Raw genomic sequence first — 72,089 nt, 5'->3', positions numbered from 1 at the left:
GAAGGTGAAGTAAATTGTCAGCAATGATTCAAAACTATTTGCAAACCTTTTGTTACATTGTCACTGAATTATATGCCAATGAAATGGATAACTTATATGAAATAGATAAATATTTATTAAGAAATATTAAGTGTTCAGATTAGCAGAACAAGAAATAGATTGTTTAAATATTCCAAAATCAGAAAAAGAAAGTGAACAATCTATAAATGAGCTCCTAAAGGATGGAGGGAGGAGGAGAGCAAGGCCAGATGGACTTACAAGGAAATTCTACTAAACATCCAAAGAAGAAGCAATTCCAAAAATAGGAAATAAAGGGATTCTTCCAAGCTCTATGATACAAATGTCATCTTAATCCCTAAACCAGGGGAAAACACATAAGGGAAAGAAAACTATTCACCAACATCCCTAATAGATACTTATGAAAAAAATAATTTTAGCCAAGAAACTACAACATTAAAAAGATTATATATGACAATGGGATGAGTATTTGAGATCAATCTATCAAAGCTCACAAAATACTTATATGATTAAATTACAAAGTACTCTTTAGAGAAGTAAAGAACAATTTAAATATCTGGAGAAACATTGAATGCTCATGGCTGGGCCCAGCAAATATAAGAAAATATTTAACAGAGAAGTTAAGAGGGGTTACTGAAGGCTTTTTGTAGAAGGTGGGATTTTAGTTGGGACAAAGGAAGCCGGAGAAGTCAGTAATAATAGAAGAGGGAGAGAGTTCCAGGTTTGGGGAAAGCCAGAGAAAATGCCCCAAACTGATCAATCACATAGATGAATGTTCCAAATAACTAATAAAAAGAAAAATGGAAATCAAAATAATGCTGAGGTTTTTACTAAGGTAAATCTTGCAAATTAGCAAAGATGACAAAAATAGGAATAGTTAGTTTTGAAAGGGTCAGAAGATAGTCATACTAGTGCATTGTTTTTGGAGATGTACAATCACTGTAGAAAGCAATTTGGAATTATGTGAACAAAGTTGTCATATCTTTTGACTCAGAGATTCCACTGGTAGGCTCATGCCCCAAGGAAGCCATTGATAAGAATTTCTTATATATAGCAACACTTTTTTTGGATGCAAAGAAGTGGAAACAAAGCTGCTCACCAATTAAGGCATAGTTAAATAAATTGTGGTACATAAATACAATGGAATATTACAGTACTATAAGAAATGACAAGTGTGATGAATATAAAGAAACATGGAAAGACCTATTTGAAATTTCAGGTGTAGAGTGAAGGAAAGCCAAGAAAACATAATATGCAATGTCTCCAACAATGTAAATCAAAAAAAATCATAAAACATCCAAAAGTAAATGTTTCAAAATTATGCAGAACAAGGTTGACTCCAAAAATGAGATATGAGAAGATAACTTTATCTTTGCAGAGACAAGAGGTAAATGGGTGTAACACTCTATTTTCTGACTTTTTCAATTTATTGATCAGTTTTACTGATGTCTTTTTTCTTTAAATATTTATGATATTTTTCTCAGGAGAAGGGGAGGGATTCTGGGAAAATTTTTGGTGATAAAAAAATTAAAAGATATCAACATGAGACGATAAGGAAACTCAGCAGGAAAAATACAAGTGGGAGAGTTTTGAAAATAATATGTTGAATTTCTTGTATACCTGGAAAAGTAGGCTGTATGTGGTGCAGATTCAAGGTGGTATGTGCAATTTTCCTGTTCTGTTTTGTATGTGGAAGTAGTCATCTTATTCGATGTTTGTTAAGTTCAGATAGAATAAACTTTTTTCCCCAAAGAGTGAAAGAAAATCAGTATTGAGTTCAATCATCTTCACTAGTTGGGTTGGCATGCAGAATGCACGAAGGGTAAGGGTGTGAAATAAAGTTTGTGGAGAGCCTTAGATGTCAGACTAACTCGTTTGTATTTTTCTGTAGACAAGGGGAGTAATTGAAAGGTTTTCACATTTAATGCCCTGGTCAGATCTTTGTCTTAAAAAGATCATTTTGAAAAGTAAATGGATGAATTGGTGAGTAGAATACTTGGAAGCAGAGAAACCAACCGGAGGACTCTTACAGTAATCTAGGCAATAGGTGATAGAGTCTGAACTAGTGGAATGGGTCTGCAAGTGGAAGGAAGGGACGGATGCAAGAAATATTATGGAAGTATTAGAGAATCAAAGAATTTGAAAGTTGGAAGGGACCTCATCAGCCGCCTTGTCTGACCCATACCCCAAAGGAATCCCTTCTATAACATACCCAACTATCCAACCAGTGGTCATCCAGTCTCTACTTGAAGACTTCCAAGGAGAGGGAACCCACAGCTTTTTGAGGCAAACCATTCTACTTTGAGAAAGCTCTCATTATTAGAAAATTTATCCTGACATCAAGCCTAAATTTGCCTCTTTGCAATTTCCTCCCGTTGCTCCAGTTCTGTCTTCTAGGGCTGAACTTATCAAGTCCTCCATAATCAGTGCTTCCAGTCATTAGTGGGGTGAAACAGGGTTCTGTTTTTTAGCACAATGTTTTCAGCAATGTTGTCAGACATCTTCAATGAGAAAAATGACTTCAAGATCAGCTACCACACAGACAGTATATTATTTAACTTCAAAAGGCTACAAGCCAAGACTAAAGTGGAGGGAGAGTTGGTGCATAATTTTTTTTGTTTGCAAATGATCGTGCATTCATTGCAGACTCTGAGGCTGAGTATGGATCGATTCTCTGCCACTTGTGCTCATTTTGGCCTGACAATTAATACCAAGAAAACAGAGGTTCTCCACCAGCCAGCACCACACCATCCATATGTGGAACCACTGGTTACAGCAAATGGAAAAATTTTGAATGCTGTGGTTAAGTTCGCTTAACTTGGCAGTATACTGTCCAGGGATGTACACGTAGATGATGAGGTTGACACTTGGATTGTCAGAGCTTGCTCGGTGTTTGAGAGAATCTGAAGGAAAGTGTAGGAGAGAAGAGGTATAAGATTAGACTGCCTACCAAGTTGAAGGTCTACAGAACCATTTTGCTGACCTCATTGTTGTATGCCTGTGAAGCCTGGACAATACACCAGTGCCGTGCCAGGGGACTGAATCATTTCCATCTGAATTGTCTTAGGAAGATTCTGAAGAATACCTGGCAAGATGAGGTGCCAGAAACTGAGGTCCTTTCTCAAGCTAAACTGCCAGGCATTCAATTTCTAATGTAGAGAGTACAACTCTACTGGACTGACCACATTGTTGGAATGCCAAAAGCATGGAGGTCAGAAGAAGCGATATGAGGACACTCTTAAGGTCTCTGTAAAGAACTTTGGAACCAATTGTGAGACATGGGAGACACTGGTAAAGGACCACCCAGTATGGTGTGCCTGTATCAAAGAAGGTGCTATGCTGTATGAGCAAAGCAGAATTGCAGTAGCTCAAAAGAAACATGAGATGTCCAGACTTAGAGACATCTCCACTCTAAATGTTCATAGAGATTATTTGTGCCTGACCTGTGGGAGAGCATGTGTTGGTTTGATCAGCCACAGTTGGACACACTGTACCTTGACCCCAACGTAGTGACGTCATTTTGGTCCTCTTCAAGAATAAAGAACAACAACGAGCCAATCAATCTCAGCTATTATTTTTTCCCTCTTTGTGGCTAATCTCTGTGTCAGGGTTCTTCACCTGGGACTGTGAACTCTTTTAAAAAATATTTTCATAATTTCATTTCAACATAACTGATTTCTTTTATAATCCTCTGTATTTTATTTTATGCACACAAAAACATTGTAAGAAGTGATTCATATATTTTACTAGACTAACAAAGAGGTCCATGAAACAAAAATGTTAAATATCCTTATCCTATGGTATTATGCTTGGGCAGCCTTCTTCTTCCCCCATCCTTTTTAGTTTAAAGCTTTTGATTAAAATTGCAAGAAATCTTGCAAATGCATTCTTCAAATGCATACAGATACATCCACTTCTCTCCTATTCAGGAAGAGCTTCAAATTTGTCTGTGAGATCTAATTGTACAGCTTTCCTTTGACTTCCTTTCTGTTTGATAGAATCGTTTTCTATCCTCCATCATCCTGATAATAGTCAGGTCTCCTTCCCCTCCTCCACTTTCTCAGATTCCCCTACCACACTACAATTTTTTCCCAATGAAGCCTTGAATGTTTCCTTTAGGAGACCTTTATTCTTCCTAGCAACCTGGACTGTGGAGAGGCATTCTTTCAGTCTCTCCGATAGGAGGAAGATCAGCCTACACTTGGAACAGAAATAATAGTCTCTCAACTACAGCAGAAATAAATCATTGTATACTTAATGTTAGTCATTGCACAGTGGATTACCCTATTTTCCACAGTGGTTGAAATTTCCAGCCTTGGTTCTTGAATGTACCTGTAGATGTTTACATTTTAACTTCAAGCACTTGGTTAAAAGTTAACCTGGTTAAAAGTTTTCACCTCTTAATAATTTGTTGACTGCATTCAATTTCTATCCATTGTCTCAACACTTCAACACAACAACTCAACACAACAACTACTTCCTCTAAATTCTGGGACCAATCTCTGGTGTCACCAATTATCCCATCCATCAATCAATTCTATCCATTTGCTTAACTCACTAATTTCAACAAGGGAAAATGCTACTCTAGAGAAGATTCTGACCTATTCAGAAGAACTGGTTGCCAAATTATTAAAGGGACAGAATCTTGGGAGAAATGAAACATGGCATCCTAGGGTTACTGATAGATTACTAATAGGTAAGAATAAAGTAGCCTCGTCTGAGATATATATATTTACATATATGCAGAGCTATATATGCAGAACTAGGAGAATAATACACAATGACTATAATAATATAGATGACAACAATGCTGAAAGATATTTGAATACTGATTAATTGTAATGTTCAATTTTAGTTTGGAAACAGCTGATGAAATATAGCTCCTCCTAAGTAGAGAAGTGATGATTGTGTGGCATGTTGTATTCATTGTCAAATGCAATGTCTAATTAGGTATGTTTTGTTTAACTATTTTTGTTACAAGAGTAGGTGATCATGGTGGGAAGATAGGGAAGAGATCAGAAAATAACTGGTATTAAAAACAATATGCATCAGTAAACTTATGCCCTCTTTTTCCTCATTATTTTCCTTAGTTTTCCTTGGTAGCCTTAGGTCAGTCTGAGTTTTAGCACTCCTAAAACTTCTTGCTAGACCATGCTACACATTCATTTACCATTACCAGCCCTTGCTTCCAACATTTATACGTCTTTTGAAAATCTCAGTCTGATGATGAGTCAGTCCTCCGTGATGTGCTTCCATATCACGTTCTTTAGACATTCCTCCTTGCACTCATCAGAATTGTTTCTTTTTGCATCATCAGAAATTTAGGCCATGGGATCCTAATTATCCTTTCTCTGAACGTTTTGAAATCTGTTCTCCCAAAATCTAAAGTGCATGTCAGACTATGCCCTGCTTTTCTTTCTTCTAACTCAAATTCTAAGGTGGAATGTTCACTTTCTCTCAAGGTTTCATTTATTTCAACTCTAGCAACCAGTTTTTCCTTGTTGGTAAGAATTCTATTCAGACTACATTTCCCTTGTTCATCTTTCCACCTTTTGCAGGATGAAGTCATTATTAAGGCAAGTCATGTAATTGTGAGGTGCTATGCTTTTGAGAAGGAGAAACCTATAGGGGGAGAGGATGGAGAGAGAGGGGGGAAGAGAAGGGAAAGGGAGAGATAGGAGAGGGGGAAGAGAAGAGAAGAGAAAGGAGAGAAAGAGACATAGGGAGAGAAAACTAGCAGAAGTTTCCCTTCATTGTTTTATCATGATTCTATGCCAGGTTTACCAAAGGTCTCCTAATTATAAAATGGATTGGCCTTTTCACAATTCTCTTCCTTTTTCACCTCTCTACAACCTTTGACACGATTGACAACCCTTTTCTTCTAGACACTTTCAGGCTTTTCTAGACACTTCTCACACCTGGTTCTCTTATCTGTCTGAGTGATCCTTGCTTTCTTTTGCTGGCTCTTCTTCCACATCATATTCACAAACTGTTAGTGTTTCCCAAGGCTCTCTCCTGGGACTCTTTTGTTTCCCTCTTAACAGGACTATCTCATTTGGTGATCTCAATTCCCTGGAGTTCCATTATCTCTATACAGATGATTCTCAGATCTCTTTATCTTTCCCTAACCTCTTTCCTGACATTCAATCTCAAATCACCAACTACCTACGGGGCATCACAGACTGGATATCCAATAGGCATCTCAAACTCAACATGTTCTAAACAGAAATCATCGCCCCCACGAAAAAAAACCTTCTTGCCAACTTCTCTATTATTGCTGAAGATACCACCATCCTCCCAGTTACCCAGACTCAAAACCTCAATGTCATGTTTGATTCTTCACTTTTACTCAGCATACATATCCAATTTTTTGATGAATCTTGTCATTTCTACTTTCACAGCATCTCCTGTAATTTCCTTTTGTCTGTTCGTAGAGCTGCAAATTAGCAGCTCATCTATAACTTACATTTTTTTTTGTTTTTTGTTTTTTGCTAGGCAATGGGGTTAAGTGACTTGTCCAGGGTTACACAGCTAGTAACTGTCAAGTGTCTGAGGCCAGATTTGAACTCAGGTCCTCCTGACTCCAAGCCGGAGCTCTATCCACTGCACCACCTAGCTGCCCCTGTGACTTATTTTGTTACAGAATTGCTTAGAACACTGAGAGGTTGAATGATTCATTCATGGTCACACAGCTAATATGTGCCAAAGGCGATACTTGAATACAGGTCTTCCCAAATCCGAGGTTGACTTTATATGAGAAAAGAGGAAACTGAATTAGGAAGGATCTGTGGATGAGCACTGAAGGCACTAAGAGTTATTATTTTGTGTAAATTTTCTAGAATCTTGGAAAAAACCATTGTCCAGATAGGTTTGTGTTTTTATAAAAACTCAAGTTACAATGTACTTTCTCATCTCAGTTATTTTGATCCTGATTCATTGAATGTTTACTACGTTAGCTCCTAAAATTGGACTTTTCCCATTGGAACTGATGTTAAACTTACAACTACCTATGTTTATTTGCATGCTTTGTGTGTGTGTATATATATATGTATACATATATGTAGATACATGTATACGTATATGTGTAAAGTCATACATTTTTCTGTCTTGAAGAGACCTTAATCATTTGGATCAACACCCTCATTTTACAAATGAGGAAACTTAGACTAAGAGAGGAAAAATACTTTGCCTGTAGTCATAGAGCTAGTAAATGTGAATGTGAGGACTTGAATCCAGGTTTCTTGACTCCAAGTTCAATCCTCTTTCTAGTACACTAACCTTCTCAGTGCTTAGTTTATTTAGCAAAATAAATTTTAGCCAAATTTTGTTGCAAATACTTATAAGCATTACTTTACACTGGCAATAGGGAAACAGAACTATCACTCTTTGGCAGATGATATGATGGCTTACTTAGATAACCTTAGAGGGTCAACTAAAAAACTCATCAATACAATTAACAACCTCAACAAAGTTGTAGGATTTAAAGTAAACCCACACAAATTATCAGCATTTCTAATATTACCAACAAAACACAGCAGGAAGAGATAAAAAGAGAAGTTTCATTTAAAATAACTACTGATAGTATAAAATACTTGGAAATCTACATGCCAAGATACACATAAGAACTATATCAACACAATTACAAGACACTCTTTACACAAGTAAAGACAAATCTAAATAATTGGAGAAATATTAATTGCTCATTGGTAGGACATGCCAATATAATAAAAAAGACAATGCTACCTCAGTTAACTTACTTATTCAGTAATACACCCGTCAAAATGCAAAAGAATTACTTTATAGAGATAGAAAAAATAATAACAAAATTCATCTGGAGGAGCAAAAGGCAAGGTAATCAATGAAAAAGAGGAAAGGAAGGAAACGTAGCAATATCAGATCTCAAACTATACTATAAAGGTATAATTATCAAGACAGTTTGGTACTGGGCAAGAAATAGAAAAGTTGATCAGTGAAACAAATTAGGTACACATTATATGGAAGCAAGTGAGCACAGTAACCTAATGTTTGACAGACCTCTTTGATTCTAGCTATTGGGACAAGAAGTCACTATTTTACAAAAACTGCTGGGAAAACTGGAAAGTAGTCTGGCAGAAACTAGGAACAGACCAGCATCTCATACCATATACCAAGATAAAATCAAAATAGGTATATGGTTTTAGACATAAGTTGTGATATAATAAACAAAAAGTGGTGCATGGAAGAAATTTCCTGTTAAATCTACTGTTAATGGAAGAGTTCATGATCAAACAAGAGATAGAGAGGTTCACAGGAAATAAAATAGATAATTTTCATTACATAAAATTAAAAAGGTTTTATACAGACAAGACCAATGCAGCTAAAATTAGAAGGAAAGAAAAAAAATTGGTAAAAGAAATCTTTTCAGCCAGTTTCTCTGATAAAGGTCTTATTTCTAAAGTATAGGGAAATGAATTGAATTTATAAAAATAAACCATTCTCCAATTGATGAATGGTCAAAACATATGAATAAGCAGTTTTCAGAGAAAGAAATCAAAGCTATCCATAGTCATATGAAAAAATTAAAATCTGAGGTACCACCTCACACCCATCAGATTAACTAAGATGACAAAAAAAATGGAAAATGATGAATGCTAGAGGGGATGTAGGTTAGGTTTGCTAATGCATTATTGGTGGAAGTGTGAATTAGTCAACCGTTTGGAGTAGGGCTTAATACTGGGATCATAATATCCTATATATTATAATACCTTGGTGATGACTAGAGATTTGTTAGAGGTGGGTCTGACTCAGGCTGGTACCCCAATTCAATGATGGGACCATGTAAGGCACTCATAGATCATTCAAAAATTAACAAAAGGTTTACTTTGTCATCAAATGGGAAGGATAAGGATAGTCAACAAGGATACTGAGGCACTTAGTTTGGGTAGATAAGACTTTTTCTCCCTCCATGTAAAAAGGCACCTGATCAGCAGGGTGTAGTAACTTTCTTGGTCTTGGGACTTCTGCGAAGTCTGAAGGGCCCCAAACCTGGTGGATCTTTTTTTTATGCCCTAAGGTCAACAGGGAACCACCTCAAAAATGGTCAGAGGCTATGAGGAAGCAGTGTCAAGGGAGCTGAAACTTGAGCCTTAACTCCTGTGTCAGTCAAGGCCTGGGGATAGCTTTGTTGCCTTTCAGGGAAAAATTAGAGGAACCCAGGTTGAGGGGTGAAGAGAGAACCCTGGTCCCATCAGAGGATGACTTTTGGGGCTTCCCTAATGACTAGTTTTTTGCCTTTGGAAATATAAGCTATCAGAAACGCCCCCCCCCCTTTTCAAACAAAATAAATAGAGTGATAATGACTGTAATAGTCAAAAAGACAATTTATTTAAAAAAAAAATGTGGGTAACCAGAAAAAAAAAACCACAAAGCTCTAGTATTTCTTGAGCTCACTGCAATAAATACCTTAAAAAGTCACATGACTCAAAGACGAGCTACAAGTTGCCTTATGAATTCTGATGTTGCCTTTGCCACCTTGTGTGAATTTGGATAAAATGAATCATTCATTCTTCAGTTTTCTCACCAATAAAGTGGAGCTTACTCATATACCTCTCAAGGCTGTCATAAGACTTCCTAATGTTGATCAAAAAATGTTTGCAGACTATTAAGTGCCATAACAGCATAAGTATGGAGTTTTCTTCTGCTCTTCTTTGTTCTGGGTGTCTTTGTTTTGGGATTGGAAAGCTATTCTTTGGTTCTTCAATCAGGTGTTTTGTGTTCTTTGAAGATTAAGACTAGAAAGTAGGAAAACATTCCATTTTAAGCAATCAAATTTCTTTTTAAAATTAGTAGACTATAGCAATAGAGAGTAAATAATGCTGCTACTTATATTTGTGTTAGAAGGTGAATTGGCCTAAAAGGGCCATTTCAAGGTGCATGCACCCAATGCTTCCCTGGAAATTTCCATGGTGACTCTGCACGTGAGTCTTTTGGGAATGACAAACTTGGATGCTTCAGGCCACGTGGTGACTCAGTGCTAAAAAGACTTGTTACTTTGGTATGATGCAGAAAACTCTGAGTGATCCCTTGGTCTCCACCCCCCCGCCCCCACCACCGCCTTCACAGTAGTATGGAGGTGAGAAGCTACATGAGTAAAAAAGAGAGATGGCTTCCCACAGGCTCTCTCTTCCTTCAGCCCTCCAGTGGGCACCATGCAATTCCATAACTGGCCCTTCCCTACCACAGGATCATGGTAACCCTTCACACATGGCAGTTAGAGTAAAGGGACTCCTCCAGATGAGCTTTGCCTGGGTACCTGTCTGCCCTTTCTTCTTTGTGTTTTCATTCCTGAGTAGGAAAATGAACATTAACTGCAAAGTGGATGTGTCAAGGCTTGGAAGGGACCTTCTGAGCTTGAGACATGCAGAAATCCTAGGTCCATTGAGTGAATATGATTGATGGCAAGAGGAGTTCCTTCAAGATGACTACTTATAAATGGAGACCAAACCCCTCTCCTGACATGTAAGAAGATAGGGATATTAGGTGAAACAATGCAGAGCTGAGATGCTATTTAAGATAGCTAATCATCAGTCCTACAAACTTCTTCACATTCTGATGAAGTATAAGTATCAGCCTCCCAGCAGATTGTCACAACAGGTATAAGTTAACTTGTTGAATCCTGTTTTTAAGTTCAGTGCATATTGTAGTTCTTTTATGTTTAGCATTTCTTTTGTGTGTAGGAATAAAATACCTGTCCCATATCTGATTTATATTGTACATTGAGTACTTTTTTTATTCCCCCTTTTGGGGAGACCTTTTTAGCAGATTTAAATGGAGCTAGCTTGAGGACACATAATTGCTATGACTATGAAAATAAACAAAAATTTGTGAAATGCACATATGAAGAACAGATCCTTTGCAGATTTGTACCATTTTAGATTACAGATTTGTTCACAGTGTTAACAGCATGCAGAGTCCCCAGTTTCTTACTAAGTAATATCCAGTGTGCTGTCAATGTACTTCACATAGATAGGATGTTCCAAAACGCTAGCTCAGTTTTAAGCTTTGGTAACTTGATCCTTGAGGATCATTTGATCCTCCCAATGATCCTATGAGGTAGAGAATGCAAACCTCATTTTACAGACAAGAAAGTAAAGGCTCAGAGATTAAGTAGGAGTTCACATGAATCTTTGGGAATTATGACTACTCAAAAATCAGCAAAGATGTTGTTGTTTAGTCATTTTCAGTCACAGTCAACTCTCCATGACCCTATTTGGGGTTTTCTTGACAAGGATACTGGAATGGTTCGCCATTTCCTTCTCCCCCTCATTTTGCAGATGAGGAAACTGAAGCCCAGCGTTATACAACTAGTAAGCATCTGAGGCCAAATTTGTATTAGGGTTTTCCTGACTCCAGGCCCAGCACCTAGCTGCCCATATCAATAAAGATGACAATAATGGATAATTTTGATTACATTAAGTTAAAAAGTTTTTGCACAAACAAAGCCAAAATTAGAAGGGAAGCAGGAAGCTGGGAAACTATTTTGATAGCCAGTGTCTGTGATAAAGGCTTCATTTCTAAAATTTATAAGAATACAAGTCATTCCCCAATTGATAAATGGTCAAAGGATATGAACAGGCAGTTTTCAGATGAAGAAATTAAAGCTGTCTATAGTCATATGAAAAAAAGCTCTAAATCACTATTGATTAGAGAAATGCAAATTAAAACAACTCTGAGGTACCACATCACACTTATCAGATTGGCTAATATGACAAAAAAGGAAAATGATAAATATGGAAGAAGATGTGGGAAAGTTGGAACACTAATGCATAGCTGGTGGAGTTTTGAACTGATCTAACCATTCTGGAGAGCAATTTGGAACTATGCCCAAAGGGCCGTAAAACTGTGCATACCCTTTGATCCAACAAGGCCACAACTATGTCTGTATCCCAAAGAGATCATAGAAAAAGGGAAAAGGACCCACATGTACAAAAATATTTATAGCAGCTCTTTTTGTGGTGGCAAAGAATGGGAAATTGAGGGGATGCACATCAATTGGGCAATGGCTGAACAAGTTGTAGAATATGAATGTAATGGAATACTCTCGTTCCATAAGAAATGGTGAACGAATGAATTTCAGAAAAACCTGGAAAGACTTAAACATGAACTGATGCTGAGTAAAGTGAGCAGAATCAGGAGAACATTGTACACAATAACAGCAACATTGTGAGATGACCAACTTTGTTAGACTTAGTTCTTCTCAGCAACGTAATGATCTAAGACAATTTCAAAAGACTTACAATGGGAAGTGTTATCCACATCCCAAGAAAGAACTATGGAGTCTGAATGCAGATCAAAGCATACTATTTTCTCTCTTTTTTTTTTTGTTTTCTCTTTCCTGTGGTTTTTCCCTTTTGCTCGGATTTTCTTTTACAACCTCACTAATGTGAAAATATGTTTAATATGATTGTACATGTATAGCCTATATCAAATTACATGCTGTCTTGGGGAGGAGGAGGGGAGGGAGAGGGGAAAAATTTAGAACTCAAAATCTTTTAAAAGTGAATGTTGAAAACTAAAAATAAATAAACATTTTAAAAAGAATATAATACAAATAAATAAAATGAAGGGGGAAAAAGATGACAATAACATTTATTTACATAGCCCTTTAGGTTCTGAAAAGACCTCTGTATGCTTTATTGCAATGTATCCTTACAATAGCCTTTTGAGGTAGATGTTATTTGAAGTAGATGTACAGATGTTATTTTCATTTTACAGATAAGGACACTGAGTCTCAGAGATGCTAAGGGACTTGCCCAGTCTTAGTGATATAGCTAATAAGCAGCAGAGCCAGGATTTTAACCTAGATCTTCTGAATGCAAACCCACTACACTTTCCAGAACACCACGTTGTTCCTTAAAAATTTATATCCAATAACTCTAAGAATTCAGGGAAGCCCTGTAGGTTGCAGTGTACCCCTCCCCACCTTTCTCTGTCCCCTGCACTGGTCCTGCTTCTAGCCCAACCCTCATGGTCATTGTCTGGGGAGGCAACTCCTGTGGACAAAGGATGAGCCATCCCTACCAATTGCCAACCAATTTCTATTCACTAGGCTAGCTAAGCAAGCCAGCCTAGCTGAGGCAGAAAGGCACCCTGAGGAACGGACATCAGGCAGGTCAAACCATCATCTTGCCCATCAACTCCCCTTAGATCTTGATGGAGATAGCCCAGAACCTTGAACCCAAGAGCCTTTTGAATAGCAGTGCTCATAACCTAGTATTAAATGGTTCAACATAGAAATTGATATGATTTTCTTAATAGAAATGACATTAAAGAAGAGATATTAATATCCACTTTGCTGTTCTACATGAAGAACCATGGGACCTTTCCATCTGACTTGCAGTTGAAACCTTCCATATGTTTTGTCTCCCCCATTAGAATGGAAGCTCTTTGAGAGCAGGGCCTGTCTTTTCTATTTGTATGCCCAGCCCTCAGTTCAGTGATTTGCACATAGTAAGTGCTTAGTAAATGCTTCATCAATCCATTCATTATTCTGAAATAACAAAATAGAAAAATGAAGGCTGTTCATTTGATAAAAATAGTGTGAAACCCATTACTAAAGCTTCACAGGAATCCTGAGTATGCTTCCCATTCAAAGATCTATATCAATTTTTTCCCCTTAAGTGGGCTAACTAGGGGTGGGGAGTAGCTGGGGGAGCAGTACTTAACAGAAAGATCAACAAAATGAAACATGTCTGGCAGACTGATTTCCCCACCTTTATGATTTTTGTTGTTGTTGTTCAATTGTTTTTAAGTCCCGTCCGACTCTTTGTGACCCCATTTGGGGTTTTCTTGGCAAAGATATCAGAATGGTCTGCCATTTTCTTCTCCAGCTCATTTTATAGATGAAGAACTGAAGCAAACAGGGTTAAGTGACTTGGTCAGGGTCATGCAGCCAGTAAGTAAGAGGCCACATTTGAACTAATAAAGATGAGTCTTTCTGGCTGCAGGCCCCAAACTATCCACTGTGCCACCTAGCTGCCTTTTCTATGGCCTTTGCTGTGCTACATGATCACCACACTCACTGCAAAGCTCAACAGTCAGTTATAGTACAATGGAAATCATGCTGCACTTGGAATCTGAGGATGTGTGTGAAGATTCTGGTTTTGGCACTTGTCATCTGTGTGATCTTAAGCAAGTCATGTTAACTCTCAGCCTCAGTTCCTCATTTGCAAAATGGGGAAGTTGGGCTGAATGAGCTAAAATGCCTCTTTCAATTGATATTGTATGATTCTTTAGTCCTCCTCATCTTCTTGCCTGATCAGCAAGCATTATGTTCCTACAAAGGTCCCTCTCACAAGCTATTCTTAATCAGCTAAAGCATTTTTCCTTATTCAGAAAGAAATCTGAGCAGGGCAGGACTGATTTTCTTCCCCAGCTATCAATCCATAGCCACACTCCTACAAGGACAACTTTGGTGGTTCACAGCACTTTAATCAGAAAGTCATTCTGTTCTGTTAAGTAGTGCTAACATCTAGTGGTTATAATGGCTGTGGTTAGAGGAATGAGGACAGAAATGTCTAAAACTTAACATAGAGGTCCCAAATCAGATCTTAATCATTAATGCTGAAGTATTGCTAGAAAGGAGAAACATTTTGTAAGATTCTTTTATTAAATTTATTTATGTATTATATTATGTATTTATGCAACATTCACTTCCATAAGATTTTGAGTTCTAAATTTTCTCCCCATCTCTCCTCTGCCCCCACCCCAAGATGGCATGCAATTTGATATAGGCTCTGCATATATATTCATATTTAATCTATTTTCACATTAGTCATGTTGTAAAGAAGAATTAGAACCAATGGGAGAAACCACAAGAAAGAAAAAACAAACAAAAAAGGGGGAAACAAAGAGAGGAAGAGAGAGAGCATTGTTAGATTCTTAATGGGGAAAAAATCCCCAATACCTTATATATATGTACACACACATATATATGTACATATTATATATAAAATTGTATATATACACATCTTATCCTTTAAGCTGTTTGAGAATTGACAAATCTAACTTAGGATAATATTTGTATATATATGCATATATATATATATATATGTCAAAAGCATCGTATTTTCATCAGTACTTTGTTTCACTTTAAGCATGTCAAAACTTTAAGCGTGCAATTTTGTATGCTTTGTACTAAAAATAAAGATATTTCGACAAGAACCTAGCATAGTGGAGGAAGCACTAGTTTCAGAGTTGGAAGACCTGGGTTCAAATTCTGGCTCTAACATTTTCTAACAGCAGGAGGAGGAGTCTGCTCTCTCTCTGAGATTCAATTTACTCATACAATATTTTTCACTGTACAATTGCGAGGAAAAACATTTTGTATACTTTAAAGATATATGTAAATATGAGCTATTATTATATGTAAATATGAGCTATCTATTATTCTGTCTCAAGACTGTTTCAGAGCTATGGCCAGTCAAGAGGATAATTTTTTTACAACACATAATTTTGCATTTAGAACACTTAGCAAAAGACTGATTTTTAAGAACTTCTTTTGCCATGGAATGTATTGGATATTAAGTTTAATGTCCCTTCTTTACTAGGCATTCCAAAAATGTAATTTACTGCTATTCAACCCTAAGAGTACACAATAGATGCTTACCAAATCAATATTCCTAATAAAAGGAAAGTGTGGAATGCCTTCCTTGTTTATGTAGATTATGTTTCCACTTAAAAAAGGAGAGCATTTTCTTCATGTTGCACCTGCCACAGTGGAGTTGCTCAATATTCAAATAATGCTTTTTGTTTGTGGTTTGGGCCAGTAAGCATACTTACAGAGAGTGCTATGAGGAAGTTAACAAACTAATAAAATGACAGCATCTTTTGTCAAGGAGCTCAAAATAAAATTAGTGAGTCAAAATATAACGTACATGTGAAATAACTGGAATGTTTTAAAAAGTAACCCGAAGGCAAGGAATGGAGAGGATTCACTTTTTGTAAGTACGAATCTAGAGTCAGTGTGGTCTGATGGACAGAGTGCCAACCTCCAAGTCCAACCCAAGACTTGGGTTCAAGTCCTACCATACTTGCTGTGACTACAGGCACCTGGTGCTTTAAGCAATTCTCTAAGATTATAAAGTGCAGATAGTTGTCATCTATAATGAGAGATTTTCAACAGGAGTTCTCATAATCAATGAAATCACAGGTTCCCCCAAAAGGATGATTCTATGTCCCCTCCTTCCGTCTGTACTCTCTCAGATTCTTGTTAATTTGTCCTGCCAACCTCATATTTAACTAACGGGCTTTTTAATCTCCGTAAGACAGCCCATTTAGGGGATGAACATGTAATTTTTTGTCAGAGATGAAAAATCATAAGGGTGTCCCACTCCTCCTGGCTTAATGCACCACCAGGAATCCTAGAATAATTGTGCTAATGGAAAGTGTGATAGAACTTCTCACAAAGCATAATTACCAGTATGTAATCAAAGGCAGCTTTATTAATAAATAGGTATAATCCTATTTACCTCAGTTTCTTCATCTGTGAAGTGAGCTGAAGTAGGAAATGGCAAACCACTCCAGTATCTTTGCCAAGAAAACCCTAAATGGGGTCACAAAGGGTCAGAGATAACTCAAATGACTTAACAACAATACATAAGTGAGACACAGTCAATGTGCCTGTTTCGTTTAACCTAGTACTTCTTTGTTACAAAAGAAGGTTCTTAAGGAGGAACTGGGAAATAACAATTACATTTTAAAAGCATCAATAAAGCATTTATTTCTAAAACTGTGGTGGAGAAACCCTTTTTCTCTCTCTTCCCTTGGAGCCCAAGTGATCATTAGAAATGGTTATCTCATTTGATCCAGAAAACCCCATAAATCATGCAAGTCAAGGGGTTCAAATCTTCACATTGAGTCTACTTCATAAAAACCTGTAAACAGGAGACAATTTAAGCTATGTATAAGCAAAATCAATCAATACAAATCTACTTTTAAGAAACTACTCAAGCTCTAGAAGACATGCATATCCAAAAAAAGCAGCTTGGTTTTACCTTTAAGTATACAATAAATTCAACATGTAGCTTTCAAAATTGTGCTGCTTATCTGTGCCTCATTCTGGCCTTCCCTTTTTTCTCTTCTATAAGTTTAAAATTACTTCAATAATATTTTTTTCTTTCTTTTCTTATTTAGAGGGCAACCATGAAATTAGCCCCTCTAACCCTCTCACCCCCATTAAAAAAAAAAACACAAAAAGCACTTGAGAGATAGAGGTCCCACTAAAGAAAAAGCATTTTCCTTTCTATCTGCATGGTGGTGGAGGTAGTAGCGATTCTCAGGCTAAGCAGACAGATAATATACAAAGGATTGTTCTCCCCAAAGAGTACTGAGTTACTTTTCCTGCATGTACTCAAAATTGCAGAAAATAATGCAGAAGGGTTTAGATGGACATTCTCTCGACATATGCACATACTAGTCGACAAAACTCTCAACATGCCCAGGCATACTTGTAATTTTCATAGCCTGATCAACCCATACATGAATTCGAGTCACCATATTAAGATGCTATTGAAGAAAGGAAGAGAATAGGCATTTATTAAGTGCCTACTATGTGCCAGGCACTATATTAAACACTTTACAAATATTTAATCCTTACAACAACCCTGAGAGGTAGGTGTTATTAACATCCCTATTTTACAGTTGAGGAAATTGAGGCAGACAGAGGTTAAGTGCTTTGCCTAGGGTCACAGCTATTATGTGTCTGAGGGTGGCTTTGAAATTAGGGCTTCCTGACTCCAGGCTATGTGCTCCATCCACTGCGCCACCTAGCTGCCTCAATGAAAAGGAACAAGTTGTTCCTAAACCAGAAGAGATGGCTTAGAAGAAAAAGATATCCCAAAAGAAATTAAAGAAACAAAACTTAATGGGATGAGAATAAACATGAAAGTAAAAAAGTGAAATTAAAAAATTTCAAAAGGAACAATTACAAAAATATTGGACTATTTACTAGTCTCAAATCCTACAATCAGTATAGTATTCCCAGTACAATGAACAATTCATTGGGGAAGTTTTGTTTGATACTGGAACTCCTTTTCTCCCATGTAGTGACCCTCTTCCAGCATGCCTCTCTTTTGCAGATGCTTCATCCCTGTGTTCTTTACCTTAATTTATTTCCTTAGGGAAGCTTCTTGGTCCACATAAATTTCTCTCACAATATGTGAATTACCTGGTCTAGAAATATAAAGATTACTTTATGGTAGCCCAGCTCTCCACAGACCATATGTGGAATCTACAGTCTGGATCATTTTTAGTCCTGATACTGCAGGTGAATTCAGCATGTAATCAAACATATTACAGTATTTAGGTTAAGATACCAAATCAGGGAGCTGTACTTTTTGTTCACAGTTAAGCCACCTCTGAGTAGTTAATTCAGTCACACCCAAAGCAAAGAATGCCTCTACAGAGACACACACCCTTCTTTTTACTTTTAAATCATAATTTTTAAAATTCTGAACTTCCCAAAAAATAAAATTTTCATGTACAAAGTAGAAGAGAAAAGGAGGATTTTACATGAAACTATGAAACAATATTACACACAACTTGGTTTTACCTTTAAGTATACAATAAATTCAACATGTAGCTTTCAAAATTGTGCTGCTTATCTGTGCCTCATTCTGGCCTTCCCTTTTTTCTCTTCTATAAGTTTAAAATTACTTCAATAATATTCTTTTCTTTCTTTTCTTATTTAGAGGGCAACCATGAAATTAGCCCCTCTAACCCTCTCACCCCCATTAAAAAAAAACACAAAAAAGAAAAACCTTTGTAAGTCAAGCAAAACAAATTCCCACATTAAAAAATGTGAAAATGTATATTTTATTTTATACATTAAGTCCATCATCTCTATGTCAAGAAGTATTCATCATGCAAAAATCATCATGTTGATCATCTCATGGATTAGAGTTCTTAAGTCTTTCTAAGTTATTTTTACACATACATACACACACACACACACACACACATATGTATGTAAAATTGTGGAAATTGTTCTCCAGGATCTGCTCACTTCACTCTGCATCAGTTCATAGAAACAGTTTATACAAATCTGCCCAGTTTTCTCTGAAACAATCCCTTTCATAATTTCTTACACCACTATAATATTCCAGTACATTCAAATACACAATTTTCTTAACCCATCCCCAATTGATAGACATTTCTTAGTTTCAAGTTATCTGATACATCAAATAGAACTGCTTTAAATATTTTATACCTATTGATCTTTTCCCTATTTCTTTGATCTCTTTGAGCTAAAAGCCAAGTAGGGTATTGTTGGATCAAGAGTTTTGCACAGTTTAGTGACTTTCGAGGAATTGCTTTCCAGAACAATTGGACCAATTCATAATTCCACCAATAGAGCATTAGAGTCTATTTTCCCATAGGTTCTAATAACAATGATTATCTTCCTGGGTTTTTTTTTCATGTTTCCAGTTTTTTAAGCTCAACATGTTCAAAGCTGAATCGTTATCATTCCCCCTAAACTCTCCTCTTCTCCTAACTTCACTATTACTGTCAGGGGCACCACTATCTTCTTAAAGGCTCACAACTTTTGGTGTCATTCTTGACTTCTCACTCTCCCACCCCTTGTATCCAGTCTATCGCCAAGTCCTGCCAATTCTACCTTCATGACATCTCTCATATATACCCCCTTCTCTTATCTAACAATGGTACCACCCTGGTGCAGACCCTTATCACCTGCTTGAGGTATGCTCCTGGATTAACCTTCTGGTTGGTCTCCTTGCCTCAAGTTTCTCTCCCCTTCCAATCCATTCTCTACTCAGTGATCTCCCTGAAGTGGTGTGACCATGTCATCCCCCCGTTCAAAAACTCCAAAGGCTCCCAAGTCTCAGCTAAAATCCTGCCTTCTGCAAGAAACCTTTGTAAGTCCCAGATAATGCCTTTTCTCTAAGATTATCTCCAAATTATTGTATAAATGTCTTTGTTGTATGTATATTGTCTCCCTCATTGAATTTTGAGCTTTTTGAGGAAAGAGATTGTTTTTGCCTTTCTTTTTATCCTTAGTACTTAGAATAATGCCTAGCACATAGTAGGCACTTAATAAATACTCGTTGACTGCTTTGACTTGTTCTGTCATTTTTGCCAATGTGATAAATGTGAGATAGAACCTCAATGTGGTTTTCATTTTAATTTTTGCTGTTATTAGAGATTTGGAACATTTTTCATATGGTTTCATATTGAATTTCTTGCTTTGAGAACTGCCTGTTTGCATCCTTTGACCATTTATCTATTGGGGAATATCTTTAATTCATAGCTAGCTAGCTAGCTAGATAGATACAGATATATACACACAAATATATATGTGTTTGTACACACATATATATATATACAAACATATATGTGTATATGTATTCTTTGGTAAATGCTTCAGATCAAATTTACATAAGGAACTAATTCAAATATATGTATATATATATTTGAATATGCACATATATGTATTTATATGTATACATGTGTATATATACATTGCATATATAATATTAGGAGACAACTAAGAAAATGGCTGAGAAGACTAGCATTACTGGATTGTAGGGTATGTGGAGGGGAATAAAGAGTAAGAAGGTGGGAAAGATGTAAAAGGGACTAAAAAGACTTTAAAAGTCAAGCTGGATTTTATGTTGGATCCTAGATGCGACAGAGAACAACTGGAATTTATTTAATGGAGGTAGAAGGGAGGGTTGATATAGATCACTTTGGCATCTTGAAAAGAGGATGGATAGAAGTGAGGAGAGACTTTAGAGGGAGACTGATAAGAAGGCCTGTATCCCTGGTCAGGTGTTTCAGGGTATACCTTAAATTTTATTCTCCCCCCCCAATCTTTTTATTTTGTTTCAATATTTCTTATTTTTTCTCAGAGTCATTGTTTTCTATTTGGCCTTCATCCATTTTCAGAGAGTCTATTACTTGGGCAAGGTTCACCATTTTGTGTTCTAAGCTGTTAATTTTCCTCCTCCTTTCCACCCTCCCTCTCATTTGATTTAACCTTACATTTTGTACCTCTTTTTTCCAAGTGTTTTTGTTACAGAATTACTCTCTTCTTCTGAGTTTACTTCTTGTTTTTTTTTTTTCTTAATCCATAGTATTTCTTCATTGTGTTTGGCATTTTCTTCTGTTTAATCATATTTCCAGGCTCATTTGTTGAAGGAGGGTTTTGTGCTTGGGTCAGACTCATCTCCATCTTTTTACTCTTGGATGGTGTAAGGAAGCCCTGCTTCATCCTGAACATAACGGCTGAGGCTAGGCCCTCTCTGTAGGACTTCCTGGGTTTGGGCTCAGTCTCCCAGTGGTTTGATTTGGGTTTTGGCCTCAGTCCCATCTCTGTATTCTTCTTACATAGGCTTCAACCCCAGAGCTGGCTCCACTTCTTGCTCTGACTCATCTCACCACCCCCATAGGCCCCATCTAAGTGTCAATTATACTGGTAGCAGGCCTCCAGCTTTGCTTCCCAGGTCATTTTTCCTACTAAGGTTCAGGTAATTGACTGCCAGGGCACTGGTCTATCCCTGTCTCCTCCTGAGCCTGGGCTGCCAGGGTTCTTGATTGGGTACAAGCTGCCTGGATTCTGATCTGACCCTGAATAATCCCTTTTGTGACTCAAGGAATGCTGTGACACCAGGGTCCTGATTTTATCTTGGCTCTTTCTCCTATTGTCAATCGGATACCCTGACTGGACCCTATCTTCTGCTATGCTTCAGGCCCTGGGCCTTGTGATTCCTTGCATTATCTCCTGAGGTGGGTCCAGGCTGCCTGCGTGTTATGCCTTCCTCTTACCCCAGCTCATCTCTGCTCAAGGCCTGTGCAGGTTTCTAAAAGTCCTTTTGTATAGTCCAGGACTGGTTAGAGGAGCTTATGGCTAGTTCTTTTTGGTTTTCATCATTATTCCTTCCGTTGCATTAGCTTTACTGGGATGTTTGTGGGGCTTTTCCTTACATTGAGCAAAATTCTTTCTCCATGCAATTTCCACCAAATGCTTTTACATCTGTTTCCTGGACTCAAGCAAAACAAAGTGAATGAATGAAGCATTTACTAAGTGCTTACTATGTGCAAAGAACTTTGCTAAGTGCTGACAGTCCCTTCTTTCAAGTAGAATTCCTCTTCTACCTGATCGGATTTTGAATATTTGAAGATAGCTGTTATGCTCCTTCTCTAAAGTAAATTTCCTCCAGTTCTTTCAACCACTCCATGTATGCTATGGCCTCCAGTCCCTTCACCTTGTTGGTTGTTTTCCTCTACACGAATTCCAGCTTGTTAATGTCCCTCTTAAAATGTGCTTCCCATCACTGGAATCCTACCTCCTCTCAAGCCTTCCTTAACTATCTCAGCTTAATAAAATAATGAAAGTTCACAATTATCTAATTGTTTTTAAATTACAAGGTGCTTTTCTCAGAACTATCCTATCAGATAAGTAGTGCACATTCCCATTTTACAGATAAAAAAATGACTTGGAGAAATTAATTGATTTGCCTCAAGTGACTCTGGAAGTAAGCATGAGAGCTGGGACCCAAATTCCAGGTATCCTTCTACTAACCAGTCAACCTCAAATAGAAATGGGACTACTGAAGGCACAAAGGATCCCTGCCTGGTATGCATCAACTTAGAAAACCACACATTAATATTATCTATGTTTTATTGTGTCTTTATTTATTTTGTTAAATATTTCCCAATTACATTTTAATCTGGTTCTGGCCATAACAGAGAGTGTTGCGGAATGGGTGCCTGGTTGATAGCTCTACAATAAACCACATGATCTCCCCTTTGCTGAGGTACTTATATCTGAATCACCTTATAACACTTATCATATACTACTTCGTAATGCAGTCATATATAATTATATGGGGCCGCTAGGTGGTGCAGTGGATAGAGTGCCAGGCCTGAAGTCAGGACAACCTGAGTTCAAATCGTGCCTCAGACACTTACTAACTGTGTGACCCTGGACAAATAACTTAACCCTATTTGCCTCAGTTTCTTATCTGTAAAATGAGCAGGAGAAGGAAATGGCACACCACTCCAGTATCTTTGCCAAGAAAATCCCAAATGGGGTTAGAGAGAATCAAGCATGACTGAAACAACTCATCAACACACATATATATACACACACATAAATATATATATATATACATATGTATTACACATATATTCTTCTCATTTTCCCAACTAAACTGTAAGCTTAAGGACAAAGACAGGGAATAGCGCTTCCTTTTTACTAGCTTTTAGGAATAACACAATAATATTTTGTTATATATTATATGTTATATATATATTTTTCTTTGCATCCCCTACAATATTTAGTACATCTTTTATACAAGGAGAGGGAATGGGCCTGTGATTTCATTGTTACAGGGAATCTGCCTAAAGGTGAGGAAACTCCCACTTTGATACCTTCTCTGAAACTTATAGGTTGAGACATTTACCTAGAACATTGGGAGGTTAAATGAATTCACTTCCCAGGTGTCACAGAGTCAGAGGTTGTACTTGGACATACATCTTTGTGGTTTCCCCAGGCCACTTCTCTTTACCCTAGCTATGCTGCCTTTCACAGATAGATTCTTAGTGAATATTTGTTGAATGGATGAACCATATAAAATGCATGACAATACCAGTCCTGCCTTTCAGCCAGGCACTCCATTAAACTAAGTAGAGGTGGATGGATTTGGGGCAGGAAGGGAGCATTATACCAAGGATTCTAAAGCATTTTATATCTACTACTCTGCTAAAGTTCACAATACTCCTGAGAACTCAGTAACAAATTTTAAAAATTCTTTAGTGAAGCTCCTCCTAGTCACACCCAACTTCTCCATTCTGAATCCACTGTGAAGGCTTTTTTTTTTTTAATTGAGTAAAAAGTTTGCAATGTGTCCTTAGTTAGATCTGCCACTGAAGAGCGCTGGTATAGTGGTTTGGGTGCTTACCTTAGATGCTTATTGGCTTGTGTTATGTTGAGCAAGGAATTTACCCAATTTTTCAGAGCCTCCATTTCTCTACGGGGATAATAATATATTATAATGTTATACTGTGTCATGCAGTATTTTGTTTTAATTAGACCTGTAATTTTATCAGTATAAGGATGGATTTCCCAGCGAGGGACTTCCTTTACCAATTGCAGACCAGTACCTTTTCTGCAAGTTGGAGGTCATAGAAAGTTCCCTGAGGGCACCAAAGGAGGAAGTGATTGGCTTACATCCACAAAGCAACCCTAGAGGCCAGTTTTCTATCCCATGCTGCTTCTCATGAAAATGCTTTGCAGGACACGTACTATTATATGGTGGAGACCTATGATAAACTAACTTTTTAAATGAGGAAATACTATTCATTGGCATCCATTTATTTTATAGTTTATAGTATATGTGGTATTTGAAAAAAAAACTACATTTCTTTTTAAATAATATATGGTTTTATTAATTTGGGTAAAATCTCCATGTGTTTCAAATCAATTAGATTTTTACTATATTGAATTATCTCCATTGTTTTGAATAAGTGGTGAGTTTAAGGCCCACGGAAATAATGTGATTTAGTTAAACTCACATAATAAGTTAGGAGCATACTCAAACACAGAAATCACACTCTAGGGCTGGGAGGACTTCAAGTCAGTTGTGCCCGATTCTTTGTGACCCCCCACTTGGGGTTTTCTTGACAAAGATACTGGTGCAGTTTGCCATTTCTTTCTCCAGCTCATTTTACTGTTGAGGAAACTGAGGCAAATAGGGTTAAGTGACTTTCCTAGGGTCACACAGCTAGTAAGTGTCTGAGGCCAAATTTGAACTCAGAAAGTTAAATCTTTCTGATTCCAGGCTTAGTCCACTATCCACTTGCCACCTAGCTGCCCATCCAAGGTGTTTATTATTATTCAATTCAACAACCATTTAATGAGGGGCTCATATGTTTTACACCATGAAATCACAGATCCTTGATATATTGACTATGCGCTAATAATGTGTTAGGCTCTTCAGTGATATAAGGCAGAGACCCTGAGCCCACTCTTGGGACTTTACCACAAGATAGAGATACACACACACACACACACACACACACACACACACACACACACACAAACTATAATCCAAAGTAGAATTATATAGGTTCATGATAGGTATAAATAAAGTTCTTGGAGAGGTCAGGAAAGTAAGGGATCACTCTCCTTTCTAGGAGGATAAAAGAAGGCTTCATGGAAAAGGAATTCAGATATAGACATGGAAGTATAAATGCTCACCATAAACTTGTACCTTTACAACACATATAAATACTCCAAGCAGGCTGGCTAAGTGACCTAACTCAGAAGTGGAAGGTGGAGCTTTTGATTCCAAATCTAGGCTCTGACCATCTCCATAAGTTTTGTTTTCCAAAACGAAATAATACTGAACTTGGTGTTTTCATAAAGCAGGTGGAAAAAATTTTTTCCAATTATTTGGTATCAATGATTTAACAATTATTTGTTTTATGTATGAGAGAATTGTGTGAATGAATGATTTCTGACACCTTGTATTGTATTTCATGCATTTGTTCTACATAAATATCAGAGATAATGCAAACTTTTTTTTTTACTTAAACCTTTTCTTCTGCTTTCTACTGTATATTTGCCATTATTTGAAGTCATGACTATGACTTTATTCTTTACTGTTTCCCCTATTGTTGCCAATTTTACTACAAGACTTCTGTAATTCATTTGTCTAGAATCTGTCTTGCTAGTGAACTCACTGGTTGGGCCGAATTGCTATGGAAGGTTAGAAGGATTGTAAGGAATTACTTCTATACGTTGCTAAGAAGTATTGCTAATTTCCTCTCAATGCCAAATGGAATGTCAAAGCCTTGACTTTTTCCTCATAGGGGAGAGAGCCTTGACTTATGGGTACCAGTGATTTTGTCTGTATCAATTACATTAACATTGCAATTCTTTACTGCTGAATATTGCACCTAATTGTTCCTTTAATAAGTTAAACAAATGTGTGCTGCTCTTATTTCAACTATTTCTGCCAGTAACTGCTGGAAGTTATTTAATGCAGCTGGAAACAAACATTGACAATCACTCTAGCTTGAAAAGTGTGAAATAATTTCATTTCATTGTTGTGGTCTATGTAGTCTAAGAATGGATTTCAGCTGATGACACTTGGGGGAAAAAAACTTCTTTTTAATTAGGGGCATAATAGAAAAGGGAACACGCTATAAGGTGAGCTGCAGGGGCATGTGCCCCTTATGTTATGAACTCTTCTTAGGAATTTTTTTTTAATATAAGAACTTGAGTCATGTGATTGAGATAAACACTTTAACCTGAAAGTGATTGTTTTTGCCTACATTCAAAGATTTTTCTTTTTCATCTGATAAAATCCTATCAGCAACAGATGTAGCTTATTTGTTGGGTGGGGGGGGCGCGGAAGAAGGGGAAATGAAGGAAGAGAATAAAGAGGTAGTGATGTATCAGGGTGAGTGGTCACTTTTTGAGGCTCGTTTGGCCCTTTTTCTCTCTTTCTCCATCCAAGGGATCTGGTCCCCACCTTAAAGTGCCCGATGCCTTCACCCGTCCCCCTAACCTGTTTCTTTCCCAGAGAATTTTCTCCCTCGGTGGACTTGCGGCCTTGCAGCAGCCCCCTGGAGCTCCCGGGGAACGGGGGGAAACTCTTTTTAGAGGGCACTCCTTCCCCAAGGGCTCGGCGACTGCCCCAGAGGCTGGCCTGGTGCTCCATTGACTGGGAGCAGATATGTTTCCTGCAGAAGGTGGGGACTGGAGGGTTTGGCTCTGTCTATAAGGGCACCTACCGAGGGCTTACCGTCGCGATAAAGCAAGTGAAGAAGTGCAGCAAGAACCGGCTAGCTTCCCGACAGAGCTTCTGGGCCGAGCTCAACGTCGCCAGACTGTGCCATAAAAATGTGGTGCGCGTCGTGGCCGCCAGCACTTGCACTCCTGCGGGTTACAACAGCCTGGGGACCATCATTATGGAGTATGGGGGCCACACCACCCTGCACGACGTCATCTATGGGGCTAGCTCCGCACCCGACGACCAGGAGTACAGAGTCGAGGAGCCCTTGGATCTGGGAAGATGCCTCCAGTATTCCCTCGACGTGGTTAGTGGCCTACTTTTCCTCCACTCTCAAGGCATAGTCCACTTAGATCTCAAGCCGGCCAACATCTTGATCGGGGAGCAAGAGGTCTGCAAAATTGGGGACTTTGGGTGTTCTCAAAGGATAGAAGATCTGCTGGGCTTGAATGCCCACCATTGCCACTTGGGCGGTACATACACACATCGGGCGCCAGAGATTCTCAAAGGAGAGACAGTGACTGGCAAAGCAGACATCTATTCTTTTGCCATCACTCTCTGGCAAATGGTCACAAAGGAAGTGCCTTATTCTGGTGACCACCAATACATACTGTATGCGGTGGTGGCCTATAACCTCCGGCCACCACTCACATTCTCTGTCTTCACTGACTCCATACCTGGCCAAAAACTGGAACGTATTATCCGATGCTGCTGGACTGCTGACACATTGGTCAGACCCAGCTCAGACTTGCTCCTGGGTGATCTTAATTCCTTGCATACTTACTTGGCAGACGTGAATGCTAGAAGTTAAGTCAACAAAAAGCTTTTCTATGTGTCTGCTTATTTCTGTTTTCTCTTTCTCTTCACATGCTTCCATGTGGAGAATTGGAAATGTTTGTTTTTTTGTTTTTTGTTTTATAAGTATTTCTTGATTGTAAGAGAAACTTTTGAGAAAATAAAGTGACGGCGAACTTTCCCGGGTCTCATTTAAATGAGATTGAGTACAGAGTTCCAAGTTCTGTAATTAAAACCTACTTCTAATTAGAAACTAACCTCTGAGCATTATGTCATTTTGAACTGGCTTTCTGCTGCTGCTTTAGTTTCAAAGCTCTTTAGGATTGCGCACATACAAACTTACAACTTGTGAAGCTGACAAAATTTGCTTTTGCGAAATAGAACCCAGTTGCAGATATTCAGCAGCCAACTCAAATGCAGGCTATTTTTTTTTTTTTAAGAAATGCACTATGCATATATTCATGTAGCTATTTATTTTACACTTATGCCTTATCCATTAAATCCACACTGGGTCACTTTCTGATTAGATATACTATTTCCCATAGTAGACTGGAACATAGGTATCCAATAAATGTTTATTTGACCTGAGAAAACCAAGGCACAGAGCTGAGTGACTTATCTTGAGTCACATTCCGGTAAAACTGAGACTAGAATTTGTTTCCTAATTTCTAACTACTAGTCTCATGTTTTAAACATTTATCAGAAATTTGTCATCTAAGTATATAATAGCTAACAGTCAACCTTTACATAGGATTTACTATGTGCCAGGCACTGTGCTAAGCACTTTACAATTGTCATCTATTTGATCCTCACAACAACCCTGGGAGGTAGGTGCTATTATTCCCATTTTACAGATGAGCAGACCGAGATAAACAGATGTAAAGTGACTTGCACGGAGTTACACAGCTAGTAAGTGTCTGAGGTCACATTTGAACTAGGGTCTTACCGACTCCAGACCCCAATATTCTGTGCATTATTGTGTCACCTAGCTATGCCAAAAATCAAAGCAAGGAAACAGCCATCTTTCTCACCTTCATATTTAAAAAAAAATGAATTACTGAGTATTCACTGATGAATAGTCTTTATCTACATCAATTCTTTTTCAGAGTTTGCAATGTGACTTCCTCATTTTATTTTTAAAATAGTTTTTAGTGACTCATTTTTCTTTTTGCATCACTGTCACTACCACATGATCCCCCTCCCCATAAGAGATAAGTCTAGTAATCAACCCATTAGCCATGTCTGAAAGTAAGGCCACTTACTGCAGTGCAGTGGACTTGGATGTTTTTTGTACTATAAACATTGGTGGAATGTATCAGTAAAATTAAATTTATTCATCAGTGAAAATTTATCATTTTTTAAAAATATGAAGGGAAATGAGATTTATTTTGCAGTCCAATGATCTGCAATGGTTTTGATCATGCACCCCTGTTGATTTAAATAAAAAGCTTCAGGGTATACCAATAAATTTATATTTATAAAGTGCAGATATGTTCATTGCTTTATATGCTGTATATTACAAAACATGACAATAGAAACCTAAAAGGAGATAGAGATGAAATAAGTATTTTTAATTTTATTAATAGTACAAAAGTCTTCTTTTGTTGTTCTCACTGAAAATATTCTGAATAAAAAGTTTTAGAGAGAGAAACTTCCTATTGCTTCGGGAAGCAAATACAAAATGCTCTCTTTGGCATTCAAAGCCCTTCATAACCTCACCCCTCTTACCTTTCCCATTTTCTTACACCTTAATCCCTGACTTGTACTCCTCCACCCAGTGACACTGACCTCCCTGCTGTTGTACAATCAAGACATTCCACCTCTGACCTCTGGACATATTCTCTGGCTGTCCCCCATTTCTGGAATGTTCTCCCTCCTCTACTTCCCTGGCTTCCTTTAAGTTCCGACTAAAATCCCACCTTCTGCAGGAAGCCTTCCTTAACCCCTTTTAATTCCAGTGATTTCCCTCTTTTAATTATTTCCTATTTATCCTCTATACAGCTTGTTTTATATATTTGTATCATGTCTCCCCCCATTAGATTGTAAGCTCCTGGAGGGCAATAACTGGTTTTTTGCCTCTTTTTGCATATACAGTGCTTACACTGTATATGGCACACAGTAGGTGCTTAATAAATGTTTAACAATTGATTGAATAGGCTTCATTATTTTCCTTGAGGTATATTCCTAGCAATGGTATAACTGGTTCAAAGGGAATATATAGCTTTGTGACTTAAAAAAACCCTATAATTCCTAATTGTTTTCCATAACTGTTAGACCAATTCACAGCTCCAACATGATATAATGCAATGTTTATCAAAGTGTGCTCTGGGGACTCCTGGAGTCCTGAGAAATTTTCAGGAGATCAGTGAGGTCAAACTATTTTTATCATACTAAGGCATTTTAATTTCTAATACAGTAAGTATCAATAGATATAAACAACATAAGCAAAAGGTCTTGGGTTGGGTGTCCTTAATAATGTTAAAGAGTGTAATGAATGCAGTCCTGAGACCAAAAAGTTGGAGGATCACCAGTGGGATATGGGATGATAGTACATTGTTTCAAATATCAACTATAATACTATATCTGTGACCCTGGGAAAGGCCTTTAACCTCTGGATTTCAGATTCTTATGTTTAATGAAAGGGTAAGACTCAGTGACTTTTAAGGCACCTTCCAGCTCTAAATCTGTGATCTTATGATCCTTCCAGCATTCACTATTTTTGTCTTTTGTTATCTTTGCCAATTTGATTTTTCCCCTTCCACATTGCCCTTGACATTCATTTTAAACTGACTTCACCTATATGCAAATGTTGAGGTTTGAGGAATACATGGGAAGACAAGGCATTGCTTATAGGCCCACTGAGGTATGGAGCCCATAATATGGGCACTCTAACCCAAAAGTATGGATTTCTAAGAGAACCCAAACTCAAGATTTTTTAAATTTGGTCATAATATCCCAATCTTTAACCTGTAGCAAGCTATTTTTTTTTAAATTGTATATGCAAGTGGAATATAGTGAATCTTGAAAGTATTTTCAAAAGGATTTCTCTAATCAAGATACACAGTCCACAAAGATGATAAAATGAACCCTTAGCTATTTTGTACTAATGTTCATCTTTTACTAATATTCAGAGGTACTGAGGGGTTTCATAAAAAGAGGGGATGTGATATTATATGGTAGCCTGGCAAGGATGTGTGAGATATTAAGAGGATTTCCAGCTCACTAGCATCAACCATTTTCCTATTTGGTCTTTGGTGAAAGTGTATTTGTTTTTTTCATACTGACATAGTTGTTACTTTTTACTTATTAAATATAATAGAAAATAGAGTGAAATAAATTTAATCTCTCACTTTTTTAACTTTATATAGTTACCTTACAGGAATATTTTTAAAGCTCCACATTTAGTTAAAGGATATATTTTCTTTGAAGTCCAGCCTAGTTTGGGGTGGTTTAAACACCACTGGAATATGTTCTACGCATAATAAGATCCAAGTGTTGATCATAGCACCAGTGAAAAGAATCTAAAAATACTTCAATTTTCACTTTTTTAATTTAGGAAGAAGGAAAACAGCCTTTTTCCTTCTTAAATTTGCATTTTTGATTATGTACTTCTGTTATACACTAGGTCAGTTTCTAATGGAAGAAATAAAACAATTTGAAGTTATGGCAATATTTAAATTCTTTGAAATCTCAAGGGATCTTGGATTTAATGCTCTTTTTTTCTCCTCTTCCCTCATCCACAGTGGACCTAGGACAAAAAGGACTAGGACATATATCCTTCTGAGGACATATGGATTACATGTTCTGAGTTAGCCAGACTTGGAGTAGGGAAGACCTGAGTTCAAATATGGCCTTTGACATTTACCAACTGTATGACTTTGAGGAAGTCATGTAACCTCTTTTTGCTTCTGTTTCCTCTTTTTCAAAATCTCATTTCTAATAGCACCTCCTTCTAAGGGGAGATAACATAGGTAAAGAACTTTGAGAATCTGAAAGCACCATAGAATGATGATAATGATGATGATGATGATGATGATGATGATGATGATGAAGTAGATAGAGTTCTGGGGCTGGAGTCAGGAAGTCCTGAGTTCAAATCTAGCCTCAGACACTTACTGTGACCCTGGACAAGTCACTTAACCCTGTTTGCCTCAGTTTCCTCATCTACAAAATGAACCAGAGAAGGAAATGGCAAACCACTCCAGTATCTTTGCCAAGAAAGCCCCAAATAGGCTCAGGAAGAGTTGGACACAAATGAAATGACTGAACAATTGTTATTGATGGAGAAAGTATCACCTGAGCTTTGAAGAAAGACAATGAATCAGAAAGAATACACGAGGAGGGAACATCCCTCCCCCAAGCATAGAGGAAGGCTTATGTAAATGTACATAGAAGAGAAAAGTGACAGGTTGATTACGGGGAACATTTGGTTGTCCAGTTTCTCTAAAACACAAAGAATGTGAAAGGAATCAATCTGAAATAAGGCTAGAAATGTAGGCTGGAGCCAGACTGTGAAGGGGCTATGATGCAAGGCTAAAGGGTTTATATTCTCCTAAAGATCATAAGTAGCCACTGAAGATTTTTGAGTAGGAAAAGTCACTTTGAGGTACAAACCCGAGATACTGGGAGGATGGTGATGTGCTTGACAAAAACAAGGACGCTTAGAGTCAGAGTAGATTTAGGGGATGAAGATGAGGTACCTTTGAAACACTTAAGTGGAGGTGTCCAGTATGTAGTTAAAGCTATGGGATTAGAGATTAGGGGAGACTGGATATGGAATGGGTACAAAACATTTCATAGACATTCTTACTTGATGGGGTGGTTAGGCTAACCAAGCTTGCTGCTTCCCTGCCTTCCTCCTTTCATTTTTATTCTTTGTTACAAAGGATAGCTCTCTGGGCAGGGGAGGAGGAAGAGAAATTTGGAAATGAAGGTGATGTAAAAATAGGTTAATAATAATAAAAGAAAAAAACACTCAAGCTGTCCACTCATTATGCCTCATTCTTGTTACATGACTGGCCCTCCTTTTCTGGTCATATCTGGTCTGGTCACATTTGTCCTGGATATCTTTTATGCCACTTCACAAATATAAGTCATTGTTGGTCATGTGCTGCAGTGTACTTATATGCATCACACATCTTTGCTTATTTTTTTTACTCTTATGAGATTGTGATGTTCCAAAATTCACATTCATATAGCATCACCAAGGTAATGTTTGTATACAAAAAGATGAGTTTCTGTATCAGCATATGAGTGGCTTGGGATCATTGACAACACTGCACAGTTTCTTAAATGCCTTCCAGATTTAGAAGCAATGTGGATAGAATACTTGAAGAATTGGGAAAACCTACCTCTGAATCCTGTCTCTGATATTTACTAGTTATTGGACCATGGACAGTTCCCTTATCTTCTCTAAGTCTCAGGTTTTTTTTTTATCTGTAAAATAAAGATAATAACACTTATAAAATCTATCTTACAGGTTTATTGTGAAGATCAGATCAATGCATACAAAATACTCACAAATATTAAAGTGTAGTGTAAATATCAGCATTATTACCATTATCTCTTCTTATTTAATCCTGAGTCCAGCTCATTGTCCATCTACAGCACTTGTCCCAGTGATATGTACTGATATACTAACTCACTAGCCTCCCACCTGCAAGTCATAACTCTGGCAGTATACACTCAACATACACTTTGTCTTTCCATTGTGGATGGCTTGGTTGACCTCTTAAACATCTGTGGACCACATTGAAGAAGCTGTATAGTATTCTAGGGCTCAATGCAACCAGCACAGTGTCATGTCCATATATTGGCAGTCATGAGATTTCCCTTCTATTTAGATTTTGCATAGAAATTTTTATTCCATTACACTGATGAAAAACTTTGAGCATATGTCTCCTTGTTTTATATCTGTTTTGATGTTGCCACTCACTGTATAGTTTTTTTTTAGTGGATGCCTTTTGTTTTTATGTTACATTCATTTCTGAATCCATACCTACCCAGTACACTTTTCCTCATAACAAAACTTTAAAAAGAAAAATATTCAGCAAAACCAATCAATATGCTGACCATATCTGTTACCCTGCTACCCTCACTTCTTCAATGAAAGAAGAGAGGTACATTTTCTTAACTCTTCTCCCAAGCCAGGTTTGGACATTGTATTTTATACAATGTCTATTTTTGTTTTGTTCTGTTTATATTTTTTCTGGTTTTATATAGTTTTCCTGGTTCTCTTTCATTCTTTGTAAATTCATATTCTTTCTCCATTTCTCTCATTGGTTCATATGACACAGTAACAATTCATTTCATTGATATACCATAATTTGTTTAGTCAATCCCTAAATGTTAGATATTTATATTGTTTTAGGGTCACTGTTTCCAAAAAGAGGTGGTGAATATTTTATTAAATGTGAGGCCTTTTGTTTCTGCCTTCAACCTTCTTGTGGTATATATATAGGTTGTTATTGTTGTTTTAAAGGTCTCTGTGGTCACATTTGTTGTGGAATTTTATGTTAACATACCAGGTAGATATCTTATTTGAGGACAGTCTTTAAGCTGCATTTTGTTCTGTCAAATCAAATGCCTTTTTGTAACCAATGAATATGTTCATTTCAATGTCACTTGAGAAATGACATTGACTGTGAAGTCCTAATCTGCTGTGTGAAATTATCTGCTAAATCCTGGCTGTTCTTTCCTCCATTTTTTGTTGTTTTTTTGTTTTTTTTTTTCTGACCACGGACACCCCTGAGCAGATCTTCCTGACTATGAAGCTAGCTCTCTACCCACTATGCAAGGTTGCCTCTCATTTCTCAAATTACCATATAATAATTAAAGTGTATTATAGAATTCTGTATTGATGTCTTATGCTCTTTGAGGGAAGGGACTGTGACTTTGATAAACTCTCCTTCAAAACCTCAAACAATGTTAGGCACTCAGTAAAAATGATTAAATAAGCATCTCTATTGTGGTTGTTGTTGTTATTCAGTTGTTTAGTTGTGTCCAACTCTTCATGACCCTATACATTTGTCCATGTGGTTTTCTTGCAAAGATATTGGAGTGGTTGGGCATTTCATTTTACAGATGAGGAAACTGAGGCAAACATGATAAGTGAGTTGCCCAGGGTCACACAACTGGTAAATGTCTGAGGCCAGATTTGAACTCACAAAGATGAATCTTCCTGACTCCAGGTCCGGCACTCTATCCACTGTGTCACTTAGCTGTCTAAAAACTGTATCATTCTTAGAAATCTCTACTCTCTCCCCCTTTTTCTTCCATTCTGCCTCTATTCCTATAGAAATGGAAGGGGACCAAACAGCACTCAGACCATTTGGTATTGTTGGCATTTGATATCTGTTTCATGTTAACATGACCAAAAAAATTGGTCACCTAAATACCAACCTTCTGGTGACAATCCCTCTCCATGCTTAGTTAAGCAAATAGCACCTGTCACTAGGATCATAAATAGAGTCCTGATAGGCTAATGGTCTGATTAAATAACCTTTGAATACCTAAAGTCACTTCCATTCCATGATAAAGTATTGGAGTATGGCGTTTGTGAAGTAATCTGGCTATATTCTCAGGTAAATAGGTTATTGCGGTTTGGCAGAGGAATCTAGCCACTATTTATAATTTTTTTTCCCCACAGGAAAGTACCTTCTGAATAACAGACTTAAGAACTTTTAGAAGACAACCTTTCTGTATGTTGAGAAAAGGACACATACATGCACAAGATGTGACAATAAAGTATTTTGGTTTTTGGACCAGACCAATGGTTTTCTTTGTAGGGAAAGTTGCAGCGAAGAAACTCCCCTTACCAACACTGGTCAGCACCTACCCTGTACTTTATAATCTTAGAGAGCTTATTACCCAGGGCACCAAGAAGTTCAGTGAATTGCCCAGGATCACAAAGTATGCTTCAGAGATAGGCCTTGAACTAAAGTCTTCCTGACCCCAAGATCTGTTCTCTGCCACACTGCATCTACTATAAAGCTATTAATGATTTGTATGTGTTGCTTATAGAAATCTATCTTAATATTTTATTCATGCTTTCACTTGAATATAATTAGAAATTCATTTCTATACATTGTTTAGTAGAGCATTATACCTAAAATCAAGGTGATTGAGTTTTAATACCACCTCTGACATTGTGTGACCAAGAAAAGTCACTTAACCACACTAAGCTTCATTTTCTTCTTCTGTAAAATAGGAGTAAAAATACTTGTATTACTTACCTTGCATGGTCGTCATAAAGACTAAATGACATAATATATAAAATGCTTTGCAAACCTTAAAGTATTATGTAAATGTTAAGCTGTGATGGCAATTTTTTTTATTACTAACAAGAGAGGACTATTCAGGAAACTACCCTGGACAAGTGCTCCATTGGTCACTGCACTTCAACAAAGTAACAGGGAAGCTGAATTTGAGTCAAAAAAGTTCCTCCTGCTTTTGAAGTAGTAGGAGAAAGTGATGCCTATAGACAAGCTGTACTGGGGAGGGGAATGACAAATTGATGAATACATTTTTTTTTGGATATAAATATTACGACTTAAACCAGATCTGCTACAAAAATTTAGAACTTCTAACTGGGGCATTTTGTAAAAAAAAAAAAAAAATGTAACGAAAATGCCTATCAGCAATCATCCAAACTGTTACCCAAAGTCCTAGCTAAGCATCATGGAATCTCACTATTGGAATGGACTTACTTCCTATTTAATGATCAATAAAATCCCAGTCAATGGACTAGCCAGCCTCTGCTTAGCACAGCCACGATTTCGTTGTATGTGTTGACATTTTAATTTTTAGCCTAAGCATCATTCATGTCTGAGATTGTTTTCTGAACAGATTCATTCATTCATTCATTCATTCAAGGAATGTCATTGTAGATATAGATTTATTTGAACTTTTTAGAAGCCTTGTAAATTCACATCTAAGTAATTTGAGATCCATGAATGAAAGGTGGAGACGAACTATTTTCATAATCACAATTACAAAGATTCACTCTCGATGACTACATCTTTTAGGTCAACCACAAATACTCATAAGGCTTTTATCTATCAGTTTCACAGAATCTGAGTTGGAAGGGACCTTGATGGCCATTGCCCCAACTTGTTATAAATGACACAGATTTTCTTCTCCTTTTACCCTAACAAAATTATTTTAAAGAGTGCCAACTAAAACTAACCCTAACTAAATAATCACAAAATGTCCAGGAATGCTTTTAAAAAAGGAAGAGAAGGTCTTATTCCTTTTCAAAAAGGTAAAATCTTCTGCAAGTTCACACATTTAATTACACTTTGGCAGTAGCAGGGATGACACAATATTCTTTTGAAGAATATAAACACTGTAGACATTAAAAACAATCTGTGTTTTTAGAACTAATACTTCAAGCGTCTCTTTTTTAATGCTGTCATTCCTTGGACAATGTGTTTCTGTTTTGCATGTTGCTCTGAATGCTCACAAGATGGCACTAATGGTTAAATATGCAGGAGCCTGATAAAAAAAGACATAGCGAAGCTTGTATTCGGGAGGACATGCCAGGAGGATTCACAAGCCCCACTATTTAAAAAAAAAAATTACTTAATAATAGAAATTAAAGCCATTAAAAAACAAAGTAAAACAAAACTTTCCAGAGTCCTTACTTAGCCAACTCATCATTTAAATTAATCTTGATCATTTAAATTGCAGAAATGAAGAAGGAGTTCACAAAGATCAAATCCAAGTCAGTAGGAAGCTTATAAATATCATTTTAAAGATAGAGTTGATGTTTCTCGTAGGGCTGTCTTTAGCACAGTGAAGGTTTAGAGTTTGTGGCAAAAAAATGGGAAACACTGAAAAAATGTTTCAAAAGTGTTTTTCATCCAAAACTATTATAAAAATATAAGTAATGAATGAGATAGTGTTTTAATATGAGTTGGATGCATGTTGACTAGATTAATCTAACTAAATTAGAATAAATAATTTGTAAAAGCAATTTGTGAACCATTTGAAAAAGGACTGACTTCTGAAAATTATAGGAAAATATGTGCTACTTATGTATAAAGAGAATGAAAATTTCATTTCCTATTTATTTTTTAAATGATTCTATTACTATAATGCAAAAAGAATATAGCATTTAAAATTGTATGATTAAAAACTGAAATTCATTGAATTCACTGCTAGGGCCCTTCTTTATTAAAAAAAATGTTAAAAGGAGGTTTAGAAAAGACTTTTAAAAAATGAACATTAATCTTTAATCATCAAATATAATGTGAATATTATAACCTAATTTCCTTGGGGGAAATTTTTTAACAGAGCCATATCAGTAAGTTTTGATGTGAGGAGTGGTCTAAGAAGAATTAGGATACTGGGTCCCTGAAGAAAAAAAATTTAAAAATGAAAATAAGAAGGCAAGAGATATGGAAAGACCAAAGGAGATGCAGAGGAGTATTGACAATTAGTCCTTCTGGACTTGTGATTTCATTAGAATAGAATTCCTAGAGTGACATTGAGAAGGAAAAATGACTCTGTAAGTACAGCTAGTATGTTTCTAAGGTAGGAAATGAGCCCAGATATTTTAAATTCCAAGGACAGACCTTTATCTATTGTATGAGGCTGCTTCTGTTGGCATTTCATACCTATTAAGCATCCTTGTACAATTTGTTCTCCTTACATTCAGGTAAGCAGAGATTCCCTAAATGCTCACTCTCCTTTGGGAACTTAGCTTTCCCTTTCTAAGTAACTCCTTCAACCTCCTTTCATGACTTTTTTCTCAAAGTCCTTACAGCAAATGACCTCCATCAAGAAAACAAGCAAGAGGGAAAATACCAATCAATTAATCAATAAACATTTAATAAGTATTTCTTGAGGATATAAAAAGAGGTAAAAGACAATCCCTGTCCTCAAGAACCTCACAATCTACTGAGGTAGAAAATCACGCAAACAAATATATACAAAGCAAGTGATATACAGGATTAATGGGAAATGAGAGGGGGAAAGTACTAGAATTAAGGGGGACTGAGAAAAGCAAATTATAAAAGATAGCCAGATTAGTCAGGATTTAAAGGAAACCAGAGAAGACAGTATGCAGAAATGAAGAGAGAGCATTTCTGGCATGGGGGACAATCAGAGAAATTGCTTGGATTTAAGAGATATTTTTAACCATGGAACAGTACCAGGAGACCAGTGTCACTGGATCAAAGAGTATAATATTGGGGAGTAAGGTGTAAGAAGACTGGAAAGCTCGGACAGTTTAGGTTATGAAGAGCTTTAATACCAAACACAGGATTTTGTATCCACTTAATTCTTTTTGCAGCATGGGTTTTTTTCTCCTCCTTTTTTAAGGGAGGAAATTTATCCAATTTATCCCAACAGAAAGCAAACACAAATCATAAGAGTTATGTAGTACTGTTCTCACTAGATTACAAATATCAAATTAATTGTCAGATTTGCAAGATAAAACAGCAATTTCTTCCCTTGTGCCCTTTCACACTTTCCCCAATGGTTCTAAGTTAGGGGGAAAGCCTCCAGATAAGTTTCTGCTAATTAGTCACCTGTCTCTACACAGGGGATTGATTCTCTTTCTCTCTCTTTACATTAGCAGTAAAGTACAAGAGTTTACATATGTTGGCTAACATACATACATACATACATATCTATCTCTGTATATCTAATTTATCTCTCTCTCTCTCTCTTTCTCCCTCTCCCTCTTCCTGCATATATACATACACATGTCAATTTGGTTTTGGAAACAAAAATCTTTATTTAAAAACAGGCTAAGCTTTTACCTAATCCAGGGGGAAACAAAGAATTTAAAGGAGGCAAGCAGTCCAAAGGGACATCTGACTCCCCATCCGGAGAGTGAGGAGGTGAGAAAAGAATATGTCCCTGATCGCTCACTTCTGTCTCCATATCAGTCTCATTACAGTCATTGAAATGAGCCAAACTTTGGTGTCCATGCCTCCCCACTGCAGCTCTTGCCTGGCTTCCACCCTTTTGGCTTCCACATTGAGTTACAAGTCTCTTTTCCAATTCTGCATGAGGAGCAATTTTGGGAATAAGGGTCAACATATTCTCTTAGTGTTAGTGGGTACCTTTTCCTAAGTGTCACTGTCTCCTGTGGGGCATGGCCAAAAGACCTGCTATATACAGATGAGAAAATTAGCTCAAGAACCTTACTCAAAGTCATACAGATATTAGATGGCAGAGGCAAGATTCAAATCCAGATTTTCTGACTTCAAATCCATTGCTTCCCCACCCCACTCCACCCCACTCCCCACTAAGCCATGCTGCTTTTTAAACTACCTATTGCTATTCTAACTACCTGCATATAAAAAATGATATCATTTAACTCTTAGTCCATATTATATTTATGTAGATGCTATAGTAAAACAATTATGAAAGTTTAAGTTTTATGTATTCCTCCTTTCCAGAGATCTCTGTTCAAATAGTGTTGCAATGGGGAGGAAACTCATGGAGATGCTATCCCAGAGCTCACTGATTGGTGATACATTTGGGACTTGGTTTTCTGAGACTGTTTTTGGAGGCCTCTGGGAAAGCAAAGCCAGAAATCAGGATCAACAGTCATTCACATATCCCACTACATGAGAAGCACAAGCAAGATGACTGGGGTTTGAGAGAGGATTCTGGGAAGATGGTGGAGTAAAAAACTTTTAGCTTTCCAAATTTCCTACACACACAAAAAAAAAAGACAAAACACCGCCTCAGAATGAATGTAGAGCAGAAATAAGCAGGAGTTGGGGTAAGTTGTTTTTCTAAGACAACTTGAGAAGGACCCCAAGAAAGAATCAATCTCCTGGGGTTGAGGCAAACACCTCCAGGCCAACTCTGTAGAATCAACATACTCCAAGCCCTGGGGGCAACTGGATTAGGAGACAGCCTCAGCCTCAGGACTTTTACGCCATGGACATCGTGAAAGTCAGATAGCTGAGTAGAAGATTGAAGGACCTTCCACTGTGGAGGGACAGCAAGCACAGCTGGGCGGATCTGACAGTGTCTGGGCTGCAGCTGCAGAGGGAGAAGGAGCTAGCACATACCTGGCAGTAGCAGACCTTGCTGGCTGTGGGCACTTGCAGGAGAACAGAGTCCCTGGTTTCAGTTCAGGACAGAGAGGACAGCTGTAGTTTGCAGCCACCAGAGGGACCGCAGGGAGCAAGAACATTGGTGGGACAGTGTAGCTGAGGGCCCTAGCCATGGCTTAGGGGTGGAGAGGAGTGCCTAAGATCGGGCCCAGGACAGGGCTCAGAAAATAGTAATAAGAAGGACTTGAGGGTTGGGGCACCATTCTCCACACCTTAGGACTAGAGCTTGATTATAATAATGACTGCTAAAAACAAAATAAAAATAAAAATGAGTAAGCAAAGGAAAAAGAACCCAACCATAGTTAGATACTATGGGTTAGAGAAGATCTGGGTTCATATTCAGAGGAAGATAGTGGAGCTAAAAAAAAAGCCACTCCTTTTTTCAATGAGAAGCATCAAATGATCCCAAGTCCAAAAAGAGTTCTTGGAAGAACTTAGAAAAAGACTTTAAAAGTCAAATAATAGAGATTGAGGAAAAAAGAAAAAAATTAAGAGCAATCCAAGAAAATCAAGGAAAATATGAAAATAAAGTCAACTAACTGGAAATAGAGAATCAAAAACTTAAGGAAGAAATAATTCCTTGAAGTGAGAGAACAAAATCAAAATAATGAAAAAAATAGAAGAGAATATGAAACATCTCAGAAAAACAACTGATCTAGAGAACAGATTGAAGGGAAATTATATAAGAATAGTCAGACTACCTGAAAATTATGATTAAAAAAAGAATCTTGATACAATATTGCAAGAAATTATCAAGGAAAATTGTCCTGAAGTTCTAGAACAAGAAGGCATTGCAGAAATAAAAAAAAAATCCACTGATCAACACCTGAAAAAGATCCCAGGAAGAAAACTTACAGGAATATCATAGCCAAATTTCAAAGCTCCCAGGTTAAGAAGAAAATATTGCAAGCAACAAGGAAAAAAATTTAAATATCATGCAGCTACAGTAAAGATTACACAAAACCTAGCAACTATCATGTCAAAGGACCATAGTTCTTGGAATACCATATTTCATAGAGGAAAAGGGTTACAAACAAGGGTGACTTACCCAGCGAAGTTAAGTATAATCCTGAATGAAAAAAATGGATATTTAATGAACTGGAAGACTTTCAGGTATTTGTAACAAAAAACAGCAGAACTTAATGAAAAATTCAGCATTTAAGATCCAAAAGAAATATAATGCAAACATTAAAGACCAATTATAAGGGACTCAATAAGGTCAAATTATTTACTTCTTATATATGGAAATGTTATCAGTACTCTTATGACTATCATTATTATTTAGGTAATTTGAAAGAAAGGCTTGGGCTGATCTGTGTATGATGGAGTGACTCTAAAAAAGTAAAAGTGTTTAGAAGGAGATGAAAAGGAATAATTATCTCATATGAAGGAATGATTGATACAGAAGAAGCAAGTGTGGGGGAGGGTGAGTAGTACTGGAACTTTACTCTCATTGGAAATTGGTTAAAGAGGGAACTATATGTGTGTGTGTGTGTGTGTGTGTGTGTGTGTATGTATCTAGAGGGGTGTAAAAGTCTTCTAAATTTAGAAAGAAATAAGAGGGTGAGGGGATATGGTGGGGGAAGAGGATAAGGGAGGGGACTCTTGGAGGGGTGGATAGGTTAAGAAATAGGAGGGCAAGATAATGGGTAGAAGTAATTAGATGAGGAAGAAGAGATAGAATAAATAGGGTGAGAAGGATAGTGAGGAAAAAATAGGAAGGAAGGAATATATAACAAGTAATTATAGCTTAGAATGTGAATGGGATGAATCTACCCATAAAACAGAAACAGATAGCAGATTAAAAATCTGAATTCAACATTATATTGCTTTCAAGAAACACAATAAAAGTGAGAGAGATACACAAAGATAAAATAAAGGGCTAGAGTAGAATTTATCATGTAAAAAAACAGGGTTAGTAATCATGACCTCAGATAAAATTAAAGTTAAAACCAATTTAATTAAAAGAAAAAAATATGGAAACTACACTATGTATCACCCATAGTATTCATTATTGTTTTAGATCATTTAAAATAACTAGACAGTATAAAATACCCGAGGGTATACCTGTCAAAACAAATACAGGAACTATATGAACGCTAAACATAAAATAATTTTTTTCTACAAATAAAGTCAGATTTAAATAATTGGAGAAATATTTATTGTTTATGGGTAGGTGAAGCCAATATAATAAGAATGACAAATTTACCTCACTAATCCCATTAATTCAAAGCCATCCCAATTAAATTACCAAATATTATTTTACTATTAGAAAAAAATAATATAAAGTTCATTTGAAAGAACAAAAAAAACAAAAGAACAAAGAAACTTGGAGGAAAAGATGTAAAGGAAGGAGATTCAGCAGTACCAAACCTTAAATTATATTTAAGGTGAGAGCATGTAAAATGGACAATTTTGATTACTTTAAATTAAAATTTTCTTGTATGAATAAAACCAATATAGCCAAGAATGAGAGAAATGCAGAAAATTTGGGGGAAATCATTCATAGGCAATCTCTCAGATAGCATGTGATTGTGTTAGAATACTGCTATGCTATAGGAAATGACAAGCTGGTCAATTTAGAAAAACATGGAAAAACTTGAACCTATGAAGGAAGATGCTATCTACCTCCAGAGGAAGAGATAACAAATGGAAATATGCATAGCATGGTCTTACATATGTGTGTGTGAGTATATACATATGTATGTATGTTTATAGATATCTATGTAGATGTACACTCACACTTTTTTTGGTTTAATTGTAGCCATCTTTAGGGACGGAAGCGGGGAGGGAGAAAAAATAAAGTAAAAAGTTCACAGCAGAGAACCAAAAAAAAAAAAAAAACCAACCAAACAAAAAACCAACAACCCAGAAAGGAAGCAAAGAAAAGCTGGGTGGCTTTGGAACAATGTGTAGTATTTCTTATATAGGTTTTTTTTGAAATGGAAATTTATTGTTTTACATTGAATCCTCTCATGTTCTGCTGAGTACATGGAATTTTTTTTTCTTTTTTCATTTTGTATTTAAGTTTAAAATGAATAGAATATTTACCAAAAAAAGATGATTGGGGACTGATATCTTGGTACTGGCCCCTTCTTCCATGTTCTGATGAGCTTTTTATAGATGAGGGAAATCAGTAACTGAACTGATTGGAGCACACTAATGAGACTTTAGAGCATTGTTTTTCTCTTCATTTGCCTGTTAGAGAGAGATGAGCTCAAAGTTCAGACTTCCATGAACATGATGGAAATTTTTTTTTCTCCCTTTGGGAGAGGGCTAAACTCAGGGGAATGACCTGTTCCTTATTTGCTGTTCCTTATTCCTCGTTCTAGGAAACTCAAACAGCTATTTTCTCATAATTTGTTCTTCAATCACTTTACATTATTGCTTTACTGCATCATTGTATCACTGAATTGTTACAATTATTTAACATTCTAGGATTTGATTCTATTGAGATGTTCTCACCTGATTAAGGTAATGGGGTATAGAATCTTATCACTTAAGTGGGGTTGGATAATTGATTGACCAAATCAATGACATCTAACTTTACATCACAATTGATTATGTTTCCTTTCTTTATATAAAAGAAAATCCAGTAGCCTCTAAATCCCTGTCTAGTGTGATTAATTAAGGCAGTGGATCAAAGATCTGGGCAGAAGTTATGGATCTCTGTAGAGGGAGAAGGGATATATCATCACTTCAAGGAGGCTGAGTTGTGAGGGGAAGAAGAACAGATATCAACTCCATTTGGAAGTCCCAAATGAAAGAGAGGAATATTGAAACCATACCCCTAGGCAAGCATAAGTTTCCATAAACATGAAAGCCTATCCACAGAAGGAATATTGCTTGAATTTGCTGCCTTGTGTGGGGTCCTAAAAGTTCCTAAAGATCCTGGAAATTGTATTTCTCCCAAGCTCAGAAAAAGAAGAAGTTATTGCAAGATTGGAACTGGAAGGGAGAGTTTTCCTCTAAAGGAGCAGAAATTTCAAAAAAAATCTCTGGAGAATAAACAAGGAGAGGAGGCATGTGGTGGCACTTCTCACCAGCTTCATGGAATAGTAGTACAGTAGCCACAGGAGGGGTAACCACAGAGCAGTTTTGTATTGGCAGCTCAGAAATTGTCCTTCTCAAAGGTCTGCCTCTAGGGAGGTTAGAGAGGTGAAAACTACAGGAGCAAGATGCTAAGCATAAGACTGTATTTGGCTTTTGTTTTGTTCTGTTTTAATCGTGCCTGCTTGCTTAGGTGGCTGAAGAAAAAAATCAGATACATGGGGGGGGGGGATGTGAAGGAATTGAAATTCCTTAGCCTTTCCCCAGCATCACTTCAGCTGAGTCAATCATTTAGTGATAGAAGACTAAATGAGTATTCAGTACAACACCTGCCACCCCAGTCTTAATCAGTGCTGGAAGAACAGCGTCAGAGCTGTCTTTCCCAATTGGCATTTAAGTTTAACAGTAAAAGACTGGTTAGTGATTATAATGCATCAGAAAAGCTTCAGAAGGAAAGGAATGTTTTTGTGGACCATTTGTTTTGTGGCAATTTTAAGTTATTAGTTTTTAAATTCAGTAATTTTTAAATGGAAACAACTTGACCAAAATTCTGTCACGGAATTTTGAAACCGGTAAAAGAGTTTAATTCGATGAAAAGGGTGGGGACAGCAACATGGCACAGAACACCAGCCCTGTAGTCAGGAACACCTGATTTCAAACCCAGCTTTAGACACTTGACACTTACTAGCTGTGTGACCATGGGCAAATCACTTAACACTGATTGCCTCACAAAACAAACAAACAAACAAATAAATAAAAAGAATCACTCCTGTAAAGAGCGTATTTGGCTGATGTAATGCCAATCCTCATCTTTCTTGACATCTCTGAAACCTTTCATACTGTCAATCACTGTCTTCTCCTTTAATACTCTTTCCTCTGGGTTTTTGTGACAGTGCTCTTTCCTGGTTCTCTATATCTATCTGACCTCTCCTTTTCAGTCTCCTTTGCTAGATCACCCCATGAATGTCCTAAGCTCTGTCCTGGACACCCTTGTGCATCCTTTCCTTTTTTTCTCCCTCTATTTTTCTTAGTGATCTCATCAGATCCCATGGATTCAAACAATTCTATGAAGATGATTCTCAGATCTATTTATCCAGCCTGAAACTCTCTCTTGACCTCCAGTCTCACATCTCCAACTGCTGATTAGATATCTTTAAACTCCACATGTCAAAAATAGACTTCATTATTCCCCACCCCCAACTCTCCTCTCTTCCAATTCCCCTAATGCTGTCAAGGGCACCCCCATCTTCCTAGTTACCTAGGCTCACAACCTAGCTGTCATCCTTGACTCCTCACTATGTCTCACCCCAATCCCATGTATCCAATCGGTGGCTTAGTCCTGTCATTTCTATCTTCACAACATTTTTCATATTCCCTCTGTCTCCTCTGACACTGTCATCACCCTAGCACAGGCCCTCATCACTTCATACCCAGGCTATTGCAACAGCTGGCTATTCGTTTTCCCTGACGAATAGGGAAAATAGGGAGTTCTCTCCACTCCAGTCCATCTTCCATTGAGCTGTCAAAATCATCTTCCTCAAGCACATGTCTAACAATGTTATACACCATTCTGAATTCAATAAACTCCAGTGTCTCCTTATCACATATAGGATCAAATAGAAAATCCCTTTTTTACTTTCAAGGCCTTTTCTAACCCCCTCCTATCTTACTCCCCAACAATTACTCTGCAATCCAGTCACATTGGCCTCCTTACTATTCCTCCCACAAAAACACCATCTCCCAACTCTGTGCATTTTCACTGACTATCCCCCATGCCCAGAACTCTCCCTGCTTATCTCTATCTCCTTGTCTCCTTCAATTCCCAGCTAAAATTCTATTTTCTACAAGATGCCTTAATATTAATTCCTCCTTCTGTTGATTATCTTTAATGTATCTTGTCTATATCTCGTTGGAAGGTAATTGTTTGAATGTTATCACCATTAGAACTATGAACTCCTTGAGGGCAAAAAGATTTTTTGGGTTTTTGTGTGTGTTTTGGTTTTTGTTTGTTTTGCCTTTCTTTGTTTCCTTAATGATTAGCATACAGCCTGCCACTTAAAAGGTGCATAATAAATGTTTGTTGACTTGACTGATACTGTTTCTCATAAACACTTGTGATTGTCCTCAGTCTACACATTTCCTGTCATTGGTTTGTAGCATATGCTATCATGGGACAAATCTGGGAGCCTCCTGGAAAAGGTAACCTTTTCTGGTGCAGGGCTAGGACTCTAATCCCAGCCTATTGTTAGAGTCTTCTCTCTCTAGTTAGTGGCACAATCAAAAACCATTTATATGTTTCATCTCTAAACTCCCAGGTGATGAATTAACACTAACCTAGAAACTTCAGTCTTCCCCATTACATCATGAGCCCAACTTGGTGTTACCCTCCTCCCCTACCCCAATGTTATAAGTGGGGGCTTCTTCTGAGATAATTTCTTCTTGTTTTTTTTTCAGAATTACTCAATAATTTTATACCAATATTACAAGAATTCTATTCTTATCATGATTTTAAAATATATTTTTAATTTTTAAAAGTTTTAATATTTTTTATAAATTGACTTATAAGCTAAATTAAGCTAAGTGGTGGCTTATTTTATGGAGAAGTATATATATGTGTGTGTGCATACATGCATATGTATATGTATATACACATATACACGTGTATACATGTATATGTATGTGTGTATATACACTTATAGTTATAAACTCTATGCAATTTGTTTTTTTCTTCTTACTGGGATTTTTTTTTTTACTGATTTTGGAATTGTTTTTCAAATCTTACCTGGGGTGACTCCTGTGCATTATTCAAACATTTACGAGTATTTGTTCTTGTTATTTAATGATACCAGTAAGAGCACAAGAATATACTCACTATCTTAATAAAACCTTTGCCCAGTAGGCTTCTGGTTGATTTCACTGCCAGTCACTCACTCTGGTCCCTATGATTGCAGATTTTAGAATTTAGTTAGAAAAATGAGACAGACTTACAAACCTAACACAAAGTAAAACAAAATTCAAGATTGTATGGTAATAATAACACATACTTAAAGCATTTTTCCTTATAATAACTCCATGACATAGTGTAAGTATTATCTCCTTTTTACACATGAGAAAACTGAGGTTCTGAGGTTAAATGACTTATCTATGGTTACATAGCTAATATCTGCAACAGGATTCATACCCAGACCTTCTGACTCCAAAGTCCAGTGCTCATTCCCCTATAATGTGTTGCCTTTCAATCTTAAGTTCAGAAACTCATTTGTGTTATGCTACTAACTCATATGTGTTATGCTCATTGTATTATGCTCATTTGTGTCAGCTAGGTACAGTAGATAGAGTGTGAGGCACTCTAGTTAGGAAGACTTGATTTCTAAGCTGTGTGGCATTGGACAACCCACACAATTTTAATATCTGTCTGCCTTTCATCTATAAAATGGGAATAATAATAGCACCTGACTCCCAGGGTTGTTGTGAGGGTCAAATGAGATAATATTTGTAAAGCATTAGCATAGAACTGGGCAGATAATAGGCACCTACTGATATAGTTTATATCAATCTATATACTAGTAGATATATACTAATATGCTACCTACTGAAATAGTTTACTTTTTAATGTACAGAAAACATTCTTTTTAGAAATTGAAATAAATATTTTGGATTCTTTTAGTATATCACAAACCAAATAGTTCAATAGGCAAAATTCATACTTGGAAAAGTATATTTTAATGGAAGGCATATAGAGAACGTGAAAATAGAGCAGGACCAAAACAAAACAAAATAAAACAACAAAGCAGAAACCACAGATTCAACTAACAAAAAGAGAAGCAGCTGAGCAGAACTAACAGTAAGACAGCTTCCTGCACACTGCTGAATCTTGGCATCATATTACAAAAAGGAAAAACTTAAGAGTCCATGTAGTCATAGAGAGCGGCCAGAAGAGATTTAAAAGAAGAGGGGGGGAAACTTAGAAGAATGGCAAGCAATGCCAAAAATGTGTCCCCTTTGAGGAGGTTTCAATTTACAGAATTACAATGATTTTGGGGACTAGATGTGTTTTTTTTCTTCCCTCCTTCCCCAAATGAGACCACATCAGAGCATATTGTACAATTCTACCAAATACATATATACTTGTCAAGCTTTGCTCTATTTTAACTTCAAATTCTTAAGAAATTCAGAAAGTCTTGTATAACAAATTAGAAATCATAAAAAATGAGAAAAATGCCCATTTCCCCTTTTCTTGAATAAGTCCCCCTCTGCAAAATGAAACAAGTCCAGTGTAGATGGATCATATCACTATCATGAAATGTCTAACTAAGCTCATCTTTCACTAATTAAATCATATGTATCTGATATTTTATTTCAACTTGAATCAGAATAATAGATCAGAAAAAAATTGTTCCTTTATATAAACCCAACTAAGTGGATTATTCAGGGCAGATTATAGGATATGAAATTATTTTGCCTTAGTTTCCTCATCTGTTTAAAATAAAATGGAATGTGGAATAAATTATATCCTGACCTTCAAATTCTTTCTTTTTATAATTTTATGAACTGTTTTCCTCTTTACTGCTGACCACCTTCTATCCATTTCTCTGTCTGGCAATATTTCTGCCAGGTAAAGAACAAATAATATGGAATAATGAAAAATATCAGTCTGCTTTGTGGGCATTGCTTTCAATGTTTGGGGCACCAAAGTGGGGGGGGGGGAGATCGATTTAGCAATCAGCTCCAGATTTCATTTCTTCATGATTTTCCTGTAATATGGACAAATCTATCAGTGCCAGTGATGGCTGACTTTGACATTTTTGCCCAACATGGCTGAGGTAAGAGGGATACCATTTATTGGTGGAAGTCCTAAGATATAAGAATCCTTAGAGATTGGGACCTAGATGCAGAGATTCAATCTTTTTTTTCCCTTTTTTTCCTTCTCCCTCCCCCCACCCTAGAGATGGCCACCATAAGGCACAAATAGGTATGTATATATGCATCCATTATATATATGTAAAATTATTCTATACATTCTTCTATTTATCAGTTTTTTCCTCTGGATGCAGGTAGTATTTTCTTTATATACCCTTAATAGTTAATTTGGGTATTTATAACAATCAAAATAACTTAATCTCTCAAAGTTGTTCTTAAAATAATATTGCTGTTACTGTCTACAATATTCTCTTGGTTCTGTTCATTTCACTCTTTATTATTTTAAGCAAGTCTTTCCATGTTTTTTTAAGATCTTTGAGCTCATCATTTCTTACAGCACAGTAGTATTCCATCGCAATCATATACTACAACTTCTTCAGCCATTCCCCAACTGACAGACATCCCCTCAATTTCTAGCTCTTTGCCACCACAAAGAGAGCCGCTACAAATATTTTAGAACATGCAAGTTCTTTTCCTCTTTCCCTAATCACTTTGGAAAATAGACCTAATGGTGATATTGCTGGGTCAAAGGGGATACACAATTTATAACTCTTTGGGCATAATTGCAGATTGCTCTCCAAAATTATTGGATTCATTCACAGTTCCACCAACAATAAATTAGTGTTCCAATTTTTCCACATCCCCTCTAACATTTGTCACTTTCTCTTTTTATCATTTTAGTCAATCTGATAGGTGTAAGATTATATCTCAAAGTTGTTTTAATGTGCATTTCTCTAATCAATAGTGATTTAGAGTGTTTTTTCATGACTATATGTAGTTTTTATTTCTTTGTTGAAAAACTTCCTGTTCATATGTTTTGATCTTTTATCAGCTGAGGAATGACTTGTATTCTTATAAATTTGACAAAGTTCTTTATATATTTGATACATGAAACCTTTACCTGAGAAACAGTCTATAAAATTTTTCTCCCAATTTTCTATTTTCCTTTTAATCTTGGCTACATTGGTTTTATTTGTACCAAACCTTTTTAATTTAATATAATTGAAATGATCCATTTTACACCTCACAATGCTCTCAACTTTGTTGATTCATAAATTGTTGTATCTGTAAGTCTGACAGGTTATGTGTTTCTTGTTCTTTTAATTTTCTTATATCTCCCTTTCTGAGTCATGTATCCATTTTAACCTTATCTTGGTAAATGGTGTAAAATATTGGTTTATGCCCGATTTCTGTCAGACTGCTTTCCCAATAATTTTTTCCCAACCAATTAATGGATTCTTATTTCAAAAGCTTAAATCTTTACATTTGTCAAACACAAGGTTACTATAATCATTTGCTACAATATAGTTATTGTATGTCTACCCTGTTCCACTGATGTCCCTTTCTATTTCTTAGCCAGTACCAGATAGTTTTGATAATTACTGCCTTATAGTATAGTTTAAGATCTGATGCTGCTAAACTGCCTTCCTTTATGGCTTTTTTAAAATAAATTTCTTTGATATTCTTGACCTTTTTTTTTCTTCCAAATGAATTTTGTTATTATTTTTTCTAATTCAGTAAAATAATTTTTTGGTAATTTAATTGGGATGGCATTGAATAAATAGATTAGTTTAGGTAAAATTGTAATTTTTGTTATATTGGCCCTGTCTACCCATGAACAATTAAGATTTCTCCAAGTATTTAAATCTGACTTTATTATATAAAAAAAGTGTTTTATAATTATGTTCATGTAGTTCCTGGGTTTGTTTGGTAGGTGTATTCCCAGGTATTTTATATTGTCTACAGTTATTTTAAATGGGGTAATCTCTTACTATCTTTTTTTTGCAGGGTTTTGTTAGTGATATATAGAAATGCTGATTTGTGTGGGTTTATTTTATATCCTGCTTCTGTGCTAAAATTATTGTTTCCACTAACTTTTTAGTTGAATTTTTAGGATTTCCCACATATATCATTATATACTTCATTGACCATTCTGATTTCTTCAATTTCTTTTTCTTCTCATTGCTATTGCTAGCACTTCTAATTTAATATTGAATGATATTGGTGACCACAGCCATCCTTGTTTCAAACCTGTTCTCATTGGGAAGTCTTCTAGCTTACCCTCATTACACATAAGGCTTGCTGGTGGTTTTAGGTAGATGTTCCTTATCATTTTAAGGAAAAATCCTTTCATACCTATGCTTTCAAGCATTTTTAATAGGCTTGAGTGTTGTATTTTATCAAAAGCTTTTTCTGCCTCTATTGATATAGTCATATGATTGTTGTTCTCTTTGTTATCGATATAATCAATTATGTTAATAGTTTTCCTTATGTTAAACCATCTCTACATTCTTGGTTTAAATCTCACTTGGCCACAATGTATAATCTTGGTAATATATTGTAGTCTCCTAGCTAGTATTTTATTTAGGATTTTTGCATCCATATCCACTAGTGAAACTGATCTATAATTTTCTTTCTCTGTTTTTGCTCTTCCTAGTTTCGGTATCAGTACTGTATTTGTTTCCTAAAAGGAGTTTGGTAGGGCTCCTTCTTTGCCTAATAGTTCAAATAGTTTACTTAATACTGGAATTAGTTGATCTTTAGCTATTTGGTCGAATTCACTTGTAAATCTATCTAGCCCTGACGCTTCTTTCTTAGGAAGCTCATTTCTGGCCTGTTCAATTTCTTTTCCTAAAATAGTTTTATTTAGATATTCTACTTCCTCTTCTGTTAATCTAGGCAGTTTATATTTTTGTAAATATTCTTTCATTTCACTTAAATTGTTAAATTTATTGGCATATAATTGGGTAAAATAACTCCTTATAATTGCTTTGATTTCATCTTCATTAGTTGTATATCACCCATTTCATTTTTAATACTAGTGATTTGGTTTTCTTCTCTCTTTTTAAAAATCATATTAGCTAATGGTTTATCTATTTTATTTTTTTTCCCATAAAACTAACTTCTAGTTTTATTTATTAGTTTAATGGTTTTCTTACATTTGATTTTATTAATCTTACCTTTAATTTTTTAAATGTCCAATTTTGTGTTTAATTGGGGATTTTTAATTTGTTCTTTTTCTAATTTTTTAAATTGCATACCCAATTCATTGGCCTGTTCTTTATTTTATTAATATAAGAATTTGGAAATACAAAATTTCCTCTGCTTACTGCGTTTGCTGCATCCCTTACATTTTGATATGTTGTCTCATTATTGTCATTCTCTTTAAGGAAATTATTGCTTCTATGATTTGTTCTTTTACCCACTCATTCTTTAAAATTAGGTTATTTAGTGTCCAATTAGTTCCTAAGCTGTTTCCATGGTCCCTTATTGAATATAATTTTTATTGCATTGTGTTCTGAAAGGGATGCATTTAATATTTCTGATTTTCTTCATTTAACTATAAAGTTTTTATGCCCTACTGTGTGGTCAGTTTTTGTAAAGGTACCATGTACAGCTGAAAAAGGTGTATTCATTTCTATTTCCATTCAATTCTCTCCAGATATATATCATATCTAGCTTATCTAAGATTCTATTCACCTTCTTAACTTCTTGCCTATTTTTTTCGTTAGATTTATCTAATTCATGAGAGGGAAAGGTTAAAGTCCTTCACTATTAAAGTATTACTATCTATTTCCACCTCTAATTAATTTAATTTTTCCTTTAAAAATTTAGATGATATAGCATTTGGTGCATATACATTTAGTATTGATATTGCTTCATTTTCTATAGTACCTTTTATCATAATGTTGTTTCCCTGTTTATCTCTTTTAATTAAATCTATTTTAGCTTTAACTTTGTCTGAGATCTGCTACCTCTGCTTTTTTTTTTAACCTCAGCTGAAGTGTAATAAATTCTACTCCAGCTCTTTATTTGATCTTTGTGTGTATTTCTCATTTTAAATGTGTTTTTTTTTTGTAAACAATATATTGTCAGATTCTGATTTTTAATCCATTCTGCTGTTTCTGTTTTATGGGTAAGTTTCCCTTCATCCTATTTTTCCTCTCTATTATCCTTCTCACCCTCTCTTTTTTACCCTATCCCTTCTCACACATCTGATTTACTTCTAACCACTACCTCCCCAATCCACACCCTTTTAAAGAATCTCTCCCTTATCCTCTCCTTTTACCCTTCTATTCCTTAATCTGCCCATCCCTTTAAGAATTCCTCCCTTATCCTCTCCCTCATCTTCCTACTTCTTGATCTACACACCCTTCTAAAAGTCCCTCCCTTATCCTATTTCCTCACCCTGCCATTTCTTTATACATTTAGAAGACTTGTACATCTTTCTAGAGATGGTATTCCCTCTTTAACCAAGTTCTGATGAGAACAAGATTCCAGTACTGCCAGTCTACTACCCCTGCCTGCTTCTACTCTAACAGTTCTTCCATTCATGCCTTGTTTGTATGAGATAATTGCTGCATTTCACCTCTCCCTACCCACTTTTATTTCTGAGTCATCCTATCATATTCAATGCAACCCCAAACCTCGTATCTATGTATGCTCTTTCAAACTACCCAAGTAATGATGATATTCTTAAGAGTACAGATAAAATCTTCCCATATAAGAAATAAACAGTTTGACCTTATTGATTACCTTATGATTGGTCTTTAATGTTTACCTAATGTTTCTCCTGGATCTTATATGTCAAATTTTCCATTGAGTTCTGCTCTTTTTGTCACAAATATTTGAAAGTCTTTCAATTCATTAAATACCCTTTTTTTCATTCAGGATTATATTCAGCTTTGCTCGGTAAGTTATTCTTAATTGAAAACCCTGCTCCTCTGTTCTTTGAAATATAATGTTCCAAGCCATTCAGTTTTTTAATATAGAAGCAGCTAGGTTTTGTGTTACCCTGACTGTAGCTTTATAGTATTTAAATTTTTTTCTTGTTGCTTATAGTAATTTTTCCTTAACCTGAGAGCTTTGAAATTTGGTTATGATATTCCTGTGAGTTTTCATCTTGAGATCTCTTTCAGGTGGTGATCAATGGATTTTTTTCTATTTCTATTTTACTTTCTCATTCTAGAACTTCAGGGCAATATTCATTAATGATTTTTTGTAATATCATATTTAGACTCTTTTTTAAATCATAATTTCAGGTTGTCCAACAAATCTTAAGTTGTTCCTCCTTGATCTGTTCTCTAGATCAATTGTTTTTCTAATGAGATGTTTCATATCCTCTTCTATTTTTTCATTCTTTTAATTTTGTTTTATTATTTCTTGGTGTCTTATAAGATTGTTAGTTTCCTTCCCCTTGCCCAATTCTAGTTTTTAAGGCATTACTTTCTTCCTTAAGTTTTTGGATCTCTTTTTCCATTTGGTTGACTTTCTTTTCATATTTTCCTTGATTTTCTTGGATTGCTCTTATTTTCCTCCCTAATTTTTCCTCAATCTTTCTTATTTGATTTTTAAAGCCCCTTTTTAGTTCTTCTAAGAACTCTTTTTTGGGCTTGTGACCATTTGACATTTTTCTTTGAAGTAGGAGTAGCTTTTTAAAACTTCATTGTCTTCTTCTGAGTATGAACCCAGATCTTCTCTAGCCCCATAGTAGCTATCAATGTTTGAGTTCTTTCTTCTTTGCTTACTTATTCTTTTTTTATTTATTTTCTTATCATTTTTAGGGAGAGGGTTATTTTTATAGTAAGGTTCTAGTCCTAAAGTGTGAGAAGTGATGCCTCAAGATTCAGGTTTTACATACTGTTGTTTTCTAAATGATGTCTGGGGGCCTAACCTTGGGTAGTCCTCTCTACCATGGCTAGGGCCACCAGCCATGCTGTTACTGCAAATGCTCATACTCCCTGCAGTCCCTCCTATGGCTGCAAACTTTAGCTTACCCTTCTGTTGTGGAACCAGAATCAGGGACTTTGCTCTCCTGAAAGTGCCCACAGCCAACAGGGCGCCCACTGCTCTCCTACCACACTTACCAGGCATAATTTTGCTCTTTTTTCACCCACAGCCTTAGCCCAGGACTGCATAAGTTGGGCTGGCATACTGAGACAGGGAAAGGTCCTTCAATTTTCTCCTACTCAGCTGTCTGACCCCCACCTGGTCCATGAAGCGAAAGTTCCTGAAGCTGAGGTTGCCGAATGACCAAGCTGCCCCATATCTGACTGGAGGTGTTTGTACTTCACTTGGGCCAAACCTCCACCCCTAGAGGTGCAGTCTTTCCTGAAGTCCTCTCAGGTTCTTAGAAGAATAACTGCTTTACTACAATTTTTCATTATTACTGCTGCTGAGGCCAATTTTTTTTTCCTGTTTGTAGGAGAAATTTGGAGAGCCTGGTATGTCCTTTCTTATTCTGCCATCTTCCAGAATCCTTTCACAAAATGTTTTTTAAGAAAGGGGTTGTTTCTCTGAACCCTCTGGCTCTGAGTGATCCATTGCTCCAGATGTGGAATCACTACCAGGACAAGACTCATATGTACAAAGACACTTAGAGCTGCTCATTTTGTCGTAGAAAAGAACTGGAAAGGAAAGGGGTGCCCCTCAATTGAGGAAGGATTGAATAAATTATGATTTATGAATGTAAAGAGATAGTATCATGCCATTAGAAATAACAGAAAGGGATTGATTCAGAGAAACACGAATCCAAATGGATGTTCAAATCTGGATAACAGAAATATTTTATCTGCTTAGTCTCTCCAAGCCAAATTCTTTGCAATGATTACATAGCTCTACTAGGAGGCTCTATAGTGTTCTGGAGTTTGACACAATGATCGTTATGTCATCTGAAAGCAAGAGTATCTGGAGGACTACACCTTCTACCTGGACTATCTTCCTCCATCACAGGGGTGAATAAGTTTGGCCAGAATATAGCTCCCTATTTCATGAATCTTCTGATATTTATTTTAAGGGGATCATTGAATAGGATTATTTCTATAGTTACATTGTGTTGCAATATGGATAGGGTACGGAGAGTAGGAAAGCCTGGGTTCAAGTCCAGCCTCTAAGAAATATTGGCTCTCTGATCTTGAGCAAATCATATAATTTCTCAGGGCCCTAAGAAATTTATCAAGAATATAAGGTGCAGAGAATGAGCTGATCTGCAGAGTTCCCTATGACAATGAAATCAAAGTCCAATCCTTGGCCCTGTAACAACTTCTAAACAGTTTTGAATCATCTTGATGTATGGCTAAGAGTTTACACTTTCCTGTAACCTACAAATCAGATCAATAAGTAATCACTATTTTTCTGGTATTTTAAGATTTACATTCCTCTGATCCTCAAAACTCTATGAGATAGGTCCTACAGGTATTATTATTTCCATTTTACAGGTAAATAAACTGAGGCTCAGAGTAGTTTTGGCTATAAAAATAAATATTTTTGCAGATAGATAAAATAGATTCTTTTCAAGTCTGGGGCAATTAAAGTATGCATTTATTCAAAGTGGTAACTGACTACTTACAGAGTCTTCTTTGTGGATTAACAAATTTTAAATCACAGATTTATCCTCCTCAACTTGGCACTTAAAGCCCTTTGACAATTTGGTTTCATTCTACCTTTCCAGCCTTATTAAACACCTCCTTCATGAACTCTACCTTCTGCCAATACTGGCCTGCTCACGGCTCTCTGAAGTTGGTACTTCATACCTTTCCACCATGCTTTCCTTCATACCTGGAATGTTTTCTACCCTTACTTCTGCCTCTGAGAATCCCTAGATTCTTTTGAGGATCAGTTCATGTGCCTTTTCCTGAATCTCCTTCTTAGTGCTCTTTCTCCTGAAAGTATTACACAGAGAGAGATAAATGTATGTATTGTATGCATGCATATCTATATATGTACCTATATCTATCTACATAGATATATTTACATATGTATGTATACATACCTACACATACACACACACATATATATCTTTACATGTTATATTGTCCTCTGTAGAATGTAAACTCCGAGGGCAGTGACTGTTTTTTCCCCTTTTTATATGCTTAAGGCCTGAAGCATAGCACATGCTTAATGTTTGTTGGATTGGGTGGCTGGACCGCCACTGATGATACTATTCTCTTATTTGGGATGTTGTCTAGCAATTCTCAAAGTTGGTCCATGAACTGCTAGGGATTCGTTATATGCTTTCAGAGAGTCCATGAGGTCAAAACTTTTTATAATAATACTAAGACATTTTAATTTCTAATAAGATATATATGAATAGATATAATTCACATAAACAAAAGCTAATGGGAGGGAGTCCTCAATAATTTTTAAGCGTAAAAGAGTCCTGAGACTAGAAAGTTTGAGAACCACTGTGCTATAGGAAAGCAAAAAAAAAAAAAAAAGATCTACAGGTCAGCCCACAATGTGACATCCTACCCAAAACAGCTTCATTGAAAGGTAAGTCGTCCAGAGCATAGGAGGTGATTGTGAGACTATACTATGCCTTGGTCAGACCACTGCTGGTGTATGTGTTCGGTTCTGGGTGCTACATTTTAGAAAATACAGAAAACAGTAATCAAAATGATGAGGGGCCCTGAGACCATGACATGCAGACTGGCTAGAACTTGGGATGACTATACATACAGAAGAGAAGTATTAGAAGCCAAAATAAACTGGTTCTCATGTGGAAGACAGATTAGACTTATTCTGTTCAACTAAGGGGTTTTTGAGTTCCTTACCAATTCTGAGATGTGAAACTTGCCCATGGTCACACATTGCCAGAACTAAGATCTGAACCCAAGTTTTTTCCTGACTCTGTGTCCAGCTCTTTGCACTATTTATTTTTGTCCATTCACTTGATAAAGAAATAGTTTTGGGGCAGCTAGATGGCATAGTGGATAGAGTACCGGCCCTGGATTCAGGAGGACTTGAGTTGAAATCCGACCTCAGACATATAACACTTACTAGCTGTGTGACCCTGGGCAAGTCACTTAACCCCATTGCCTAGCCAAAAAAAAAAAATAGTTTTGTTTTAAAGAACTCTTTTGTCATGGACATTTAGAGTAGGATTTTACTGAATATCCTAGACAAATCCAGATAGGGATAATTTTCCACTTCATTTTGCCCCTGGCTACCTTTTTTGCTTAGCTGGGAGAGAACATTTCCTAGGTTTTCTTTAAGTTACAAATATCAACCACATCTTTTATAAACAAAATGCCTGAAAAATGCATTGCAACTTACTTTTCATTTAACTTTTGTCCACAGACATGCACATTTTCATGTTTCATGTTATATGAATATATAATATGTATATGTTATATATATGCAAATATATGTATGTATATATAAATTTATTATATTTCCTTTCAAAACTGATAGGATGACACTGTCATTGCAACAATGCACCAGCAGATGGCTGTCATCAGGACCACATTAACTTTTGAAAACTTGAACCACGAAAACTTTGGTACCGTTTTTATTATGTGTTTCTGGAAATTTAGAAGTGTGCTTTCTTTCTTTCCCTCTTCCTTCCTTCCTTCCTTTCTTCTTTCTTTCTATCTCGGGAGCCTTAAACAATCCAGTGATGCAGGTACCACAGGTAGTTTGATCCTATTTTACAGATGAGAACATTGGCACAGAAACATTGTGACCTGTGTCAAAGGCAGGCGCCCAGCACCTTATCTTCACCACTCCCAATTGCTTCTCTACAATTGCTGCCCCTCCACGATCCCCCCCTCCAGGGGGATCCTGGCCCCCTCCTCTCTATTCCTATTACCACCCTCTTAATATAGGCTCTTATTGATCACCCCCCTCCCTCCCATATCGAACTTGCCCCCTTATGGTTCTTCCTACCTCTAACCTACACCCCCCCCACCATAAAACAAAACAAGACAAAACAAAAAACACCCTTTGCACACCCTTTCTGACATACACATCTGCCCAATGTCTTTCAATGGTTCTTTACTGCCACCTAGTCAAGTTCAAACACCTTTTTCTTGACATTCAAGGCCCTCTCCAAACTAGCCATCTCACATTATCCCCACCCTCCCACAGCTTCTTCAAACCACGCTTTGAATGAACTCTGGGGGTCTTATTGACAACAAGCAAAGGCTGGTGCTTTTCTGAATGGTGGGGGGTAGAAGGGGACGGGCGGAGGCAGCATATGTGGTTCGGCTACAAAGTTGTCTTGCTTAGCAGAGGTTCGCTTTCCCTTTGTAACTTCCTAATAATGTCTATTGCAACCCCTTGGCTTCCTACAAGTGCACACGTTGGAGGGAATTGAAAAGAGGCGATATATCGCGGTCACGACACCTTCTGCGCCCCGAGCCCACAGCCCGGAAAGATAAGCGCCCACTCCGCCACAGCGACAGGGGTCACTGCAGCGCGGAGGACGCTCTTCTTTTCATTCACCTCCCTCCTTCCATCCACAAGCCCAACAGCTCTCGTTGGCTCCCGGCGCCTATAACTTCCTCTTCCGGGTCATGCGCACAAAGCGCGCGCAGCGCCAGGACGCTGCCATGGCTATAAAAGCGCCGCCCCAGCCCCGCCCTTTCCTCTTTGGTGAAGCTATCGCCGCTGCAGCCGCGCGCAGCCGGCAGTCGCTGCCTCTTCTCCTGACTCACCGCTGTTCGCTCTCACCGAGGAATAAGTCGGTCAGGAAGCCGCTCCACTGCCATGGTGAGGACGGCGGGAAGGGCTGGGGAGCTGGCGGGGTCTCGCGCGCGCCGGGCCCGAGCTGGCTGTGGCGCGAGGCCGGCGCTGCCGCGGCCGAGGCCGGAGGGAAGAGCCGCGTGGGTCTGGGCGTGTCCCATGTGACGCTCCCTCGCGGAGAGGCCCACGCGCGCTCCCGGGAATGTGTCCCTTTCCGTCCTCGTTAAGTCGGGCATCTCCTTGTAGTTGGCGTCCTTTGGGGCTGCATTTTCGCATCCCCCCCTCCCTCCGCTCCTCCTTAATGGCCTCCTTCCTTCGCAGGCATTCAAAGACACCGGCAAGACCCTCGTGGAGCCCGAAGTGGCCATTCACCGGATCCGGATCACCCTCACCAGCCGCAACGTGAAGTCTCTCGAGAAAGGTAAGCGTGGATGGGGTGAGAGTGGGGGGACGGGGCCCCGAGATCACCGGTGTGGCCTGCGATGTCAGCGCCCCGAAATGAGCGAAGGCCTGGAGCATCTTCGGGCCCGGAAAAGTCCCAGGAGGGCGGGCAGGGGCGGGTCGGTGACCACGGGCCGACTTGAGCTTTCGGAAAAGTTGGCGATGATGACAAACTTTGAGTAGTTGAATTTCGGTGATTGTTTTATACGCTATTCTGAGCTAACTCTGAGAAGGGCTGTCTTGGATAGTTACTTTTAGGGTTACTCTAGATCCCTGTGAATGAACTGAACGAACGCCCCTTTTTTTTCCTTTTAGTGTGTGCTGACCTAATTAGAGGAGCCAAAGAAAAGAACTTGAAAGTGAAGGGACCTGTTCGAATGCCCACTAAGGTATGAAAAGCCAGGGTGAGAGCCCTTGGTTTGGTTCAGTGTTTGAATCAGAGTCTTAAGGTCAAAGTAGGAGCTGGGTTAAGGGATTTGAGGCTGCCAGTGCAGTCTAATATGGTTGGTTTGTGAGAGTCAGTGTAACTTAATGGAGAAATGCAGCAAGAATGCTCCTCGGAGCCCTTTTTTTTTTTAAAGTCTTCAATCATATACCAAAAAAAAATAAGAATGGTTGATTGCTGAAAAGAATACTTGATATGTATGTAAAATGTTGGTAGGTGACCAAAATTTTATTGCATTCATAATTAAATATAACTTATAAGTTTGGTTTGCCATTTCTCCCATTTTAGACACTTCGAATCACAACTAGGAAAACTCCTTGTGGTGAAGGTTCAAAGACTTGGGATCGGTTCCAGATGAGAATCCACAAACGCCTTATTGATTTGCACAGTCCTTCCGAAATTGTTAAACAGATCACTTCTATCAGCATTGAACCAGGTGTAGAAGTTGAAGTCACCATTGCAGATGCCTAACCAATCATCTCTTTTAATAAATTGATTGCAACTATTAAATTTTGTTTGATGTCTTTGGATCAAATTATTGTCGGCATAAGTAATTCCTTGTAGAATTGAAGATTTGGAGTAGGTAAAATTGAGTAATTCTGTCCAGGAGAGATGAGAATTTAAATACTAGCCAATAGAAATTCTCTTAACTAAAAAGTCATAATTGGAGAGATGGGGGGAGGAGATGGTGGTTTGGATGCTGGAAAAAGTCCTGACTTGTAAATTCAGTATAATTCAGGTCTGCAATTTAACTTAGTTTTAGGAGTTTGTTGTGATTTGTCCAAGGTCCCAAAAATGGTGTGTCATAGACTGGGTCTTGTGTTAATTTGGACCATGTTTGGTTTTTTTTTTAACTTTGGTTTCCCATAGACAAATTTTCAAAATAAACAAAAATTTAACCAGGACTGTCTTGACTTAGATATTTAAAGGAAGGTGCTTAAAATTTGTCATAGGAGTAATAGAATGTTTTCTTTAGGTGGTTCTGGGCAGAACTGGAGGTGCTCAGTTCTATTAATGGAACATGGTAGGAACCACTGCTTAACATCCGGTCACTTGTTCTTAATTGTCCTAAATGAGCCTGGTGAATTTTATTAGAATGAAACTTAAAGCAGCTGCTACCACTAGTTGTACTCTATTCTGACTGATCAGAGAATACAAAACTTAACAATCATTCTAAGTCTTCTTGAGTTACGGACTGTAACTGCTGCTTTGTAGGAAGAGAATTCTCTACACAAAAATCATGAACCATCATGAGTATTACATGCATATGTGGTGAGTTGTTTCTTTTTGGAAAAGGGATTTGTAGTTGAGCCTATAGCAGTTGACTAAGTTTTTCCCCTTTTGTTAAACTGATATTTCAAGCATTGGACAAAAGATCATTTCAGGGAATGATTGTTATAAGTGGAACGTTTTAAGAATTGAGTATAGCAATTCTGAGCAATTTGCTTTTACAAAAAGGATTGATTCAGTGCTAACTAAAAGTATTAATCTATAGCTTTTCCTTCTTACTAAATGACTTAATTCTAGTGTTCTGAAATCTCCCAAAATGTGAAATGTTTTTAAGCAATGTTCTCTACTCAAAACTTGAAACTTTGCCTAATTTAAGGACATCTTAGTACTTTGCTGGGTAAACATGATGTTTCCCTGTTTGGATGCCATCAGAAGCTGTCAGTTTTCATGACTTCTTTGTAAACTAATGAGCTTTTGTAGAGGGAATATAAGCCAAAAGATAATTGACGTTTTTATGTTGGAAAATAGGAGAAAATATATGACTAGCGAGAGACTGAAAAAGCCAGTTTGGGTACTTTCAAGAGTCTCAACAACTCAACAAACCCATCATAGTTCTCTTGTCCAGGAAGGAAAGGTAGACTTTTGCTCTTAAAGTCAGTTGTCTTCTTAGTCATTTTCATTTGTGGTGTTATATAGTTGGTGCTCTTGGCTTCCAATTTCTTTTATCACTTGTATGTTTGTTTTTTATCTGCTTTGAAGGAGCTCCCATTCTAATGGGAGAGATGAGACAAGATTTTTCATCTGCAAGTAGCACCTGTAAGAATGCTGTTGCTAAGCTATATGTATACAGAAGTTGCTTCTCAGGATGTTGGCTTAGAGTGAGGGACTTAACCTGGAAGCATTGCTATTTCCAAGGCTCCTGCATTCAGAGTCTAGGGTTGTCAGCATCAGGGTCTGAAGGGAAAAGGTGATGGTGGTTTGATATTCCTGGCCCAGATTGTTTCTTGTTTCTGCTGGAGGCTGCTTTAAGGCTTGCTAGGCTGGTTTATCTGTGTGTGACAGGTGGTGGGTAACAGAAGATTGTTGCTTCCCTAAATGATGGCTGTGAAATATTTGTGATTTGGCAACATAATTCCTTTTGATTTCTCAAAAGTTTTTAAAAGAAACTCTTTGAGGGCAGAAAGTCCTCATAGAGCTTATAAACTAGCATAAAAAATTTAATCAAATTTAAGTCAGTTTGCTAGTTGTTTTTTAAAACTGATTTTTCTCTAGTGCACTTCAGATTGATTCAAGTTGTAATTTTTTTATTTTTAGTTTTCTACATTCATTTCCACAAGATTTTGAGTTCCAAATTTTCTCCCCATCTTGCCTCTTCCCCCCAACCCCATCACCCCAAGAAGGCATGCATTTTGAATACCCATTCTCCTAATCTGCCCTCATCACCACCCTTCCCCTTCTCTTATCCCCTTCCTCTTTTGTTTTCCTGTAGGGCAGGGTAGATTTCTATACCCCATTGTCTGTATATCTCATTTCCCAGTTGCATGTGAAAACAATTTTTAACATTAGTTTTTAAAACTTTGGGTTCCAAATTCTCTCCCTCCCCACCCACCCTCATTGAGGTGACAAGCAACTGGATATGGGTTATCAAGTTGTAATTTGAACATTGTTTTCCTCAAGTGGTTTTGAATTTTTAGTTGATATGCTAAAAGTAATCCAAGCATTACATGTAGAACCAAAACGTTTTCACTTACACTTGTGATCATAAAGTCACATGTATTTGTGACTCAATTACCCTTTATTGAAATTGGCTTCAGTGAGAGCCAGTTACATTAGGCTTAACAAACATCACACCTGTGGTCTCAACATAAAAATCACCATATAGAGTCAGATATGTTCCATCCAGATCAACTATCACATGTCGAGACTTAAAAACTTTTTTTCCCTACTCATAGTTTGCTTTACTTCACTTTTATATGTTTTTTTTTTAACAAGGCAATAATCCATGGAATACCACAATTTATCCAGCCATTTTCCAGGGGTTGGAAATAACGTTTTATGTTTCTCATGAAAAGTAAGGCAGTGAATATGTAATTCTTTTCCATCTCTGTGCAAAGACTACTAGGCTCTAGAGATGTGAAAAGATTACACAGTCCTTATGTGCTCAAGGAGTTTATAGACTACTTCTAAAAACAGTTAAGACCTAATCCTGGTAGGAGGGATGGTGGGGTCAAAGGTCAGTTTTTACACATTGCTCTTAACAAAAAAGCTGAACATTGACTTTTTATCTTTAGGAGTTGCTTAATTTTGTAAGAAATGCATTTCAGTTCTGAGAGATCTTGAGCAATTTAAGTGGTTATTAATGTGTAGTGTGCTGAATTTGGAGTCAGACATAGGTTTAAATCCTCTTATTTAACTGTAATATTGGTGTCCTTGGAAAAGTCCCCTAACTTTTCTGGATCTCAGTTCCCTCATCTGTCAAATGAAGGGTTTTGATTACAACCTCTGAAATTCCTTCTCCAAAACTGTGATTCTTTCCAAGTGGTCTACTTGTGTCTTTTGACCATTTCCCCAGCGAAGAATGGGTTTGGTTTTGGGGGACAGACTTGAGATTTCGTTAGTATTCAGGGAAGGTGAGATCTCCCTCCACTCACAAAAGCAATCTGTATATGATTTAGTGGCCCTAGAGAGATGCATGAGATAAAAATGAAATTAATGCCCTTACCTTGATCTCACAGATAATACAGGATTCCAATGCAGGTCTTAACTGACTTGAAGCCCAGCACTCTACTTTGCAATAGGAATAAAAGTGGTGTTGAAATGAGGGAATTTTATATGTCAGTATTTTGAGGTCGTTCAGAACTCTGTAATTCATAAGAAGCAATCCAAACCACTTTCTTCAGTTCTGGTCCCTACTTATGTCCACTTAGAGTGGCTATCCCCGCGATATGTGCTGATGATTAACTTAATAGGCTTTCATAGTCTGGACATAAACATGGTTCATTTGATCTTTTTTTTGGTCCGTGGATATCATTAAGAAGATCCTATAGTATGTCAGGTTTGAGTCAATCACCACATTGTAATCTTCACTAAGTCCCTGTCATATACTCATTACCTCTTCCATTTGAATGTCCTCTGACAACATCCTTCCCTATGGTTTCCAAGATTGTGTGTGTGTGTGTGTGTGTGTGTGTGTGTATAAATAACCTGAGAATCGTGTCATGGACAGGGCTAGAATTTGTATAACCTGGGCAAAGTAAACTTTAATCTCCCTCCACCCCCACCCTCTTATGTTACCATCCAGACCAGAGGTTTTACGTCTTCACTGTAACATTCCATTGGTTTTGCACAAAATAAATCTCTATGAATACAGTATTGCACCTCCGGCACGGTAGCATGGCGTGTGGAGGTCCAGAAGAACACTGATTTGTCTTTGTATATCGGCAGTGTCAGGCCCATTGAAGGAAGTCGGTAAATGCTTGCATAAATGATTCCCCGGACACCCCCAGAGTTGTGACTGTGAGTCCCCTCTGTGAAGAGCAGTGATCGATCGATGCCTTGGGTTTTAAAGGACTGATGACTCGCGCTGCACCTCGCCTGCTTGCAAACAAGCTGAAGAGCTGACCAGCTGTCAGCGGCACAATTCAGGACGCAGTGAGCTCCCCGGGGACTCGGGGGCTGCCTGTGGCTCCCCTCAGTAGGAGCAAACGAAAGAACTTTTCCACCCACCTCAATCTTCCTCCCTGTACCTCCACCCACGACTCACTCCAGGGCTCACCTTGACTCTAGGCAAGAGTTTGTCCCCACACGCTTAGCCTAACATCCGCTCCTGGGGTGGGGGAAGGGTGTATTAAGTATCGGATGCAGTTGGCCAGCCTCCTCCGCAGACCAAAATACAAACAGACTAACGCCGAAACTATCCAGCGGAGGAAGCTAGGTTTTTAACACGGACAGAGAATCCTAGGACTACCCTCCAGCGCCATCTGGCCGAACGATGTCCTAGTTGCAGGGTTGAACTACCTACAGGTGCAGGTTTATTAAGCCTGATCTCGCCTTCGGTATCCTCGATTTGTGCATAAGTCTGGGGGCTTCCGCCCTGGTGCCTGGGGAGTCAGCCATCCAGAGCCAGTGTCCAAGCCCGAGCTCAGCTCTTCCAGACCCTGATCTGCAGGTGCCTGTATTTTCGGGAAGAGGGTGGGAGATAAAGGCTGGGTTTTTTTTTGTTTTTTTGTTTTTTGGTGGGAGGGGGCTTCCCCCTCAAATAACTATGTGAGCATTTTTTCACCGGCCCTTGTGGAGTTAGGGAAAGTAAGAGAGAGGGAGGGAATAAAGGATGAAGGAAAGAAAGGGGGAGGAACTGGGCTTGGACCCACACTGGTGTAGTTATTATCAATTATATCTCGGCTTATTGGAGACAACCCATCTCAACGTAAGATTAAAAGCAGCAGATCGTTTTAAACTCCACTTAACTTCCACCTAAAAAGCTAGAACCAATATGTGCATGCACATCCTGGCAGTGTTCAGGTGCCACCAGGCAGATGGACACAAACACAGTGCCCCAACTCACTCTTCTCTGCCTCTGTCGTGGCTTCCATAAGCTTGCCCAATACTACTGAATTCCAGCAGGGGAAGGGACAAGATGGATTTGGAAGCTGATAGTCAAGTCAGTCAACAACAGCATCCTGTGTGCTAAGTATTATGCCTTAGGACCGTACTTGTAGATATGAAGAAAGGCCAAGAAAAAAAAAAGTCCCTACCATTGGGATCTTTCTTTCCAGAGGAAACATCATGTATATAACTAGTATATAACTCGATTTGTTTAGTGTCAATGGAAGGTAACCTCAGAGACGACAAATACCACAGCTGTGTGGAGAAGGAAAAGTCTTCTGCAGAAGGTGAGACTAGCTGACTTTTAGGAGGCAGAGGCCAGGAGGCCGCTAATACAAAGGCACTAGTATGAGAGGTGGGACGCTGTTTTCTAAGAATTGCAAATAGACCAGAATAGATAGAGTGCTTGGAGGAGAGTAAAGTGTGAGAAAACTAGAAAGGTTGGAAGGGACCAGGATACAAAGAGCTTTAATTGCCTAGCAGAGGAATTTGTTTTTGATTCTGGTGGCAACGGGGAGTGGCTGGAGCTCATTGAGCAGGTAGATGATATGGTCAGACCTATACTTTAGAAAAATCACCTTGGAAACTGAGTAGATGGTGGATTTGGATTGGTAAGAGGCCAGAATACCAGTTAGAAGGCTATTGTAATAGTCCAACAGAGGGGTGATGAGATCCTGCACTGGGGTGTCAGCAATATGAGTGGAGAGAAGTTAGAAATGACAAGATTTGGCAATGGATTGAATATGTGGGGTGAATGAGAAAGGAGATGAGGAGGACACTGAGGTAAGGTTTCTACTGAGGTGGGGTAACTGGGAAAATGGTGATGCCCTTGTGGGTGATAAGGAAATTCAAATAAAGAGAGGGTTTTGAGCAAAGATAATGAGTTCTGGTTCAGGCTTTCGAGTTTAGGGTGCCTTTGGGATAACCAGTTCAAAGTGTTCCACTTTGGGGATGTGGAACTGGAATTCAGAAAAGAGAGTAGGGTTAGATGAATAGATCTGGGAATCATCTGCCAAGCTCTCATAATTGAACCTGTGGGTGTTGATGAAATCACCAAGTGAGGTAGTCTAGAGTAAAAAAAGAAGAGAGTCTAAAATAGAACTTTGGGGGGGGGGGTAGCCACTGTTAATGAGTGTGACAGGGATGAAGAACCAGGAAAGAAAAATGAAAAAGAATGGTCTGAGAGATATGAGAAGCAGGAGAGGGCAGTGCTGTGAAAACCTAGAGAAGACAGACTATCCAGGAGAAAGTGGTCAGTAGGGTCAGAGGCTGCAGAGAGATCAAGGATAAGGACTAGGGGAAAAAAAGATTAGCTTTAGCAGTTAAGAGATTGTTAATAACTTTGGAGAGAGGAGATTGGAAGCCAGACTACAGGCACTACTTAAAGAAGTGAAAGGAAAGGAAGTGAAGACACCAGTTGGAGACAGCTTTCTCAAGGAGTTGAATGACCAACAATCCAGAGGAGAGAAGATGATGGTGAAGATTAAAGAAATTTACATGATAACTTTATTACATATTTAAAAGGAATAGCAAGTTGTATATAATAGACTTACAGTTTCATATGCAATCTTTTTTTATTTTACTATGTTATGGAAATATTTGTTTTATTCCATAAATTAAAAATAAAATAAATGTGAGAGAAAAAAACAAAACAAAAAGAAAGAGCCCTATATTCGGATGTAAAGGTTTATAAACAGTTCTGTCTCTGCCATTCTTCATCTGTGACCTAAAATCACTTAGTCTCCCTGGACCTTCATTTTCTCATCTGCAAAATGAGGTTGTTGGACCAGATGATCGCTAATAGACTTTTCTAGTTCTAAAGAGAGACTTTAAAGTAGTAGCTTATACTCCCAAATCAAGTACTTGCTAGACAGAGATATCATCTTTCAGGACACTCAGGTGAATACTAGACAGGTAGCAATCGTAAGTCACTGCTGGAATGCTTATTATGTGTTTCTGCCATCTTGCTTTGTTTGCTATGATATGTAAGTTATACAGATTTCCTGAATGTGCTTAGTAGGAGGTGTACTGCAATTGGAATTAGGAGGATCTAGTTTCAAACTCTACCTCCTGCTCTGTTACACCAAGCAAGTGACCAAACCTCTTTGCATCTATTTTCTGATCTGTAAAGTGGGGATAATATTTACTATAGCTTTGATAATTGTTACGAGCATCAAATGAGGTAATGTATATAGATCTCTTTGTAAAACTTCAAAGCCCTTTATAAATGTTAGCTACTATTATTTCCCCTATATCTTTATAACAAAAGAGGAAATTTCAAAACATATGTACATCATATGTAAATATCTACTGCCTCTTATAACTTCATGTTAAATGTTGACTTTCTACCTTTTTCAGATTGTACAGGCTCTTAAACCAATGAAAGTCTACTTAAGAATAGAGCCCTTTTCCTAGACAGAGCTGGAATATAATAAGTCCCAAGTTAGTTTTTGGCAGCTTCCAAATAGTTTCTCTCCTATACAGAAAGTTTCTTTTGGGGAGAGCTTTACAATTGAATTTAAAACTTATTTGTTTTCTTGACTTTAATCCTTTGGGATCCAGCACTATTCACACCAGGGAGGGCCTGGAGAACTGATTCAAGAATTACTTAGTTGTCTCCATCGTTTCAGTACATACTCCTGGGCACTGAAAGCTTGGCAGAACCAACATAGCATGAGAATTTTATTATCTTCAAGAATCAGAGTGCTGGCCTCCGCTGAAATTCCTGCAGTATGTAAAAAATTAGAATAAACATATTTGTGTATGAATACCAATATCATGTTTGTATAGCCCATTCTCATATAAATTTCTTATTGCAGTCCTATGACTGTTAACTCTTAATTTCCCACTTTTCCCTCTCTCTCTCATCTATTTAACCCTTGGCTCCCAGATCTTGATAAGCTCTGTAACCATAAGCAAATACAAAACTGAATAGGGAAAATGCTAGGAAAGAATGAAGGGGGGTAATTTTGAGTAATACTCAAGTGGATGTGATCTCACTGAGTAAGGATCTTCTTTCAATAATGTAGTTTGCAGGGGCAGCTAGGTGGCACAGTGGATAGAGCACCGGCCCTAAAGTCAGGAGGACCTGAGTTCAAGTTCGGCCTCAGACCAAACACTTGACACTTACTAGCTGTGTGACCCTGGGCAAGTCACTTAACCCCAATTGCCTTAAAAAAAAATGTAGTTTGCGTTCTCTCCACATCTGTCCAGCTTGGGCAGCTTTTATCCATGTTCTCTCATAAATCCATTCCAAAGGGTCCATTCAACATGGTATAACCTTTCTCATGTTTGGTGGTATCATATGGATACCAAGGGAACACATAGTTTGCCCATCAATTATCGTTCAATTTTCCTATATTATTGGCCCATTAAAAATATTTGTTAGTACGTTCTTTGAATCCTGGGTTTATTTGATTATAATAGTGACAGTCTTAGGGAAATAGAGAGTAGGAATCTCCAAAATTGAGTGACTAAGTAATTCTGTATAATGGCAAACTATTTCTGATAATTTTACTGAGTTGCATCATAAAATTATGATAGTCTGTTGGTAATAGTATTGTAATCTGGGGCTGAAGCCTAGGCAATTGCAAATGACTATCCTTGTGCCTGGAGAAAATGATTGCTCATTCTTTCATGCTTGTATGTTGGGGGATGGGAGGGATATGGGGGGGTTAGAACTTGGAAAAAGGAGAGCTTTTTTTTTCTGTCTTCCTCTATTGGAATGAGAACATACCCAGTTCTAGGCTCTTTCTTCAGGAAAAGGCCCCTGGAGGGAGAGAGACTCCAAGAAGAAACCAACATGTAGAGGAGGAGTTGGTACTTTGAGTATTTTCCCACTTATGACTTACCATACTAGAGATTGGTACCTTTCCTAAATTTCCTATCTCCATTAGTGTCAGCATGGTGCTCTGTATACAGTAGATGCTTAATTCATGTTTGTTTTATGGTATGTAAAGAGACATTTCTCATATTTCTGTTAGTGCTGTGTAATTATAATAGTATTCAGTGACTGTAAGTCTGCTGCAACTCAGAGAATTTTCTGCATTGAAGAGCAGTGAAAGAGAATAAATACTTCACTTTCTTCCAGGTAGGTTAGCTTTGTTTTAGAAATTAAAAAAGGAAAGCCACAAAGTTTAGTAAATTTTGTGATTAATATTAAAATTATTAATTCCATTCCTAAGGAGTTAAGAAAACATCCTAGGCATAGTTAGAGCATGGACTGGGTGTTGGGCTTAAAACACAAAAGCCACAGATTTCAATGAAGTCTCATTTTTTAATGGGCAGAGGACAGGTTGTCACAGACACAGATGATGGTACTTTCAGTTTGGGGGCAGCAAATAGGCCAATTTAGCTGGAAAATAGAGTGCTGAAAGGGGACTAACATAGAAAGGCAGGTAGGAGCCAGATTGTGGAAGGCTTTAGATACAGGCTGAGTTTGTACTTTATCCTATAAGCAATAGCGAGCCACTGAAGGTTTTTCAGTAGATGAATGACATGCTTGAGGAGTTCCTTTGCTTTAGTAACATCAATCTGGCACCTGTGTGAAGAATACTTTGGAGAGAGAAGTGACTAGAAACAAGGAGACCAGTTAGGAAGCTGTTGGTGATAAACCAGTTGAAAAATAAGTCATAAAAACCCAAATCAAGTAATATCTATATGAGTGGGGATAGTAGTATGGATGTGAGAGATTTTGTGTATGTGGAAATGCCAAGACTTGGCAATTGATTGGATGTGGCAGGAAATGGAAGAATCAAACCTGGGTAAGTGGGAAGATGATAAGGAATTTAGGGATGGATTTTACCTATCTTTTACCTGTCTTTTGGACAACAAATTAGATATCTCCTAAGTATCTCCAACTCAACATCTTTAAAATAGAATTTACTATCCTTCCCAACACTACTCTCTTTTGAACTTCCCTTTCATCATCAAGGGGCAGCTAGGTGGCACAGTGGATAAAGAACTAGGTCTAGAGTCAAGAAGACTCATCTTCCTGAGTTCAAATCTAGCCTCAGACACTTACTAGCTATGTGACCCTAGGAAAGTCACTTAACCCTGTTTGGCTCAGTTTCCTCACCTGTAAAATGAGTTGGAGAAGGAGATGGCAAATCACTTCAATATTTTTGCCTGGAAAACCCCAAATGGGTTCATGAAGAATAGGACATGACTGAAAAACAATAAAACAATCATTGTCATGGATACTACTATCCTTCCGGTCATATAGGTTCACTTCCTGTTGTT

The 72,089-nt window shown here is 37.4% G+C and overlaps 2 protein-coding genes and 1 non-coding gene across 3 annotated transcripts; all 3 read left to right on the top strand.

Annotated features, from left to right (window-relative positions):
- Positions 1-26,568: 26,568 nt before the first annotated feature.
- On the top strand, positions 26,569-27,627 carry LOC114053787 (proto-oncogene serine/threonine-protein kinase mos-like). Its single transcript, XM_027876935.1, has one exon. It carries the CDS (start codon positions 26,569-26,571, stop codon positions 27,625-27,627), a length of 1,059 nt encoding a protein of 352 aa, XP_027732736.1.
- A 32,396-nt stretch (positions 27,628-60,023) lies between these two features.
- Positions 60,024-61,523, top strand: LOC114054045 (40S ribosomal protein S20). Its single transcript, XM_027877107.1, has 4 exons — positions 60,024-60,154; positions 60,449-60,548; positions 60,884-60,957; positions 61,302-61,523. Exons 1-4 carry the CDS (start codon positions 60,152-60,154, stop codon positions 61,482-61,484), a joined length of 360 nt encoding a protein of 119 aa, XP_027732908.1. The 5' UTR covers positions 60,024-60,151; the 3' UTR covers positions 61,485-61,523.
- LOC114054347 lies at positions 60,726-60,793 on the top strand. Its single transcript, XR_003570469.1, has one exon. It is a non-coding gene; the product is annotated as a small nucleolar RNA U54 (small nucleolar RNA).
- Positions 61,524-72,089: the final 10,566 nt, after the last annotated feature.

Source organism: Vombatus ursinus, unplaced genomic scaffold (genome assembly GCF_900497805.2).
Source record: "Vombatus ursinus unplaced genomic scaffold, bare-nosed wombat genome assembly UNPS02014812.1, whole genome shotgun sequence".
NCBI classification, from domain to species: domain Eukaryota; kingdom Metazoa; phylum Chordata; class Mammalia; order Diprotodontia; family Vombatidae; genus Vombatus; species Vombatus ursinus.
The sequence above is the reverse complement of the archived record's forward strand: the minus strand, read 5'-3'. Positions and strand labels throughout refer to the sequence as shown.

What these genes read in the sequence shown, in the direction of transcription:
- LOC114053787 (XM_027876935.1), top strand. Translation starts at nt 26,569, where the DNA reads ATGCCTTCACCCGTCCCCCTAACCTGTTTCTTTCCCAGAGAATTTTCT.
- LOC114054045 (XM_027877107.1), top strand. An exon ending in CGTGAAGTCTCTCGAGAAAG is followed by an intron (nt 60,549 to 60,883) that starts GTAAGCGTGGAT and finishes TTTTCCTTTTAG; the next exon opens with TGTGTGCTGACCTAATTAGA. An exon ending in CTGTTCGAATGCCCACTAAG is followed by an intron (nt 60,958 to 61,301) that starts GTATGAAAAGCC and finishes CTCCCATTTTAG; the next exon opens with ACACTTCGAATCACAACTAG.